The sequence below is a fragment of the Salvelinus fontinalis genome, chromosome 3 (genome assembly GCF_029448725.1).
Source record: "Salvelinus fontinalis isolate EN_2023a chromosome 3, ASM2944872v1, whole genome shotgun sequence".
In the NCBI taxonomy this organism is placed as follows: domain Eukaryota; kingdom Metazoa; phylum Chordata; class Actinopteri; order Salmoniformes; family Salmonidae; genus Salvelinus; species Salvelinus fontinalis.
This window is the reverse complement of record NC_074667.1, coordinates 2,079,329-2,151,417: the sequence shown is the minus strand read 5'-3', so window position 1 is coordinate 2,151,417 and position 72,089 is coordinate 2,079,329. Positions and strand designations below refer to the sequence as shown.

At 45.5% G+C, this 72,089-nt stretch overlaps 1 protein-coding gene across 1 annotated transcript; it reads right to left on the bottom strand.

The window, feature by feature from the left end:
• Positions 1–19,760: 19,760 nt before the first annotated feature.
• LOC129835924 (solute carrier family 2, facilitated glucose transporter member 9-like) lies at positions 19,761–55,688 on the bottom strand. Its single transcript, XM_055901628.1, has 12 exons — positions 55,567–55,688; positions 47,823–47,921; positions 42,079–42,239; positions 37,502–37,626; positions 36,568–36,713; positions 34,834–34,966; positions 34,368–34,555; positions 29,447–29,557; positions 28,691–28,792; positions 28,320–28,380; positions 26,555–26,682; positions 19,761–23,741 (listed from the first exon to the last, which is right to left on the bottom strand). The coding sequence occupies exons 1-12, from the start codon at positions 55,609–55,611 to the stop codon at positions 23,511–23,513; spliced, it is 1,530 nt and encodes a 509-aa protein (XP_055757603.1). The 5' UTR covers positions 55,612–55,688; the 3' UTR covers positions 19,761–23,510.
• Positions 55,689–72,089: the final 16,401 nt, after the last annotated feature.

Here is a 72,089-nt window from a genome sequence, read left to right as displayed (position 1 = left end):
CCCCTCTAGCTCCTGTAACACAGTATGTTTGACTCAGTGTTTTACACTGTATCCCCTCTAGCTCCTGTAACACACTATGTTTGACTCAGTGTTTTACACTGTATCCCCTCTAGCTCCTGTAACAAACTCTGTTTGACTCAGTGTATTAAACACTGTATCCCCTCTAGCTCCTGTAACACACTATGTTTGACTCCGTGTATTAAACACTGTATCCCCTCTAGCTCCTGTAACACACTCTGTTTGACTCAGTGTATTAAACACTGTATCCCCTCTAGCTCCTGTAACACACTCTGTTTGACTCAGTGTATTAAACACTGTATCCCCTCTAGCTCCTGTAACACACCCTGTTTGACTCAGTGTATTACACACTGTATCCCCTCTAGCTCCTGTAACACACTATGTTTGACTCAGTGTTTTACACTGTATCCCCTCTAGCTCCTGTAACACACTATGTTTGACTCAGTGTATTAAACACTGTATCCCCTCTAGCTCCTGTAACACACTCTGTTTGACTCAGTGTTTTACACTGTATCCCCTCTAGCTCCTGTAACACACTATGTTTGACTCAGTGTATTACACACTGTATCCCCTCTAGCTCCTGTAACACACTCTGTTTGACTCAGTGTGTTACACACTGTATCCCCTCTAGCTCCTGTAACACACTCCGTTTGACTCAGTGTATTAAACAATGTATCCCCTCTAGCTCCTGTAACACAGTCTCTTTGACTCAGTGTATTACACACTGTATCCCCTCTAGCTCCTGTAACCCACTCTGTTTGACTCAGTGTATTACACAATGTATCCCCTCTAGCTTCTGTAACACACTCTGTTTGACTCAGTGTATTACACTGTATCCCCTCTAGCTCCTGTAACACACTCTGTTTGACTCAGTGTATTAAACACTGTATCCCCTCTAACTCCTGTAACACACTCAGTTTGAGATTCACAGTCATATAGAGATGCACAGACATATAGATATTCACATTCATACAGAGATTCACAGTGGTATAGAGATTCACATTCATATGGAGATTCACAGTTATATTGAGATTCATAGAGATTCAGGGTGTGTTCTACGCTTTTCTAATCCAACCCTGGTTCTGCATATTGAGCCAGACTAAAAGATATGAGACAGTTTGCTAGTCTGTCCATTGTGCAGTGCGCAGTCCATCTGCCATGACGGGTCCACATGGCTCAAACCGAGTTCTAGTGGCCTGCAGACGGCCTGTTAAAAATGTCACTGTGGGACACGAAATGGCCACCCTGGGGCATCATGGCCCCCTTTCCACGGAGATGGGAACACAAATTGCCATCCTGGGCCGCTTGGCCAAACGTTACGTTATCATTTTGAACGATATTCAGCGCAGTGGCCTTAGAGAAAATAAATAAATATGTTTTTAAATATAAATACATTCAGGGAAGGGAGAGGCGGAGGACGGCGACGTGTCCGATAGGGCAGTAAATGATAACGCTGAGGGGAACTGCAGGGAATGTGTGTTTTATCCCTTAAGAAGGCAATGACCTCTGTCGCTTATGACATTTTCCCTCTGCGCCATCTCAGTGTGTGTGTGTGTGTGTGTGTGTGTGTGTGTGTGTGTGTGTGTGTGTGTGTGTGTGTGTGTGTGTGTGTGTGTGTGTGTGTGTGTGTGTGTGTGTGTGTGTGTGTGTGTGTGTGTGTGTGTGTGTGTGTGTGTGTGTGTGTGTGTGTGTGTGTGTGGCTGCTTACAAGAGCTAACAACACAACACGCCCTGAAGAGGTATACCTTTTTCAGTCACCCGCAGCCTTCCGAATCATTCAAGATGAAACATCACTGGAGTATTAAGTGTTTTTGATAAATCACTTTTATGCGAGACGCTTTAAAACAAAACTGAGAATAAACTGCGGCATCGGAGAACATGAATTGAAGAAGAAAAATGTATCCTGTGTGTTCGTAGAGACACGTCCATTAGTCTTTCTCACTAACATATGGCGCGGGTAAAAAAAAAAACCAGACATTCTCTTGGCAGAAGCTTAGTGCAAAGATGCTATATGCGGTACATGCTGTATTACCTCATCTTATCATTAGTATGGAGAGAAGAGAGGAGGAAAGAATAGAGGATGAGGAAACATGACAAGAGAAAGAGAGGAGAAGACATAATAAGAGAGAGAGGGGGAGTGAGAGAGAGTGGGTAGAAGTTGTTTTAGCACTCCTAAAGATGTAAGATGGCGCCTCGCCAGCGCTGTAGTTTGGGTTGGAACCCTGAAGCATTAGCATCACACCATCAAGCTGTTCCAACAGCCTGAGCACTAACGGGCTAATGTTGCTAATGGCTAATGGAGCTACCGCGTTAAAGACGGTGTTTAAAACAAAATCTGGTCTACAACACAACACTAGACGCTACGGTCCATGTAAAGTATATCAATACTTATTTCACTGCTGCTTTTTATTGGTCACTGTCCATACAAAACACCTTTAAAAACAGCTGTTTTTCCCCCCAGCAACGAGCTAATGAGCTAATGGCTAACGGAGCTAATGTGTAAAAGATGTGATCTAAGGAAACCTGCTTTACAACACTTGACGGTACAGTCCATGTAAAATACAGTCGTGGCCAAAAGTTTTGGAAATCACACAAATATTAATTTCCACAAAGTTTGCTGCTTCAGTGTCTTTAGATATTTTTGTCAGATGTTACTATGGAATACTGAAGTATAATTACAAGCATTTCATAAGTGTCAAAGGCTTTTATTGACAATTACATGAAGTTGATGCAGAGTCAATATTTGCAGTGTTGACCCTTCTTTATCAAGACCTCTGCAATCCGCCCTGGCATGCTGTCAGTTAACTTCTGGGCCACATCCTGACTGATGGCAGTCCATTCTTGCATAATCTATGCTTGGAGTTTGTCAGAATTTGTTTGTATTTGTTTGTCCACCCGCCTCTTGAGGATTGACCACAAGATCTCAATGGGATTAAGATCTGGGGAGTTTCCTGGTCATGGACCCAAAACATTGATGTTTTGTTCCCCAAGCCACTTAGTTATCACTTTTGCCTTATGGCAAGGTGCTCCATCATGCTGGAAAAGGCATTGTTCGTCACCAAACTGTTCCTGGATGGATTGGAGAAGTTGCTCTCGGAGGATGTGTTGGTACCATTCTTTATTCATGGCTGTGTTCTTTGGCAAAATTGTGAGTGAGCCCACTCCCTTGGATGAGAAGCAACCCCACACATGAATGGTCTCATTATGCTTTACTGTTGACCTGACACAGGACTGATGGTAGCGCTCACCTTGTCTTCTCTGGACAAGCTTTTTTCCGGATGCCCCAAACAATCGGAAAGGGGATTCATCAGAGAAAATGATTTTACCCCAGTCCTCAGCAGTCCAATCCCTGTACCTTTTGCAGAATATCAGTCTGTCCCTGATGGTTTTCCTGGAGAGAAGTGGCTTCTTTGCTGCCCTTCTTGACACCAGGCCATCCTCCAAAAGTCTTTGCCTCACTGTGCGTGCAGATGCACTCACACCTGCCTGCTGCCATTCTTGAGCAAGCTCTGTACTGGTGGTGCTCCAATCCCGCAGCTGAATCAACTTTAGGAGACGGTCCTGGTGCTTGCTGGACTTTCTTGGGCTCCCTGAAGCCTTTTTCACAACAATTGAACTGCTCTCCTTGAAGTTCTTGATGATCTGATAAATGGTTGATTTAGGTGCAATCTTACTGACAGCAATATCCTTGCCTGTGAAGCCCTTTTTGTGCAAAGCAATGATGACGGCTTGTGTTTCCTTGCAGGTAACCATGATTGACAGAGGAAGAACAATGATTCCAAGCACCACCCTCCTTTTGAAGCTTCCAATCTGTTATTTGACCTCAATCAGCATGACAGAGTGATCTCCAGCCTTGTCCTTGTCAACACTCACACCTGTGTTAACGAGAGAATCACTGACATGATGTCAGCTGGTCCTTTTGTGGCAGAGCTGAAATGCAGTGGAAATGTTTTTTGGGGGATTCAGTTAATTTGCATGGCAAAGAGGAACTTTGCAATTAATTGCAATTCTTCTGATCACTCTTCATAACATTCTGGAGTATATGCAAATTGCCATCATACAAACTGAGGCAGCAGACTTTGTGAAAATGAATATTTGTGTCATTCTCAAAACTTTTGGCCACGACTGTAGAAAGAGAGAGAGAGTGAGGGTGAGAGAGAGAAAAAAAGAAAGAAAGATAGATAGATAGATAGATAGATAGATAGATAGATAGATATGTAGATAGATAGATAGATAGATAGATAGATAGATAGATAGATAGATAGATAGAGTTAAGTTAAGGTCGGAAGTTTACATACACCTTAGCCAAATACATTTAAACACAGTTTTTCACAATTCCTGAGATTTAATCCTAGTAACAATTCCCTGTCTTATGTCAATTAGGATCACCACTTTATTTTAAGAATGTGAAATGTCAGAATAATACTAGAGAGAATGATTTATTTCAGCTTTATTTATTTCATCACAATCCCAGTGGGTCAGAAGTTTACAAACACTAGAATTTGGTAGCATTGCCTTTAAATTGTTTAACTTGGCTCAAATGTTTTGGGCAGCCTTCCACAAGCTTCCCACAATAAGTTGTGTGAATTTTGGCCCATTCGTCCTGACAGAGCTGATGTAACTGAGTCAGGTTTGTAGGCCTCCTTGCTCACACACGCTTTTTCAGTTCTGTCCACACATTTTCTATAGGATTGAGGTCAGGGCTTTGTGACGGCCACTCCAATACCTTGACTTTGTTGTCCTTAAGCCATTTTGCCACAACTTTGGAAGTATGCTTGGTGTCATTGTCCATTTGGAAAACCCATTTGCAACCAAGCTTAAACTTCCTGACTGATGTCTTGAGATGTTGCTTCAATATATCCACATAATTTTCCATCCTCATGATGCCATCTATTTGGTGAAGTGCACCAGTCCCACCTGCAGCAAAGCACCCCCACAACATGATGCTGCCACCCCCGTGCTTCACAGTTGGGATGGTGTTCTTCGGCTTGCAAGCCTCCCCCTTTTCCCTCCAAACATAACGATAGTCATTATTTTTGTTTCATCAGACCAGAGGACATTTCTCCAAAAAGTACGATCTTTGTCCCCATGTGCCGTTGAAAACCATAGTCTGGCTTTTTTATGGCGGTTTTGGAGCAGTGGCTTCTTCCTTGCTGAGCGGCCTTTCAGGTTATGTCGATGTAGGACTTGTTTTACTGTGGATATAGATACTTTTTACCTGTTTCCTCCAGCATTTCCAAAAGGTCCTTTGCTGTTGTTCTGGGATTGATTTGCACTTTTCACACCAAAGTACGTTCATCTCTAGGAGACAGAACGCGTCTCCTTCCTGAGCGGTATGACGGCTGCGTGGTCCCAGGGTGTTTATACTTACTATTGTTTGTGTATGTACATTTTTGACCCACTGGAATTGTCATACAGCGAATTATAAGTGAAATAATCTGTCTGTAAATATTTGTTGGAAAAATTACTTGTGTCATGCACAAAGTAGATGTCCTAACTGACTTGCCAAAACTATAGTTTGTTAACAAGAAATTTGTGGAGTGGTTGAAAAACGAGTTTTAATTACTCCAACCTAAGTGTATGTAAACTTCTGACTTCAACTGTACATAGATAGTTAGCAGTTTAGCTAATGGGCTAATAGATAATGGAGTTTGTATGTGCTTGTATGAGAACCTGCTACAACACAGGTACGTTCATACACAACAACCAAACACAAGAATCTGCCATTTTGGGTAGTTAGTTTAGAACATGTTTCCGCTGTAATGTGGACATTCACTCATTAGGCTAATCACTAACGGGCTAATTGTAGTGCATCAGAAAACACCTGCAGTACAACACAGACACAACAGGCCAAGTACAGCAACATTTTACAGAACACACTGCTGTTCAGTTTGTCCCTAATCCCCATCCATACAAAACACCTCTAAAAACAGGTAATTCCCCCTAGCATCTTCTGTTTTCGAACATTTCCTTTAAAATGCAGAGGTGAGTAAGACTTCCAATGTGCAATACACATGGCAAATAAACTTCAAACTTGGTAAAGTATAAAAAAAAAAAAAAGTATTTCACATAATGATGCCTTTAGAAGTTCGGATCAATTACAAAACGTGTTCAGACTAGTCTACCTTCTCATCAGCCAGTTGACTGTGCTCATTGTATTGCAGACACTGTAGAAAACAGAGCAGGTTGACTGGACTCTGGGGCTTCTATTGTGTGCAGGCTACTGCTATCTAGTGGTGCGAGGCTCCATTGCACAACCAGGGTATCTATTTCTCCCAGGCCAGAGACTGACCCCTATTACAAAGCCTATAACCAGTTACATTTCTCAATAGTCCACACTTGGCATAAATAGTGAGAGAAGAGTACAGCCAACAATGTTCCATTAGGTTACAATAGAGTTTCATTAGAATGCTCATCATTTAATGCTACAACTCGCCTAAGAACTGATGCTGAAAAACATGCTCTCTCTCTCTCTCTCTCTCTCTCTCTCTCTCTCTCTCTCTCTCTCTCTCTCTCTCTCTCTCTCCCGTTCTCTCTTTCTGTAACTCTGTCGCTCTCTCTCCCATGTTCTCTTCCTCTCTCCCGCCAGCTACCCAGCTGAAGTGTGACTGTGACAGCAGCAGTTCAGTGCAGCAGTGGTGGAGGGAGGGATGGCGGGATGGAGGCACGGAGGGATGAGATAGATGAGTGATGAGGCAGTGTTTGGGTTAATGACAGGACGGGGTGTTAAACCTGAAGTGTTTAATTAACGCTACAATGGGCCTGCCTGTAACCCTGCCGCCCATTCTGCCTTGATTGAGACCTCAGTCCTCACACGCACATGCGCGCGAATGCACTTGCACGCACACACACACCTCCTGCTGTACGATCAGCAAAAGGAGGGAGGAGAGAGGAGGGGGGAGCGAGGAGCGAGGGGTGGAAGGGAGGTAAAGTGATAATGCTCCGCCACAAACACAAGATTGCTTTTTTTTCTCCCTCTAAACTCCATTTTCCGGGTCACTGCTATTGAATTCATTACTGTCTATGAAGAAGACATTGGGGTGGAGGAAGGAATAATGCTCTCTCTCTCTCTTTCTCTCTCTTCCCCTCACTGAGGAGTTGTGTGACTAGAGAGAGCTAGGGGCCAGGGGCCTAGGAGAAGGAGATGGACGAAGGAGGAGGAGAGAGGAGAGTAGTTTAATATGTGACATCTTTATCTAGTTTTAATTTCGGTCATAAATATTGAATGGTTTATTTGCTCATCTGCAGCTGTCTGCTCTGCTCTCCACCTCTCTCTCTCTCTCTCTCTCTCTCTCTCTCTCTCTCTTTCTCTCTTTCTCCCTCTCTCGCTTTCCCTCTCTCTCTCTTTCCCGCTCTCTCTCAATCGCTCACTCATTCCCCCCCTCTCTCTCTTTCACTCTCTCTCTTTCCCCCTCTCTCTCTATCTCTCTCACTCTCTCTCTCTGACTCTGCCTCTCTCTTTCTCGCTCTCTCCGTTATTTAATTTGTTCTATCCTAGCAGCATCTCTCCAGTCTGTTTTATTCTCTTTCTCTTCCTCCAGGCCAAGCCGAGGCAATAGCATTAGATAACGATTTTTCTATTTTCAAATGAACTCAAAATGGACTTAGCAGATAGAAACAGGAAAAGCCAGCCTCTGGTACAACTCTATAGATTAATATGAATAAACAACTGTTTTAAAATTGCTACATGACCAAATAGTGAATCCAATAGGCCACCCATCTCGTAAGAGAATAGAGGGAGGGAGGGATGGAGAGATGGAGGGATGGAGTAGTAGTAGTAGTACTTCCTTGGTCTTGGGAGGATGGAGTCTGCTCTTTTCTATCCGAAGCGCGACAGCGCTTTCCGCCACTAGCGCTTCCCCCTGTGAGGGGTGACAGTGTGCATTCTGGGAGATCATCTGCTTCCTCCCCTCAGTCCCCCAGTGAGTCAATAGGCGCCGTATGACAGCAGCTCACCCATCACCCGGCACCCGGCGCGGCGACTGGGGCTGCTGCTAGAAATTTGCTTAAGGCCCATACCAATTAACTTCAGCCTGTCACGCCGGATACGAGCCGGACACGGGCAGCCAATGGGTGAGGGCCCTGTGTGCCTATTTGGCTGGCTGTCAGTCTGCCTCGGTGCGGACACAGAAGAGAAGAAGGGAAAGCTCAGCTGTTCTATGGATGGAAGAGAGAGGGAGAGAGAGAGGGAGCGGGAGAGGGTGAGAGAAAGAGAGAGAGACACACACAGAGACAACGAGGGAGAGTAAGAGATAAAGGGAGAGAGAGAGAGCGAACGACAGAGACAACGAGATCGAAAGAGAGTCAAAGAAAGAGATCAGTGGAGGGGAGGAGTGAAAAGGAGGCGTTTCTTCTCTTGTTAAAGGGTATAAATCTGCAGCGATTCAGGCCTCTCTCTCTCTCTCTCTCTCTCTCTCTCTCTCTCTCTCTCTCTTGGTCGGTCTCGGTCTCCCTCCTTAATGATGATGTCAATCTGTGAAAAGGCTTGGCACACATTGGAGCTGTCAGAGGCCCATCCATCAGATAGGGGTTTGTCAAAGGAGCCAGGCTGCACAGCTCAGAGTAACGAGGCGGGCACAATGACAGCAAGCCCCCATTTGCATAGAAAATGACCCTCTTCTCTTTGGGAAAGTGATAGCAAGGATGAAGGGGATGGAGGGTGTGTGGGAAAGGGGGGAAAGGGGGGAAGGGGGGGAAATAAAGAGAGTGTTTTCGGCCATTGTGGGTGTTTGTTGTTGAAGTGCCTTGTTGTGAGTCAGTGGGAATGGTTGTTGAAGTGCCTTGTTGTGAGTCAGTGTGAATGGTTGTTGAAGTGCCTTGTTGTGAGTCAGTGTGAATGGTTGTTGAAGTGCCTTGTTGTGAGTCAGTGTGAATGGTTGTTGAAGTGCCTTGTTGTGAGTCCGTGTGAATAGCGTGAGTGTTGACTGGGATAGAAAAGGATAGGTCTTTGATGATTTCTCTCTTTCATTTCAAAGTGGAGACTGAGAACGATAATAGTTTGGATGTTTGTTGCTGTTTCAAAATGTTTATTTGTTTCATCCTCAGCTAATGTGTGGCTGTAGCTATCTCTATATATGTCAATTCTACTAATCATATAACTTGATTAGGTTGATTAATTTTAGGTTGATTAATTTTGTGATAAATCCAAGCCCAGTAGTTTATGTTTAGAGTGGTTGCCTCACCTCCACATCCCCATAACACAGAGGTACCACGCACCATCGGGGCCCCAGCCCCTCACGTGCGCTTTGTCCGCTTTCTTTTCTCGCCCAAATGAGACACTGATGAATCAGGTGGGTTTTTCAACTTGGTTTTATGAACTACTCGAAGACTACACACTGACTTCATCTGCTAAACAAACACACCCACACACCCACACACACTGCTACCTCTACAGCTACCGTCCCTCCCACTGTGTGCTGGGAAGACAATGGTTAAAGCTACACATTAACCCAGTCTGTTGTAGTGGCTATTCAGACACTAGTGCCATCTGGTCTGACTGGATTGTCCTTCTCTCTTCAGAGAGGGGACAGTGAGCGTCAGATCACCTGCAGGGATAGGGCAGAGTACATTACAAAGTGCTGGTCTGTAATGAAAGTGTGTGTGGGTTTGGGGGGGGGGGGGGGGTGTTGAGGTGGTGTGTGTGTGTGTGCGTGCGTGCGTGCGTTCATGCGTGTGTGCGTGCGTGTGTGTGTGTGTGTGTGTGTGTGTGGGTTTGGGGGGGGGGGGGGGTTGAGGTGGTGTGTGTGTGTGTGTGTGTGTGTGTGTGTGTGTGTGTGTGTGTGTGTGTGTGTGTGTGTGTGTGTGTGTGTGTGTGTGTGTGTGTGAAAGAGACAAAAAGAGCGAAAAGGGCGAAAAAGAGGGAGTGGATGTGAAAGGGGGCACGTGCGTTGGCCCTAACTCTGTTTGCCCCTGTGTGGATAGTGGTGGGGGTCCTCCTGTTCCTCCTCCTGAACAGAGCCAGGGGACAGTAAAGGTGTCAGCACCATGATGGAAAGAGTGCTCCTCCACGGGACATCAGCAGCTGCCAGCCAGCTTTCCAGCAGCTTGGCCCTGCATGGTCCCCCTGGTCACTCCACACTAGCCAGTGGTCTGGCCAGAGGTAGGACTGGTTAAGATAAAGGACCGTAAGGGCTGGACACTCTATTGGTCTAGAGGAGTCAAGAGGTTGGAGGTCAGTGTGAGGAAGGTCAGATTATAGGTGCTTGAGTGCACGCACAAAAGCATAGACACACACACTTCTGAAATACAAGTGCTGCCTACAGCTGTGATGCAGCTGCTCAGATTAGCTGAAGTCAGGCCACCAGGACAATTATCATGGAGTGAAATTAAAAGCCATACCATGGATACTATTAATACAGCCTAAAACAGGAACTCTCCAAATCTTGTGACATGCAATACGCTGAACAATGTCTCGTTATACAGTTCTAACCAAGTTGAGCACGTAGCTTTATCTTCCCCAAACAACGTATTTTGGACTAGAACGGTCACCATCGTCAGCAGTACCTCCTTTACAGTGGTCAAATCTAAACAAACACTCCAACACTACCGCTGCACCAGCAACAATGGCTGGTTCGTAACTACCCTTTAAATCAAGCTTTATGAGCACAAACCTCTGTCCAAATCTCTCTTCAGTTGGATAGTTCACCTTACACGAGTCCAGTGGATGAATTGTGTGTGTGCGTGTGTGTGTGTGTGTGTGTGTGTGTGTGTGTGTGTGTGTGTGTGTGTGTGTGTGTGTGTGTGTGTGTGTGTGTGTGTGTGTGTGTGTGTGTGTGTGTGTGTGTGTGTGTGTGTGTGTGTGTGTGTACGTGCGTGTGCATGTTTGAATAGGTAGCATCATTAATCACATGCATGCCAGAAAAGACAGTTAAAAGCCTACTAGACAGTACACTTGGCAGACTTCCTTATTACATTGTCATGGACCAATAAGCATCAAGCCCCAATCCCGCTTTCATCCAATCAAACAGCTGGCTTCCCCTGGTCGTTAGGGAGGCGACGAATCAAAACGCTCCCTACTCGGCCCGTTGCCCGGCGCCGCCTAATCTCACCAATGGGAGCACTGCGCTCTTGTAATCCAATTATATAGCAGATAAGCGATTTGTTAGACACTGTGTGTCGGTCTGGCAGCTAGCCAATATGGTGGGTCTGTCTGGTTGGTAATAGCGTGGCTGGGGATAGGAGCGGATAACGAGCACAGGAATAGAGAATGAAAACACAGACACAAGAGCAGGATGATACAACAGGAGGGTGTAATGTCTGAGCAGCAATAGCAGGATCAGTACATTTTCACGCAGCGTTTTTCCATTGGTCTTTTGGAGAACGAGTCTCATTGATGCCATGCTGCATGATGACTATAGCACAGGGACTAATAGGCTGATTATTGGGTTGTAACAGCAGGTTGACCAGCTCATCGTGGGAACACCCCCTGTGTTAATTAGGAGAACAGTTGTAGAAGCAAAATGCATGATTTCTGCATGTTAATTCCACCACGGGCCTGCTGTGAAAATTGGTGGATATGTGCATAATATATGGCTAATCAAATCAAAACAATGTTTATTGGTTGCGTTCACGGATTTGCCGATGTCATCGCGGGTGAAGCGAGGGGCTTGTGTTTCTCGCTCCAACAGTTCAGTAATACCTAGCAACAATAAAGTAAATACACACATAATCCAGAAAAATTAAGAAATTAAGAAATATCAGAATGAGTAATATCAGAGAATATAAATATATAACGTGCATATATATAATGTATACAATGGTGTGTACAGACTGAATGGACAGTGTATGATCAGAAAAGGTGGCTACGTCAGTAGTTATATAGGATAGAGCCATGACTAGAATACCGTATATACATATAAAGTGAGGAAAACATTATGTAAACATTATTCAAGTGACTAGTGTTCAATTACTCTATGTACCATGCCTTCGGAAAGTATTCAGACCCCTTGACTTTTCCACATTTTGTTAGGTTACAGATATATTCTAAAATGTTTTTAATCTTTTTTTCCCCCTCATCAATCTGCACACAATACCCTATAATGACAAAGCAAAAACAGAACGTTTATCAATTTTTGCTAATTTATACAATATAAAAACTGAAATATCAAGTATTCAGAACCTTTACTCAGTACTTTGTTGAATCACCTTTGACAGCGATTACGGTCTCGAGTCTTCTTGGGTATGACGCTATAAGGTTGACACACCTGTAAGGTTGACACACCTGTATAAAACCTGTAGTGTTTTAGTACTATATCTCTTGACACAATGATGAAAATAATCATGGCCTCTAAACCTTCAAGCTGCATACTGGATCCTATTCCTACTAAACTGCTGAAGGAGCTGCTTCCTGTGCTTGGCCCTCCTATGTTGAACATAATAAACAGCTCTCTATCCACCGGATGTGTACCAAACTCACTAAAAGTGGCAGTGATAAAGCCTCTCTTGAAAAAGCCAAACCTTGACCCGGAAAATATAAAAAACTATCGGCCTATATCGAATCTTCCATTCCTCTCAAAAGTTTTAGAAAAAGCTGTTGCGCAGCAACTCACTGCCTTCCTAAAGACAAACAATGTATACGAAATGCTTCAGTCTGGTTTTAGACCCCATCATAGCACTGAGACTGCACTTGTGAAGGTGGTAAATGACCTTTTAATGGCGTCAGACCGAGGCTCTGCATCTGTCCTCGTGCTACTAGACCTTAGTGCTGCCTTTGACACCATCGATCACCACATTCTTTTGGAGAGACTGGAAACCCAAATTGGTCTACACGGACAAGTTCTGGCCTGGTTTAGATCTTACCTGTCGGAAAGATATCAGTTTGTCTCTGTGAATGGTCTGTCCTCTGACAAATCAACTGTACATTTCGGTGTTCCTCAAGGTTCCGTTTTAGGACCACTATTGTTTTCACTATATATTTTACCTCTTGGGGATGTTATTCGAAAACATAATGTTAACTTTCACTGCTATGCGGATGACACACAGCTGTACATTTCAATGAAACATGGTGAAGCCCCAAAATTGCCCTCGCTAGAAGCCTGTGTTTCAGACATAAGGAAGTGGATGGCTGAAAACTTTCTACTTTTAAACTCGGACAAAACAGAGATGCTTGTTCTAGGTCCCAAGAAACAAAGAGATCTTCTGTTAAATCTGACAATTCATCTTGATGGTTGTAAAGTCGTCTCAAATAAAACTGTGAAGGACCTCGGCGTTACTCTTGACCCTGATCTCTCTTTTGACGAACATATCAAGACTGTTTCAAGGACAGCTTTTTTCCATCTACGTAACATTGCAAAAATCAGAAATTTTCTGTCCAAAAATGATGCAGAAAAATTAATCCATGCATTTGTTACTTCTAGGTTAGACTACTGCAATGCTCTACTTTCCGGCTACCCGGATAAAGCACTAAATAAACTTCAGTTAGTGCTAAATACGGCTGCTAGAATCCTGACTAGAACCAAGAAATTTGATCATATTACTCCAGTGCTAGCTTCCCTACACTGGCTTCCCGTTAAGGCAAGGGCTGATTTCAAGGTTTTACTGTTAACCTTTAAAGCGTTACATGGGCTTGCTCCTACCTATCTTTCCGAGTTGGTCCTGCCGTACATACCTGCACGTACGCTACGGTCACAAGACGCAGGCCTCCTAATTGTCCCTAAAATTTCTAAGCAAACAGCTGGAGGCAGGGCTTTCTCCTATAGATCTCCATTTTTATGGAACAGTCTGCCTACCCATGTGAGAGACGCAGACTCAGTCTCAACCTTTAAGTCTTTACTGAAGACTTATCTCTTCAGTAGGTCATATGATTGAGTGTAGTCTGGCCCAGGAGTGTGAAGGTGAACGGAAAGGCTCTGGAGCAACGAACCGCCCTTGCTGTCTCTCCAGGGCCGGTTCCCCTCTCTCCACTGGGATTCTCTGCCTCTAACCCTGTTACTGGGGCTGAGTCACTGGCTTGCTGGTGCTCTTTCATGCCGTCCCTAAGAGGGGTGCGTCACTTGAGTGGGTTGAGTTACTGACGTGAACTTCCTGTCTGGGTTGGCGCCCCCCCTTGGTTGTGCTGTGGTGGAGACCTTTGTGGGCTATACTCGGCCTTGTCTCAGGATTGTAAGTTGGTGGTTGAGGATATCCCTCTAGTGGTGTGGGGGCTGTGCTTTGGCAGAGTGGGTGGGGTTATATCCTTCCTGTTTGGCCCTGTCCGGGGGTTTCTTCGGATGGGGCCACAGTGTCTCCTGACCGCTCCTGTCTCAGCCTCCAGTATTTATGCTGCAGTAGTTTATGTGTCGGGGGGCTAGGGTCAGTTGGTTATACCTGGAGTACTTCTCCTGTCTTATCCAGTGTCCTGTGTGAATTTAAGTATGCTCTCTCTAATTCTCTCGTTCTCTCTTTCTCTCTGAGAACCTGAGCCCTAGGACCATACGTCAGGACTACCGGGCATGCTGACACCTTGCTGTCCCCAGTCCGCCCGGCCTTGCTGCTATTCCAGTTTCAACTGTTTCTGCCTGCGGTTACGAAACCCCTACCTGTCCCAGACCTGCTGTTTTCAACTCTTAATGATCGGCTATGAAAAGCCAACTGAGATTTATTCCTGATTATTATTTGACCATGCTTGTCATTTATGAACATTTTGAAAATCTTGGCTCTCTCTAATTTTCTCCTTCTCTCTTTCTTTCTCTCGGAGGACCTGAGCCCTAGGACCATACGTCGGGACTACCGGCCGTGGTGACTCCTTGCTGCCCTCAGTCCGCCTGGCCTTGCTGCTATTCCAGTTTCAACTCTTCTGCCTGCGGTTATGGAACCCCTACCTGTCCCAGACCTGCTGTTTTCAACTCTTAATGATCGGCTATGAAAAGCCAACTGAGATTTATTCCTGATTATTATTTGACCATGCTTGTCATTTATGAACATTTTGAAAATCTTGGCTCTCTCTAATTTTCTCCTTCTCTCTTTCTTTCTCTCGGAGGACCTGGGCCCTAGGACCATGCGTCGGGACTGCCGCCCGTGGTGACTCCTTGCTGTCCCCAGTCCGCCTGGCCTTGCTGCTATTCCAGTTTCAGCTGTTCTGCCTGCGGTTATGGAACCGCCACCTGTCCCAGACCTGTTGTTTTTCAACTCTTAATGATCAGCTATGAAAAGCCAACTGAAAATTATTCATGATTATTATTTGACCATGCTTGTCACTTATGAACATTTTTGAACATCTTGGCATAGTTCTGTTATAATCTCCACCCGGCACAGCCAGAAGAGGACTGGCCACCCCTCATAGCCTGGTTCCTCTCTAGGTTTCTTCCTAGGTTTTGGCTTTTCTAGGGAGTTTTTCCTAGCCACCGTGCTTCTACACCTGCATTCTAGCTGTTTGGGGTTTTAGGCTGGGTTTCTGTACAGCACTTCGAGATATTATCTGATGTACGAAGGGCTATATAAAATAAAATTGATTGATGATGACTCCTTGCTGTCCCCAGTCCACCTGGCCGTGCTGCTGCTCCAGTTTCAACTGTTCTGCATGCGGCTATGGAACCCTGACCTCTTCACCGGACATGCTACCTGTCCCAGACTTGCTATTCTCAACTCTCTAGAGACAGCAGGAACAGTAGAGATACTCTTAATGATCGGCTCTGAAAAGCCAACTGACATTTACTCCTGAGGTGCTGACTTGTTGCACCCTCAACAACTACTGTGATTATTATTATTTGACCATGCTGGTCATTTATGAACATTTGAACATCTTGGCCATGTTCTGTTATAATCTCCACCCGGCACAGCCAGAAGAGGACTGGCCACCCCTCATAGCCTGGTTCCTCTCTAGGTTTCTTCCTAGGTTTTGGCTTTTCTAGGGAGTTTTTCCTAGCCACCGTGCTTCTACACCTGCATTCTAGCTGTTTGGGGTTTTAGGCTGGGTTTCTGTACAGCACTTCGAGATATTATCTGATGTACGAAGGGCTATATAAAATAAAATTGATTGATTGATTGATTGATATTTGGGGAGTTTCTCCCATTCTTCTCTGCAGATCCTCTCAAGCTCTGTCAGGTTGGATGGGGAGCGTCGCTACACATCCATGTTCAGGTCTTTCCAGAGATGTTCGATCGGGTTTAAGTCCGGGCTCTGGCTGGGCCACTCAAGGACATTCAGAGACTTGTCCCGAAGCCAATCCTGTGTTGTCTTTGCTGTTTACTTAGGGTTGTTGTCCTGTTGGAAGGTGAACCTTCGCCCCAGTCTGAAGTCCTGAGAGCTCTGGAGCAGGTTTTCATCAAGGATCTCTTTGTACTTTGCTCCGTTCATCTTTCCCTCAATCCTGAATAGTCTCTCAGTCCCTGCCGCTGAAAAGCATCCTCACAGCATGATGCTGCCACCATCATGCTTCACCGTAGGGATGGTGCCGGGTTTCTTCCAGACGTGACGCTTGGCATTCAGGCCAAAGAGCTCAATCTTGGGTTCATCAGACCAGATAATATTGTTTCTCGTGGTCTGAGTCTTTAGGTGCCTTTTGGCAAACTCCAAGCAGGCTGTCATGTGCCTTTTACTGAGGAGTGGCTTCCGTCTAGCCACTCTACCATAAAGGCCTGATTGGTGGAGTGCTGCAGAGATTTTTGTCCTTCTGGAAGGTTCTCCCAGCTCCACAGAGGAACTCTAGAGCTCTGTCAGAGTGACCATCGGGTTCTTGGTCACCTCCCTGACCAAGGCCCTTGTCCCCCAATTGCTCTGTTTGGCCAGGCGGCCAGCTCTAGGAAGAGTATTGGTGGTTCCAAACTTCTTCCACATAAGATTGATGGAGGTCACTATGTTCTTGGGAACCTTCATTGCTGCAGACATGTTTTGGTAAAATTCCCCAGATCTGTGCCTCGACACAATCCTGTCTCGGAGCTCTACCTTCCACAGACAGGTGTGTGCCTTTCAAAATCATGTCCAATCAATGGAATTTACCACAGGTGGACTCCAATCAAGTTGTAGAAACATTTCAAGGATGCACAACGGAACAGGATGCACCTGAGCTCAATTTAGAGTCTCATAACAAAGGGTCTGAATACTTACGTAAATAAGCAAATTAAACAATTTCTGTTTTTTAATATTTATACATTTGCAAAAAAACAAAAAAACAGTTTTTCGCTTTTTCATTATGGGGTATTGTGTGTAGATTGCCGAGGATTTTTATTTATTTAATACATTTTAGAATAAGGCTGTAACGTAACAAAATGTGGAAAAAGTCAAGGGGTCTGAATACTTTCCGAAGGCACTGTACATAGGGCAGCAGTCTCTAAGATGCAGGGTAGAGTGCCACGTGGTGCCGGGTAGAACAGTGACTAAGGCTAGTGGTGACTTTAACAGTCTAATGGCCTAGAGATAGAAGCTGTTTTGTGTGTCGGTCCCAGCTTTAATGCACCTGTACTGTCTTCACCTTCTAGATGGTAGCGTGGAGGACAGGCCGTGGCTCGGGTGGCTGAGGTCCTAGATGATCTTCTTGGCCTTCTTGTGACACAGAGGGCTGTAGATGTCCTGGAGGGCAGGTAGTGTGCCCCGGTGATGCGTTGGGCTGACCACACCACCCTCTGGGGAGCCATACAGTTGCGGACGGTGCAGTTTCCTTACCAGGCGGTGATACAGCCCGGCAGGATGCTCTCAGTGGTACATCTGTAGAAGTGCATGAGGGTCTAATATGTCATAGTCATATGTCATAGACAACTAGCTATATGTTTAACGTACATTGAAAGGTTTGAGAGGAAGCAAAGTGACCAAATGTCCAATCGACTGGTCAGAATGGAGTGAGCAGGAGGGGTAGATAGGATAATGATGTGTTAGCTCTGTAGCTACATCACCCTGTCCTGTTGGGATGAAGGACAATCTGTTTAGAGACAGACAACATATCCCACTTGTAAACGTAAAGAGACATACTGTAGGCTGCTATTTACCTAAGTGCAAGTGTACAGACATGCAAACTGATTCTGCATTCGGAGACAAGGCCACTTCCCATTTCCCTCAGATGTGGCAGTGTGTGAACACCTTGTTCTTGACACGATAGGACTTAATCATATCCTCTTCTCTCTTCGGAGAAGCACTGAACTGAACATAATTAGATGCTACATCACCTCTGAAAGGGGGGTGTGTGTGTGTGTGTTCGCATACTAGTGCATGTCTGCGTGAGTGCTTGCCTGTGTGCCTGTTCTCCTGTGTGTGTGTGTGTGTGTGTGTGTGTGTGTGTGTGTGTGTGTGTGTGTGTGTGTGTGTGTGTGTGTGTGTGTGTGTGTGTGTGTGTGTGTGTGTGTGTGTGTGTGCATAGCAAATCTTATTAAGAACACTTTCCTTCAAATCCACCCTGTTTCCCTCCACTCACTCTCCACCACCGCTCTCTGAAAAAAGCCCCTCTGAGACGCCTTCCCAGCAGCCTCTGTAACTAATGACAGCCCTGGACAGATCTGACAGTGAGCTGTGTCTGTATATTGTGCTTAATATCATCATAATAATGAGAGCAAATTAGAACAATCAATTTCCACGGGCTGGTGCTTGATTGGACGAGAAGGGGAAAGTGACAAGGGGTGATCCATCATTCCACGGACCAGTCACATTAAGGGGAGCGCCGGGGAGTGTGGTGGGGGCAGGTGGGCTGGGCTGGTGGCCAGTAACAGCCAATAGGGACGAGGCTGAGGAGAGCGAGGAGGGCAGGGCTAGGAATTAAACGCAGTGTTCTAGAAGCAAGCGTTAATTCAGCTGTGGTGTGGACTGGACAGTGGGTTTGTGTGCGCGCGCGTCATTTTTTACAGTACATACTTTGCTCTCCATGACAAAAGGCCTTTTAAATGACAATAACGTTGTGTAAACACAATCAATTGCTTTACCTCCAGCCAGCAACAAAACTACCATCACTCTATATTTTAACACACATCACCAATGACCTTGCTCTCACCTCTGACCTTAGGACCACCTCCAATTCAAAACGACACATTCTGAAAACCATGACATTGAGTTTTACTTTCAAATCCCAGACAAAGCAGATGTGGCATTTCGTCAACTACTTCTCTATTTTTCTCTGTTGAGAGACTCAGTCAGTCGCTTGACAGCACGTCTCCATTGCGGCCCCAGTCGGTGGTTCCCCGGCCCGTCTGCAGGGGCTGTGTGTGCAGATGGAAGCAGCAGCCTGGGGGTTAGAGAGACAGGGAGCAGCACCATTTCCCATCATCTGATCTACCAGAATGCTCCATTACACCAGGCTGCGTGACAATACCTCACGGTGAACTGTCACCAGACCTTTGCTTGAAAATGGTTGTAGAAAACAGGGCTGTGCGTGGCTGAATATAACGTTTGAGGTAGTTCTCTGAAGATGTTTACAGGAGGGAGAAGTTCACCTTACCTAAAGATATGATTTGAAGGGGCAATCTGGGACTTAAAAAACAACAAAGCGTTCTCCCGCCACTTTTTGGGGGTAACAGCTAAGAATTTGTGCACACAACACCTCAAATGGTTGTAGCCGAACAGATTAGAAGTGCAGTTGATGGAAGTTTAACAGAGCAACCACTATTGAATATGTAGTCTAGAGCAGTGGAGTGGGCTCTGTTCGAAAGTAGTGCGCTACATAGGGAATCGGGTGGCGTTTGGGACACTGCCCTAGTCATGATGAAGGTTGTGTCTGATCTTGCCTGATTGACTACCCAAACGTAAACTATGACGTATATTGTGACTTGTCAGGGCTGAAAAGTATGATAACACCATGATGCACCATAACCAAAGACAGGAAACATGTAAAAGCATATTTATTCATATCATTTACATACATTTGAATACAAAACGACAAAGTACTTTTTACTCAACCCTCTACAATATACAATATACGTTGCAGCAATAGTTAAAGACACATTAAAATATTCCAAATGTGAATACAATGATTCTAAACAAATCTATACAGTTACATTGATACTCGGAGAGTATGTACAGTGGCTTGTGAAAGTATTCACCCCCTTGGCATTTATCCTATTTTGTTACCTTACAACTTGGAATTAAAATGGATTTTGGGGAGGGGGGGGGTGGTGTATGATTTGATTTACACAACATGCCTACCACTTTGAAGATGCAAAATATTTAACTTGAGTGTGCATAACTATTCATCCCCCCAAAGTCAATACTTTGTAGAGCCACCTTTTGCAGCATTTACAGCTGCAAGTTTCTTGGGGTATGTCTCTATAAGCTTGGCACATCTAGCCCCTGTGATTTTTGCCCATTCTTCAAGGCAAAACTGCTCCAGCTCTTTCAAGTTGAATGGGTTCCGCTGGTGTACAGCAATCTTTAAGTCATACCACAGATTCTCAATTGGATTGAGGTCTGGGCTTTGCCATTCCAAGACATGTAAATGTTTCCCCTTAAACCACTCGAGTGTTGCTTGAGCAGTATGCTTAGGGTCATTGTCCAGCTGGAAGGAGCACCTCTGTCCCACTCTCAAATCTCTGGAAGACTGAAACAGGTTTCCCTCAAGAATTTCCCTGTATTTAGCGCCATCCATCATTCCTTCAATTCTAACCAGTTTCCCTGTCCCTGCCGATGAAAAACATCCCCACAGCATGATGCTGCCACCACCATGCTTCACTGTGGGGATAGTGTTCTCGGGGTGATGAGAGGTGTTGGGTTTGCGCCAGACATAGCGTTTTCCTAGACAGCCAAAAAGCTAAATTTTTGTCTCATCTGACCAGAGTACCTTCTTCCATATGTTTGGGGAGTCTCCCACATGCCTTTTGCCGAACACCTAACGTGTTTGCTTATTTTTTTCTTTAAGCAATGGCTTATTTCTTGTCATTCTTCCGTAAAGCCCAGCTCTGTGGAGTGTACAGCTTAAAGTGGCCCTATGGACAGATACTCCAATCTCCGCTGTGGAGCTTTGCAGCTCCTTCAGGGTTATCTTTGGTCTCTTTGTTGCCTCTCTGATTAATGCCCTCCTTGCCTGGTCTGTGAGTTTTTGTGGGCGGCCCTCTCTTGGCAGGTTTGTTGTGGTGCCATATTCTTTCAATTTTTTAATAATGAATTTAATGGTGCTCTGTGGGATGTTCAAAGTTTCAGATATTTTTTATCACCCAACCCTGATCTGTACTTTGCCACAACTTTGTCCCTGACCTGTTTGGAGAGCACCTTGGTCTACATAGTGCCGCTTGCTTGATGGTGCCCCTTGCTTGGTGGTGCCCCTTGCTTAGTGGTGTTGCAGACTCTGGGGCCTTTCAGAACAGGTGTATATATACTGAGATCATGTGACAGATCATATGACACTTAGATTGCACACAGGTGAACTTAATTTAATTAATTATGTAACTTCTGAAGGTAATTGGTTGCACCAGATCTTATTTAGGGGCTTCATAGCAAAGGGAGTGAATACATATGCACACACCACTTTTCCGTTTCTTTTATAAAAAAAATATTTTTGAAACAAGTCATTTTTTTTATTTCACTACACCAACTTTGACTATTTTGTGTATGTCCATTCCATGAAATCCAAATAAAAATCGATTTAAATTACAGGTTGTAATGCAACAAAATAGGACAAATGCCAAGGGGGTTGAATACTTTCGCAAGGCACTGTATAAATATATACAGTACCAGTCAAAAGTTTGGACACACCTATATTCCACAAATTAACTTTTATCAAGGCAGACCTGTTAAATTAAATGCATTCCAGGTGACTACCTCATGAAGCTGGTTGAGAGAATGCCAAGAGTGTGCAAAGCTGTCATTAAGGCAAAGGCAGTTTAACACTTTTTTGGTTACTAAATGATTCCATATGTGTTATTTCACAGTTTTGATGTTTTCACTATTTTTCTAGGTACAGTATGAGGTACGATATACACTGAGTGTACAAAACATTAAGGACACCTGCTCTTTCCATGACATAGACTGACCTGGTGAATAGTAGTAGGTGGTGGTAGGTGCCAGGTGAGTATGGTAGTTGGTGCCAGGCGCACCGGTTTGAGTGTGTCAAGAACTGCAATGCTGCTGGGTTTTTTAACACTCAACAGTTTCCTGTGTGTATCAACAATAGTCCACCACCGAAAGGACATCCAGACAACTTGACACGACTGTGGGAAGCATTAGATCGACATGGGCCAGCATCCCCTGTGGAACGCTTTCGACACCTTGTAGAGTCCATGCCCCCATGAATTGAGGCTGTTCTGATGGCAATAGAGGGTGCAACTCAATATTAGGAAGGTGTTCCTAATGCTTTGTACACTCAGTGTATACTGTATATATCCTCCTACACACTTTCTTGTGCATATCTGTTTAACATGTGCGATGTAACGTACGATACATATGGAATATGGAATGACTACTACAGTAGCCACATTTACAAACTCTCTTACGCAAAAGAGAAGAAAAACAACATAAACAAGCAAACTCAAGTTAATGGTTCTCTCTTCAGCTAAGCAAGGTAAACATGATCAAAGACACTGTAACACTTGGAGCACCTTCTTATGAAGCCTTATAAGGGATCATAGCACCGTATAAGGTGCTATGAATATGTTGTTGAGGCATTATAACACCTGATAGTGTTTCTAAAAACTATACCATTCACATGATGTGGACTGACCTCATGTTCTGTCAAAACCAGTGATCAGGAAAATGGTCAAGTCAGACACTGCATTCATATCATGATACGTTTTCTGTGTCAATAAATAAATACATTCTCTCGATACTGTACATTGTAGGAAAGGTTTTCAGCCGGATTGAGAGAAGAAGACTTTCAGCGTGATTCACGGAAAGAGAGGCACATATAACTGAGAGGAGAGTGAAACCTAATGGTTGTAGACGTGCTCACTTCCAAACAGTACATAGAGTCTATGTTGGTTACTGTACAACTGGTAACATTAAATGTTACATTTAGGAACGGTATGGAGATAGAGTTCTGTCCAAAATGTTTTTCATTTACGTGGATATGGACATAATTAAACTTAGACACCATTGAGAAAACAATAAAACACCACCACACATCTCACACACTATGCTAGAGGTCTTACATAAGGGGGTTTGTGGTGGTAGACTGACACAGGTGTCTGTACACCATGAACACAGATTCAGAAGAAGAACGAAATGAAATACTGAACAATGAATCGAAATAGATGTTTTTTCCGTTGTCTGCACTAACTGGGCAGGGAAAAGCAAAGTCCACCAATTCCACCACATTGCTTTCACCTATTCTGCCCCAATGGGCAAAAACTGGTTGGATCAACGTTGTTTCCACGTCATTTCAACAAATCAATTCAGTGTGATGACGTTGAATCAACGTGGGAAACGAATTGGATTTTCAAAAAGGGAATTTTGGCTTTTTTTCAACTAACTTTGAACCTAAAGCCAATATCATGGTGACATTTTATGTTGATTTCACGTTAGTTGACAACTCAACCAAAAGGAAATCAAAAATAGATGTTTAACTGACGTCTTTGACCAGTGGGGTGTTTTCAGATCAGTACAGATGAAGAGAGGAGACACTTTTAGACTACCCACGTCTCTATGGCTCTCTCTCTCCCTTTCCCCTTCTCTACTTCTTCTTCTCCATCACTTCGTACTCCAGGTCGACGGCACCATAGCCGTTCATCTTGGCTAGTTTGAGGCTGCTCTCCTCCTCCAGCATGCCGTTCCTGGCCGCGAACATCTGGCTGATCTCCACAAACGTCTTGTTTTTGGTCTCGGGGACGATGAAGAAGACGTAGGCCGCCACTGCCATGCACACGCCAAAGAACACCAGGTAGCAGTAGGCCCCTGCCGACATCTGGGGGTGGGAAAATAGTTGTTTGCTGAATGAATTGATTATTAGAGGGAACAGGAACAGTAGCAGTAGCAGGAACAGTAACAGGAACAGTAGCAGTAGCAGTAGCAGGAACAGTAACAGGAACAGTAGCAGGAACAGTAGCAGGAAGAGTAGCAGGAACAGGAACAGTTGCAGGAACAGTAACAGTAGCAGGAACAGTAGCAGGAACAGTAGTAGGAACAGTAACAGGAACAGTAGCAGGAACAGTAGCAGGAACAGTAGCAGGAACAGTAGCAGGAACAGGAGCAGGAACAGGAACAGGAACAGGAACAGGAGCAGTAGCAGGAACAGTAACAGTAGCAGGAACAATAGCAATAACAGTAGTAGGAACAGTAACAGGAACAGTAGCAGGAACAGTAGCAGGAACAGTAACAGTAACAGGAACAGTAGTAGGAACAGTAACAGGAACAGTAGTAGGAACTGTAGCAGTAACAGTAGCAGGAACAGTAGCAGGAGCAGGAACAGGAGCAGGAACAGTAGTAGGAACAGTAACAGGAACAATAGCAGGAACAGTAACAGGAACAGGAACAGGAACAGTAGTAGGAACAGTAACAGTAGCAGGAACAGTAGTAGGAACAGTAACAGGAACAGTATCAGGAACAGTAGCAGGAACAGTAACAGTAGCAGGAACAATAGCAGGAACAGTAGTAGGAACAGTAGCAGGAACAGTAACAGGAACAGGAACAGTAGCAGGAACAGTAACAGGAACAGTAGCAGGAACAGTAACAGGAACAGTATCAGGAGCAGGAACAGTAACAGGAACAGTAGTATGAACAGTAGTAGGAACAGTAGTAGGAACAGTAACAGGAACAGTATCAGGAACAGTAACAGGAACAGGAACAGTAGTAGGAACAGTAACAGGAACAGGAGCAGTAGCAGGAACAGTAACAGTAGCAGGAACAATAGCAGGAACAGTAGTAGAAACAGTAACAGGAACAGTATCAGGAACAGTAGCAGGAAAAGTAGTAGGAACAGTAACAGGAACAGTATCAGGAACAGTATCAGGAACAGTAGCAGGAACAGTAACAGTAGCAGGAACAGTAACAGTAGCAAGAACAGTAACAGTAGCAGGAAGAGTAGCAGGAACAGGAACAGTTGCAGGAACAGTAACAGGAACAGTAACAGTAGCAGGAACAGGAACAGTAGTAGGAACAGTAACAGTAGCAGGAACAGTAGCAGGAACAGTAACAGTAGCAGGAACAGGAACAGTAGTAGGAACAGTAACAGGAACAGTAGTAGGAACAGTAGCAGGAACAGTATCAGGAACAGTAGCAGGAACAGTAGCAGGAACAGTAACAGGAACAGGAGCAGTAGCAGGAACAGTAACAGGAACAGTAACAGTAGCAGGAAGAGTAGCAGGAACAGGAACAGTAGCAGGAACAGTAACAGTAGCAGGAACAATAGCAGGAACAGTAACAGGAACAGTAACAGGAACAGGAACAGGAACAGTAACAGGAACAGTAACAGGAACAGGAGTAGGAACAGTAACAGGAACAGTATCAGGAACAGTATCAGGAACAGTAGCAGGAACAGTAACAGGAACAGTAGCAGGAACAGTAGCAGGAGCAGGAACAGGAGCAGGAACAGTAGTAGGAACAGTAACAGGAACAGTAGCAGGAACAGTAACAGGAAAAGGAACAGGAACAGTAGTAGGAACAGTAACAGTTACAGTAGCAGGAACAATAGCAGGAACAGTAACAGGAACAGTAGCAGGAACAGGAACAGTAACAGTAACAGGAACAGTAACAGGAACAGTAGTAGGAACAGTAACAGTAACAGGAACAGTAACAGGAACAGTAACAGTAGCAGGAACAGGAACAGTAATAGGAACAGTAACAGTAGCAGGAACAGTAGCAGGAACAGGAACAGTAGTAGGAACAGTAACAGGAACAGTAGTAGGAACAGTAGCAGGAACAGTAGCAGGAACAGTAGCAGGAACAGTAACAGGAACAGTAACAGGAACAGGAGCAGTAGCAGGAACAGTAACAGGAACAGTAACAGTAGCAGGAAGAGTAGCAGTAACAGGAACAGTTGCAGGAACAGTAACAGGAACAGTAACAGTAGCAGGAACAGGAACAGTAGCAGGAACAGGAACAGTAGCAGGAACAGTAACAGTAGCAGGAACAGGAACAGTAGTAGGAACGGTAGCAGGAACAGTAGCAGGAATTAGTAGTAGGAACAGTAACAGGAACAGTAGCAGGAACAGGAACAGGAACAGTAGTAGGAACAGTAACAGGAACAGTAGCAGGAACAGTAGTAGGAACAGGAACAGGAACAGGAACAGTAGTAGGAACAGGAACAGGAACAGTAACAGGAACAGTAGCAGGAACAGTAGCAGGAACAGGAACAGTAGTAGGAACAGTAGTAGGAACAGTAACAGGAACAGTAACAGTAACAGTAGCAGGAACAGTAGCAGGAACAGTAACAGGAACAGAACACAACGCGAATTGGATCTTCAGACGATGGCACTTATTTAATTAAAACATTTGCTACTATACTACTGCTATACTATTACTACTGCTATACTACCAGTATACTACTGCTAGACTACTACTACACTAATGATATACTGCTACTATCCTACTACTATACTACCACTATACTACTAGTATACTGCTACTATACTACTGCTTTACTTCTACAGATGAGTTTGAGTGGAGTTTGAGGGAATAGGGAGCTGGATCGAGAGCTGTCGCAAAAAAGGCACGACTAAAATGCCAACATACAGCGGTAAAACGTGTGTACAGGAATAATTGTAGGCCAGTAGTTCTGACCTGTAGGAAGGGGAAGACAAAGCCAATGGTGAAGTTGGACAGCCAGTTGAGGCATCCAGCCACGGTGTAGGCAGCCGGACGATGGGACTGTTTAAACAGCTCTGCTGTAATCAGGAAGGGTACTCCAGCTACACAGGGACAGAGACACACACACAATGAGACACATTGGCTGCATTTAGACAGGCAACCCAATTCTGATCATTTTTCCACTAACAGGTCTTTTGACCAATCAGATCAACTCTGAAAAAGATCTGATGTGATTGGTCAAAAGAACAATTAGTGGAACAAATATCAGAATGTGTGAACACAGCCATTGTCTACAAAATTATACGTTTCAAGCCATGATAGAATCACATCATGGGCTACTAGTTATAGTCACATGTGAAGTTGGGCAAACTACCAAACCACTGATATTGATAACAGCAATACTTTAGAGTAAGGATAGTACATTGAGGATTGAAACCACCATTATATTCAATCGGTGTAAGACAGATGTATGATCTTAATTTGATCCGTATTGTCACAGCCAAATAATCCTGCAGCAACAAGATTTGAACATTTAGTCCATTATATTACCTGATTGGTGGTTAGGCTATTAGCCGGCCAAAAGTAGGCTACATGAAAAGTACAATATTGTTAATATAACTGTGTGTTAGTGTGGGTTTTTAGTGAACTTATGTAAATCACGAAGCTCATCTGAAAATTCTCAGCAACAAAAGAGTGATCAAATTAAGGTCCTACATCTGTATCTCAATATGTTAACTCTATAATATGTAGAATCTATAGACGGTTTCATTGCTCCAAATATCTAATTCATCATGGTTAGAAATGAGAGATATTATGAATGAGGAATAATACATTAGTAAAAGCCTAATGATGAACGTGTCAAGTTTAGTCCTCATTATTTGAGCATGATAATGACATGGGGAGAAAGCTTGATAATATAGTCAATAAGTAGGGCTCTGCATTTTGTGACATCTGCAGTACTATGAGCTCCTTCACATTGTTTATGCAAGTTTTTGTCTCGAGGAGGCATATTCATCACACACACACACACCAACATATTCATTATGAACAATGAGCCATTGAAAATCCTCATCTGAGCTTGATGTATGGATTTTGCCTGCTTGACGGATTACATTATGTAAACTAGTGTTGGTCTAATTCATCATGCTTATAGCCACCATCAACATTCTAATAAACTGTTGCGTTCAGCCGACGAGCCCCAAACAAATGGGTGTAAGAATGGATGTTCCTGTTACCTTGGCAATTATGATTTCCTCATTTAGTGGATTAATGAAATACAATAGAGTAGCTATTTATGTTGGGTAAACAGTGAGGCTGCCTTTCCTAGAGCACTTCTATATTCCACCACCAGAGAGCAGTGTTTCCTAGTTAGAAAATAACTGGCTGTGTCTATTGGATAAAGTGGAACGTTCAAAGTGCTATAGGTATCCTAGAGGTTAAGAGTATTGGGTCAGTAACTGAAATGTTGCTGGTTTCGAATCCCTGAGCCAACTTGGTGAAAAATCTGTTAATGTGCCCTTGAGCAAGACACTTAACCATAGTTTCTCTGGATAACAGCATCTGCTAAATAACTTAAATGTACTTCTTAGAGTAGCATTATAGCCCCTTGTGCTAAAAGAGGAAGTACCCACTCTTCTACTGAGAGAGATATACATCCTGAGTATAGAACCTTGTTTTGAAGGAGAGAAACAGAGACAGAGATAAACAAACAAGCAGACCACCAGGGTAGATGTCTTACCTGGTCCTATACAGAAGCCAGCGATGATCCCCACCACACAGGCAACACTGATGTAGTGGGACTTAATGGGCAGCGAATGGAAGCATAGGACAGTCATTAGAGACCATAGGACAGTCATCACATTACAAATAATAGACTGACTGGTTACTGATTGTACTCATTAAAGAGACAGTCAAAGACAAGGAGACAGTAACTAACAACAAAGAGAGTCTGCACGATTCAGACTAACAGTAATGAAGATTGCATTGTTCTTCTATAAACTGACCTGAAGTCAGATTTTCCCTTTTCACAGAAAATGCAGAATTCCAGGTCTGGTGAACTGATCCTAGACCTGTGTCTATAGGGGAAGATTCATGGGTAGATGAATGTACCTGGAACATGAGGGAGAGCGTGATCCCTGCACAGCAAATTCCCATGAAGGTGAATCCACCAATCATCAGAAGTCTTCTGCCCAGCCGTTCAATGGTGAAGCACTGGAGGTGGGACAAAGGAGAACAAGTTATTTCTATTGGCCGGCGGCTTAACATGGCAATGTTACGCTTATGCATGGGAAAAATGGCAAACTGCTACCCAGAGACTGTGTTTCTTGGAATAGCTCAGCACCCAGTAGTATGTCCACTGACCTATATGTCTCTTTAGAAACTGTAGTCATGGGCTGCATCCCAAATGACACCCTATTTCCTTTGTAGTGCGCTACTTTTGACCAGGGCCCAAAGGGGGATATATAGGGAATAGTGTGCCATTTGGGACAGACATGGTCTGAACCAGAGCCGTGCTGTAAAGAATGTATACATAATTTACCGTATATAATATAGCTGTGGTTTGACTATAGTATCTCAGTGTATATATGCTTAACAGTTCCTGAGGGCCTTATAGCTAAAGTACAGGCTTGTCCAAAAGGAGTGTGGAAGTGAGTATTACCACCAGCTACCAGACAATAATAATAACACCTCAGACTAGAGTAGGCTTGTGTGTGTGTGTTAGCCTGGTTAAACCATTGTTAGCCTGGTTAAACCAGACTGAATGCTTCACTCACCTATGAGAGCAGCTTTCAGTCTGGTGAACCAGGCTAAGCTAGCATGCTCAGCTGTTGTGCTCACACAGTAATCCAATGACAGCTTGCCTACCCCTACGCATCCAGCGATAACCTCGATGGCTCCGGTTCCAACCGTGGTGTACTGGATCTGAGGGACTGGGATACCTGCGTTCTCAAAGATGGCGTTGGTATAGAACCAGATCTGAAGAGAGAGAGAGGTGTAGATCAGTAGCTGAACGGTGAGTCGTGAACATGTACATTGTTGAATACACATACTGTAGGGCCACATCTTTGTTGCATTGTTCTTTGAATAGTCCATTGTTCAGTGTTCTGGGCTGTACAGCGCTTACATCATCATCATCGACAGCAACATTAGTAACTGAGTGTACATACTAAACATGGCCGTCTGTTTTAACCTGGCTAAACACATATGCTACGTTCAGCTAACGGTCATGCTTAAAGCTCTTATTACTCATGGCTGATTCATCATAATTGCTGTCACAACCATCCTAAATCCCATCTGTCAAATCAGATATATTTAATAAATGCTGTGGTCCAGCATGTCAACGTTGGCTTATAGTATTCCCAGTGAAATGAATGAATGTCATGATCTCATTCGTCATACTTCACTACAACAACACACATCCTCTAATACGGACAAGATCAGGAAAAGTAGATGAAATGGACACATAGTTTCAGTAACCATCCATACACATACATCCATTTTTCCACCCACTCATGGAAATATGTCACATCCACACATGGTATTTGCCCGTCCCTGTGTAGAATTCTGATTGGACTTCTAGAATCTAGTATCACCAAGCAGGAAATGGGTTGCAAAGACCTCCTCGGAATTCTAAAAGGTGGACATTGGGGTTCTTTGATATGACATTAGAGCTGTTGTGCTCCGTGTCTGGAGCAGCAGCGACAGGAGAAAGCAGCATAGCGTGGCCATGCTGTGAAATGGGGACCAGCATGAGACCATGTACACGAGTGCTTATCCACATGCTGCTGAAGGGCCAAGGGCCAATGTCACTAGGACCAGTGTGTGTGGGGATCCATTTGGATTATGAAATAAGGATGTGTGTGTGTGTGTGTCTAGGGTGTATTGTACAGTAATGAGGACCAGTGTGTGTGTGTCTAGGGTGTATTGTACAGTAATGAGGACCAGTATGTGTGTGTGTCTAGGGTGTATTGTACAGTAATGAGGACCAGTGTGTGTGTGTGTGTGTGTGTGTGTGTGTGTCTCTCGGGTGTATTGTACAGTAATGAGGACCAGTGTGTATGTCTAGGGTGTATTGTACAGTAATGAGGACCAGTGTGTGTGTGTGTCTAGGGTGTATTGTACAGTAATGAGGACCAGTGTGTGTGTTTAGGGTGTATTGTACAGTAATGAGGACCAGTGTGTGTGTGTGTCTAGGGTGTATTGTACAGTAATGAGGACCAGTGTGTGTGTGTGTGTGTGTGTGTGTCTAGGGTGTATTGTACAGTAATGAGGAGAGGTGTGTGTGTGTGTGTTTAGGGTGTATTGTACAGTAATGAGGACCAGTGTGTGTGTGTGTGTGTCTAGGGTGTATTGTACAGTAATGAGGAGAGGTACATAATCCTGGTTACAGTTGCCGTTGCTCCGCCTGTGGGCTGTCATGTCAGCGCCCACAGTGACAAACAAGGGTGTGTGTGTGTGTGTGTGTGTGTGTGTGTGTGTGTGTGTGTGTGTGTGTGTGTGTGTGTGTGTGTGTGTGTGTGTGTGTGTGTGTGTGTGTGTGTGTGTGTGTGTGTGTGTGTGTGTATTGTACAGTAATGAGGACCAGTGTGTGTGTGTGTGTGTGTGTGTGTGTGTGTGTGTGTGTGTCTAGGGTGTATTGTACAGTAATGAGGACCAGTTTGTGTGTGTGTGTGTGTGTGTGTGTGTCTAGGGTGTATTGTACAGTAATGAGGACCAGTGTGTGTGTGTGTGTCTAGGTTGTATTGTACAGTAATGAGGACCAGTGTGTGTGTGTGTGTGTGTGTCTCGGGTGTATTGTACAGTAATGAGGACCAGTGTGTGTGTTGAGGGTGTATTGTTGTCACACTCTGGCCTTTGTTATATTGATTTTCTTTATTAGTTTAGTTAGGTCAGGGTGTGACATGGGATGTTTGTGTGTTTTTGTCTAGTTTAGGGTGTGTGTATTGTTTAGGGGGTTTTGTAGTATGTATGGGGTTGTGTTCAGTGTAGGTGTTTAGGAAAGTCTATGGTTGCCTGATTTGGTTCTCAATCAGACACAGCTGTTTATTGTTGTCTCTGATTGGGAGACATATTTAAGGCAGCCATAGGCTTTAGGTGTTTGTGGGTAATTGTCTATGTTGAACGTTTGTAGCTTGTGTGTGCACTAACATTTGTAGCTTCACGGTCGTTTGTTGTTTTGTTTTGTAAAAGTGTTCGTTTCGTGTTTCGTCATCTCTAATAAAAGAAGATGTCCTCATATCCCGCTGCGCCTTGGTCCGCTTATTATGATGATCGTGACAGAATTACCCACCAAACCAGTACCAAGCAGCGTGGTAAAAAGCAGCAGCAGCGATGTCAAGACTCCTGGACGTGGGAGGAAATCCTAGACGGGAGAGGACCCTGGGCACAGCCAGGGGAATATCACCGCCCCAAGGCAGAGATGCAGCACGGCGACATGGTAGGAAGGCCGAGAAACAGACCCAAAAAATTCTTGGGGGGGGGGGGGGCACTTGGAGCAGTCAGCGAAGTTGAGGGGTGAGTCTGAGATTGTCGAGGAGTTATTGGACAGATTGGAGGAGAGTGAACGAAGGGGAGATTATGAGACATTCGAGGAGTTGTTGACGAAATTGGAGGAGTGAAGAGAAAGAGCTGTTGGTTTGGCAGAGTATGCATGGCATTCTCCCCGAGGAGCGTGTTAGCTGTCCGATGCCACCTGTGTCAGTTCCTCGTACTCAGCCTGAAACTTGTGTTAAAGTTCCGGAAGATTTGATGCCGGCTATACATACCAGGTCTCCAGTACACCTTCACAACCCGGTGTGTCCTGTTCCTTCTCCACGCACTAGCCCTGTGGTGCGTGTCTCCAGCCCATTACCACCAGTGCCTACACCACGCACCAGGCTTTCAGTGTGTTTCCAGAGCCCTGTTCCTCCTCCACGCACTCGCCCTATGGTGCGGGTCTCCAGCCCGGTACCACCAGTTCCGGCACCACGCACTAGGTCTAAGGTGTGTCTCCAGAGCCCTGTACGCACTGATCCTTCTCCCCGCACTCGCCCTGATGTGCGTGCCCTCAGCCCGGTACCACCAGTCCTGGTACCACGCACCAGGCCTATAGTGCGCCTCGAGAACTCAGTGTGCCCTGTTACTGCTCCCCGCACTAGCCTTGAGGTACGTGTCTCCAGTCCGGTACCACCAGTTCCGGCACCACGCACCAGGCCTACTGTGCGCCTCAGCAGGTCAGAGTCGGCCGTCTGCCCAACGCTGCCTGCACTGCTCGTCTGCCCAGCGCCGTCTGAGTCGCCTGCATGCCCAACGCCATCTGAGCCATCCGTCTGCCCAGCGCCATCTGAGCCATCCGTCTGCCCAGCGCCATCTGAGCCATCCGTCTGCCCAGCGCCATCTGAGCCATCCGTCTGCCCAGCGCCATCTGAGCCATCCATCTGCCCAGCGCCATCTGAGCCATCTGTCTGCCCAGCGCCATCTGAGCCATCCGTCTGTCCCGAGCCATTAGCCGTCAGAGCCGCCAGTCAGTCAGGAGCCGCCAGAGCCGCCAGTCAGCCAGGATCCTCCAGAGCCGCCAACCAGCCAGGATCCTCCAGAGCCGCCAACCAGCCAGGATCCTCCAGAGCCGCCAACCAGCCAGGATCCTCCAGAGCCGCCAACCAGCCAGGATCCTCCAGAGCCGCCAGCCAGCCAGGATCCGCCAGAGCCGCCAGTCAGCCAGGATCCGCCAGAGCCGCCAGTCAGCCAGGAGCAGCCAGAGCCGCCAGCCAGCCATGAGCAGCCAGAGCCACCAGCCAGCCATGAGCAGCCAGAGCCGTCAGCCAGCCATGAGCAGCCAGAGCCGTCAGCCAGCCATGAGCAGCCAGAGCCGTCAGCCAGCCATGAGCAGCCAGAGCCGTCAGCCAGCCATGAGCAGCCAGAGCCGTCAGCCAGCCATGAGCAGCCAGAGCCGTCAGCCAGCCATGAGCAGCCAGAGCCGTCAGCCAGCCAGGATCCGCCAGAGCCGTCAGCCAGCCAGGATCCGCCAGAGCCAGCCAGCCAGGATCCGCCAGAGCCATCTCTAATAAAAGAAGATGTCCTCATATCCCGCTGCGCCTTGGTCCGCTTATTATGACGATCGTGACAATTGTACAGTAATGAGGACCAGTGTGTGTGTGTCTAGGGTGTATTGTACAGTAATGAGGACCAGTGTGTGTGTGTGTGTCTAGGGTGTATTGTACAGTAATGAGGACCTGTGTGTGTGTGTGTCTCGGGTGTATTGTACAGTAATGAGGACCAGTGTGTGTGTTGAGGGTGTATTGTACAGTAATGAGGACCAGTGTGTGTGTCTAGGGTGTATTGTACAGTAATGAGGACCAGTGTGTGTGTGTGTGTGTGTGTGTGTGTGTCTAGGGTGTATTGTACAGTAATGAGGACCAGTGTGTGTGTATAAGGTGTATTGTACAGTAATGAGGACCAGTGGGTGTGTCTAGGGTGTATTGTACAGTAATGAGGACCAGTGTGTGTGTGTGTGTCTAGGGTGTGTTGTACAGTAATGAGGACCAGTGGGTGTGTCTAGGGTGTATTGTACAGTAATGAGGCGTGCCCCTGCTTTGTCACTCAGCACCAGTGGTTCTAAGTGAGGCTGTAATATATAGTGGTGGTGGTGATAGGGGCATATGGTGTATCCACACACACAGGGACACACACTCTCCTGCATGTATGCATGAATGTATGGACACACACACACACACACACACACACACACACACACACACACACACACACACACACACACACACACACACACACACACACAGTGACCCACCGCGTCGATACCGGACAGCTGCATGCCGATATTGACCACCACTATAGTGATGACCTGCCATCGGACGCTCCGGTCCTTCAGCAGACCGATGACTGACACGGTCTGGACTGAGGACATGGACCGCTGCTCCTCCTGCATCTCCTCGATCTCTGCCTGGATGTTCACTTTGGACCGGTACCACTTCAGAGCTGGGGAGAGAATTTCACTTTACTAGACTGGTGAGTACAGCACAGCTAGGGTTGTATACAGTATGGACAATATTGAAATACAAGTCTTTGTTGTATTGGTCTGTGGTCACAGCTTTCCCCCAAATAACGAACAAACAGAAAATCTGCATCTCTTCATATAATACTCCTTACAATAGCAATTCAGGTCTTTTAGGTATTTTACAGTCTACTATATGCCAAGAAAATAACTAAATAAAGAACTATCAACTATATCCTCCTAATGGACGGAGCCTCCTCACCTGTGATGGTGGCGTGGACATTCCTCTTCTCTATGAGCAGGTACCGCGGGCTCTCTGGGAACCATGGCAACAGCATCAGCTGGAACAGGGTGGGGATCACCACCAGAGACAGGAAGAGGGGCCAGTGCTCTTCCTGTTGAGGGGTTAGAGGCCAAAGGATTTAGGGTCAGCAAGAGGTCAATATGAGTTTCTTTAAAAAAAATGATATGACAAAGTTTGAAGGAAGGTAGGAACTCTCTGGAATAAAAAGCAACCAAATAGCCTGCTGAATGGAGATGATCGTAAAAGATGAGTCTATCCCGTGGGTCAATGCTATTGACTGATCTGATTACTGTAGAATTGGGACACACTGCAAATGTATTCAGATCACATTCCTTGATAGTTCCGCCTTGAGAGAAGGATATAATTTCTCCAAAGAAAAGTCTGAAATAAATTAACGTCACATACTTTTCTCTCAATGCAGTGTACTTTTAATATACCTCCAATGTTTAGGCTTCACCAGCACGTCACAGGGTTTATGAGTTTATTTTGAGTTTATTCTGTTAAACTCTGAGCGGTTGATTTGGGCCCGGTACAGGGCCCGGAAAGTTTTTGTATAAATAAATAGGTCAGAAAATAGAGTGACATATCATTTGAAAGACATAGCCATTGCCTTTTTGGAAATGTAACTAAAATCTTACTGCTGGCAATGTCATAAGAATCCCCCCCCCCCCCCCCCCCCCACCACCACCACCCCCCATAAAGGCCATATCTCATGGATATATTCATATAGTATGCAATGTAGGTCAAGTCACCAAAAGTGCAAACATTTAGTATGCATGGAAAGGGTACACCCTGATGGTCATTGTAAAGCAATGCATTTCTTTGTCTATCCACATTACCTGCATCCTCCACGTGCATCCTTAAAGTCTCACTCATTTACAATCGGAAAAGTGAATGGGATAATAAGTTAGAAGTTTCTTCACTTGTTTGTGTCTTATTTTGGATGATGTCAGATTTGAAAATCCGGTCAGCCATTTTGGAACAGTGACTCACTACCCTAACCAGACGCAACTGGTTTCGTGTGGCCATGAGACGTCATGTGTTCTCGTATCTAGTGGACGAACCAGGAATCAGACAGGGGATATATTTACATCAATGGATAGGTAGAGACTTCATCTTTCCCTTCATATGCATATAATTCCTGTAATACGAAAAATGAAGGCATGGAACTTTGCGCAAGTCCTACACTTTTAAAATGGCTGTGTTCCTGTGGAAATGTGTGCATGTTTAGAGTGCCACCATTATTTAAAATATATACATATTTTTTGGGAACAGTAATAGGTGCCATTTTTTATTTCAAACCTAGACTTTAAAAATGTCTTATTCCCCATCCCCCCACGTTAAGAAAAAAACAACAACAAAAAAACTGTACATTTCAAGGGGTTTAGGCCTGCTGCATTTCGGGCTCTGTTTTAGTCACCTTTTTTCACATTTATCAGAATCCCACAGTTCTTACCTTTGTAACAGTACTAAGCATGTGTTTGTAGGACTTATAGTTTGGAAACCGAAATGCACTTTATGAGGGTAGTATACAATATTATGCGGTGTTTAGAAAATGTCACCAGAGTTGAAGAGGTTACGTTTAATTTGTCTTTACCTCACCAAAAGTTCTTTATCTATTTACGCCAAAGAAAAGACCAACAAAGAAGATTAACTATGAACTAAGATATTAAGGAAACGATTTCACTGCACCTTTCCCAGTAGTTCATGTAGTCCCAGGATCTGAGCGATGAAGACTCCTAGACAGATAAAGATGCTAGGCACGAGGCCCAGGAAGCCTCGCAGGTTCTTAGGTGCTATCTCCCCAAGATACATTGGCACCACACACAGAGAGATACCTGGTGGGAGGGGAACAGAGGTGAGAGGTCATAGAGGTTCTTAGGTGCTATCTCCCCAAGATACATTGGCACCACACACAGAGAGATACTTGGTGGGGGGGGGGGGGGATATGGACATTACACAGATCAGATTCAGCATTAGCTGTTAACCTTTCAGCTAGCATTGTTGCTGATAAGAGCTGATAATGTGTTGTAGAGCAACAGAAAGAAGCCCTGATTCATTCAGATAAGTAAAACACAACACACAGAAATGCATACATCAAATGTATTTATTTAAAGCCCTTTACATCAGCAGAAACCAAGCCTAAAACTCCAAAAAGCAAGCAATGCAGATGTAGAAGCACGGTGGCTAGGTAAAACTCCCTAGAAATGCAGGAACCTAGGAAGAAACCTAGAGAGGAATCAGGCTCTGAGGGGTGGCCAGTCCTCTTCTGGCTGTGCCGGATGGAGATTATAAGAATACATGGCCATTATGGCTAGATCGTTCTTCAAGATGTTCAAACGTTCATAGATGACCACCAGGGTCAAATAATAATCACGGTGGTTATAGAAGGTGCAACAGATCAGCACCTCAGGAGTAAATGTCAGTTGGCTTTTCATAGCCGAGCATCAGAGGTTGAGACAGCAGGTGCGGTAGAGAGAGAGAGTACTTGCGTCAGGTGTCAAGTTACGTACAGTATGTGTTATGAATGCCTTATGATTACCCCCTCAAATAGTGTTTCCTAATCCTTACTCAACGTGTTAAGGACGGTAGGACATAATGGTATTATTCTCTGTTACTGCATTACCTGAGTGTACCCCTGTGATGAAGCGTCCAACAATGATCATCTCTGGAGAGCCGAAGGTCCTGCTGAAGCCCATGAAGGCTCCAGCTATAAACACCAGACATGTGATTCTCACCAGGGTCCCTTTCCTGTAGACAGCAGAACAATCAGCCTGAGAAACCTTCTACAAACCTTAAACAAACCATTGGCTTCAATGTACTGGAAGTCCAATATCCTCAAAACACCGATTTTAAATGTAAGACTTTCGTAACACAAAGAGATGTAGCCTAAGTATGCATAAATGTCTGAATGATTTCCAACATACACTGCTCAAAAAAATAAAGGGAACACTTGAACAACACAATATAACTCCAAGTCAATCACACTTCTATGAAATCAAACTGTCCACTTAGGAAGCAACACTGATTGACAATACATTTCACATGCTGTTGTGCAAATGGAATAGACAAAAGGTGGAAATTATAGGCAATTAGCAAGACACCCCCAAAAAAGGAGTGATTCTGCAGATGGTGACCACAGACCACTTCTCAGTTCCTATGCTTCCTGGCTGATGTTTTGGTCACTTTTGAATGCTGGCGGTGCTCTCACTCTAGTGGTAGCATGAGATGGAGTCTACAACCCACACAAGTGGCTCAGGTAGTGCAGTTCATCCAGGATGGCACATCAATGCGAGCTGTGGCAAAAAGGTTTGCTGTGTCTGTCAGCGTAGTGTCCAGAGCATGGAGGCGCTACCAGGAGACAGGCCAGTACATCAGGAGACGTAGAGGAGGCCGTAGGAGGGCAACAACCCAGCAGCAGGACCGCTACCTCCGCCTTTGTGCCAGGAGGTGCACTGCCAGAGCCTTCAGGGTAATGTCATGAATGCTTAAACCCGGTTATGTAGACAAACAGTGCAATTAGTGCAACCAATGACAATAGTGAGGGGTGTGTTATAATTGCTAGGTTGATCAGAATGAATTGAGCGAAACTGTTAAAAGACAGTAGCCCACAGCTTATTGAATATATTATTTAATTGTTATCATTAGCATAACATTAGCATCAACATACATTGTTTCATTTAATGTCACCCATATATTTAAATATTTCCAATTTCACTCAATGTCACGCCCTGGCCTTAGTATTCTTTGTTTTCTTTATGTTTTTTAGTTAGGTCAGGGTGTGACATGGGGAATGTATGTGTTTTTGTAGTGTCTAGTGTAGTTGTCTAGTTATGTCTATGGCTGCCTAGATTGGTTCTCAATTAGAGGCAGCTGTGGTTCATTGTCTCTGATTGAGAGCCATATTTAAGGCAGTCATAGGCATTGGGGTTTTGTGGGTAATTGTCTGTGTCTATGTTCTATGTTGCATGTGTGCACTTAGTTCATTTATATAGCTTCACGGTCATCTATTTGTTGTTTCGTTTTTCTTCTTAATAATAAAGAGAAGATGTATTTTTCACACGCTGCGCCTTGGTCCACTCTCTCACCCTTAGACAGCCGTGACAGAATTACCCACCTAAATCGGACCAAGCGGCGTGTCAAGCGGCAACAGGACCCACCTACACAGGATTTCTGGACATGGGAGAACGAATTGGATGGTAAGGGACCTTGGGCTCAACCAGGAGAATATCGCCGCCCCAAAGCTGAGGTGGAGGCAGCGAAAGCCGAGAGGAGGCGATATGAGGCAGCACGGAGGCAAGGCTGGAAGCCCGTGAGTACTACCCAAAAATTTCTTGGGGGGGAGCTTAAAGGGAGTGTGGCGAAGTCAGGTAGGAGACCTGCGCATACTCCCTGTACCTACCGTGGAGAGCGAGAGTACGGGCAGACACCGTGTTACGCAGTAGAGCGCATGGTGTCTCCTGTACGCGTGCATAGCCCGGTTCGGTACATTCCAGCTCCACGTATCGGCCGGGCTAGATTGAGCGTTGAGCCGGATGTCATGAAGCCGGCCCAACGCATCTGGCCACCAGTGCGTCTCCTCGGGCCGGCTTACATGGCACCAGCCTTACGCATGGTGTCCCCGGTTCGCCTACATAGCCCGGTGCGGGTTATTCCACCTCCCCGCACTGGTCAGGCGACGGGGAGCATACAACCAGGTAAGGTTGGGCAGGCTCAGTGCTCAAGGGAGCCAGTACGCCTGCACGGTCCGGTATTTCCGGCGCCACCTCCCCGCCCCAGCCCAGTACCACCAGTGCCTACACCACGCACCAGGCTTCCAGTCTGTCTCCAGAGCCCTGTTCCTCCTCCACGCACTCGCCCTATGGTGCGTGTCTCCAGCCCGGTACCACCAGTTCCGGCACCACGCACCAAGCCTCCTGTGTATCCCCAGAGTCCTGTGCGTCCTGTTGTTGTTCCCCGCACTAGCCTGAAGGTGCGTGTCCTTAACCCGGTGCCCCCAGTTCCGGCACCACGCACCAGGCCTACAGTGCGTCTCAGCCGGCCAGAGTCTGCCGTCTGCCCAGCGGCGCCTGAACTGCCCGTCTGCCCAGCGGCGCCTGAACTGCCCGTCTGCCCAACGGCGCCTGAACTGCCCGTCTGCCCAGCGGCGCCTGAACTGCCCGTCTGCCCAACGGCGCCTGAACTGCCCGTCTGCCCAACGGCGCCTGAACTGCCCGTCTGCCCAACGCCGTCTGAACTGTCCGTCTGCCAAGCGCCGCATGAACTGCCCGTCTGGACTGAGCCTTCAAAGCCGCTCGTCTGCCATGAGCCTGCAAAGCCGTCCGCCAGACAGGAGCCGCTAGAGCCTTCCGCCAGACAGGAGCCGCTAGAGCCTTCCGCCAGACAGGAGCAGCCAGAGCCTTCCGCCAGACAGGAGCAGCCAGAGCCTTCCGCCAGGCAGGAGCAGCCAGAGCCGTCCGTCAGCCATGACCAGCCAGAGCCGTCCGTCAGCCATGACCAGCCAGAGCCTTCCGCCAGACAGGAGCAGCCAGAGCCTTCCGTCAGACAGGAGCAGCCAGAGCCTTCCGCCAGACAGGAGCAGCCAGAGCCGTCCGTCAGCCATGACCAGCCAGAGCCGTCCGTCAGCCATGACCAGCCAGAGCCGTCAGCCAGCCATGACCAGCCAGAGCCGTCAGCCAGCCCGGAGCTGACGTCCCTCAGTCCGGCGCTGACGTCCCTCAGTCCGGAGCTGCCGCCCCTCAGTCCGGCGCTGCCCCTCATCCCGGTGTTTCCCCTCATCCCGGTGTTGCCCCTCAGTCCGGTGCTGCCCCCTAATCCAGTGGGGTTAATTTGGAGGGTGGCCATTTGGAGGAGGCTACCAAAGCGGGTATTGACAATGGTGGAGTGGGGGCCACGTCCCGCACCCGAGCCGCCGCCATGATGGGGCCCACCCCGGACCCTCCCCTTTCTATGTCAGTTTGTGCGGTCGGAGTCCGCACCTTTGGGGGGGGGGGTACTGTCACGCCCTGGCCTTAGTATTCTTTGTTTTCTTTATGTTTTTTAGTTAGGTCAGGGTGTGACATGGGGAATGTATGTGTTTTTGTAGTGTCTAGTGTAGTTGTCTAGTTATGTCTATGGCTGCCTAGATTGGTTCTCAATTAGAGGCAGCTGTGGTTCATTGTCTCTGATTGAGAGCCATATTTAAGGCAGTCATAGGCATTGGGGTTTTGTGGGTAATTGTCTGTGTCTATGTTCTATGTTGCATGTGTGCACTTTGTTCATTTATATAGCTTCACGGTCGTCTATTTGTTGTTTTGTTTCGTTTTTCTTCTTAATAATAAAGAGAAGATGTATTTTTCACACGCTGCGCCTTGGTCCACTCTCTCACCCTTAGACAGCCGTGACACTCAATGTTTTTGTGACATGTATTCTTTTGGTTCAACCATAAAGCACAATAAGCATCATCAACAGGGGGAACATATAGGGTGTACTCCGATAAGCTGTTGAAAGAATGCATTAATTTACAAGACCTGTTCACAGACAATATCATTGGTCATAAGAAGGGCCTGAGATCAAAGTCAATATTCAGACCACTAGGGGTCCATGTTTTTAGACAGGATATCCTGTCTCCCTTTGTAGGCTTTCCCACATGTACAGGTGATGAGATGGATTACTCCCTTTGTCTTGCATGAGATGATACCCCTAACAGGGATTTTTTGACATATGTGGGCGTCTGAAGAAGGATGTTCTTGTAGTGCTATTGCACTGTGCGCATGAGCCACGTTTGTAGTTCCCATGTGGAATGGGTGTGAAGAGTGGCTGAGTGGGCTCAGGGGGCAGGTCAGATCTCATGAAGCTATCCTCAATATTGTGACCACGCAATTGCACTGTTTGCCTACATAACCTGGTTCAAGCATTCCTGACATTACCCTGCAGAAGGCACAGTGATGCCGCAACGTTGGTGGTTTTTTTAACCAAATAAATGACTGGGAGGTTATACATATGGACTGTTCAACTCTCTTTATTTTCATAGCTTACAGTTTAACAGCTTGTTCTCTGTCAGCACCTCTACGCTAAATCATTTTCTCTGGGTGTGCGCCAGCTCATGCTTTTTATTATGTCAATGACGTTATGTCAATGACGCTATGTCAATGGCGTTATGTCAATGACGTCATGTCAATTATGGCTGGAGGGGCAAGTCTAAGACTTGGGGCTAAGTCTTACCTTCCAAATCTGGTGACTAGTATGCCCACCATGAGGCTGCCCACCATGCCCCCGATGGCAAACACAGACACGGTGACAGAGTAGAACAACGTAAGCTTCTTGTCGTCCAGAGCCTTTCCGTTCCTTGCTACCATCGTCTGGTTATAGAATGCCTTGATGTACTGGGAGAAGAGGGAGAGAGGGAGGAAGAGTTAAACATACCGTAGATACCATGTCAAGTCAGAAGAAATTGCTAGAAGCAGACACCATTTTCTGGTTGTAAAGCTGCTTTATCAAATCAAATTTTATTGGTCACATACACATGGTTAGCAGATGTTAATGCGAGTGTAGCGAGATGCTTGTGCTTCTAGTTCCGACAGTGCAGTAATATCTAACAAGTAATCTAACAATTCTCCAACAACTACCTAATACACACAAATCTAAAGGGGTGAATGAGAATATGTACATATAAGTATAGGGATGAGCGATGTCCGAGCGGCATAGGCAAGGTGCAATAGATGGTTATCAAATACAGTATATACATGTGATATAAGTAATGTAAGATATGTAAACATTATTAAAGTGGCATTATTTAGAGTGACATTGTTTAAAGTGACTAGTGATCCATTTATTAAAGTGGCCAGTGATTGGGTCTCCATGTAGGCAGCAGCCTCTCTGAGTTAGTGACTGCTGTTTAGCAGTCTGATGGCCTTGAGCTAGACTGAAAAACAGCTTCTATGTACTGAGGAAGGCGAGGAGAAGGAGAAAGGGTAGAATGTAGATAAGGAAGTCATATTAAGACACTAGAGTCTAGAAGTGATGGGATCAACAGACAATAGCCAGGCTTTTATTTTCTAACTATTTACATGTGTGTCTTTTGGCATCGTTACATTTGTCTGTAGCGTTTCCGTTCCCTTTTAAGAGAGATTATGAAGGAAAATCTATTTTCACTCAATTTCAGTGCAGGCACATACAGTGCATTCGGAAAGTATTCAGACCCCTTCACTTTTTCCACATTTTGTTATGATACAGCACCACAAAAGACTCAAGGGTGTAATCGCTGCCAAAGGTGCTTCAACAACATACTGAGTAAAGTGTCTGAATACTTATGTAAATAAGGTATATCTGTTTTTATTTTTAATACATTTCTAAAAAACTGTTTTTGCTTTGTCATGATGGGGTATTGTGTGTAGATTGATGATAATTTGTATTTATTTAATCCATTTTAGAAAAAGGCTGTAACGTAACAAAATGTGGAAAAAGCCAATGGGTCTGAATACTTTCCGAATGCACTGTACACCTGGCTATGCACCTCCTATCCTGTCCTCTTTTTCTAATACTGGCCTCTCTCCTTCTCTAATGATGTTATTGTCTCTGAATCAGCGTGGTGTTACTATTATGTAATTAATTCATCTTCTTCTCTCTGCCTCTCCCTAGCCTTAGCTGAAACAGAGCAGCAGAATACAACTCTCTCAGTGGAAGAGACAGACCTAGGTTCAAATACTATTGGAAATCATTTCAAACACGTAAGCTGCCTGGCACAATGGAACCAATGGGATAGTTACAAAAGTGCTAAACTCACTCATCCTATAATCCGGGTAGACTAAAACAAGCGGGCAAAGTATTTGAAAGATTTCAAATCGGATTTGAACCCAGGTCTGTGAATAGACACTACAGTCTCGTGACAACCCATTTGGCAGGAAGGAGGGTCATTAATGGTCCTGATTCCCCACCTGACTTCCACATTAGTGCCAAAAGATTGCCACCGATTGTTTGGTGAAGTGTCGGACAGTTTTTCCTGCTTGTTTTCCAGATGTGAAAGACTAGGTTGTGTTTTGGAGCCGTGCAAATTTCTAATTATACTGTATGTCCACTGGGGAATTTGAAGCAAGGACAATAAAAGGAGGGAACCAACAATTGGAGCAAGAGATTGTGTGACAGGGATGTAATCGATAAACATTCCTAAAATGGTTGTAAGAAGAGGGCGTGGACAGATTTGACAATGGAATTGAAATGAAAAACATTGCAATATCCATCACTAAAGAAATCAACCCTGTCATCATCATCATCATCCCCATCATCTTCATCATCATCATCATCAACCACACAAGAACAGTAACATCAGGTATCCATGAGACAGGGAGGGCAGCATTTTCACTCATTTTACCATGCGTCATGTATGGCCTGATTTGCCCCAGTGTCTGGGTTACATGCTGACCAGACCGGACACGTCGCGTGCGCGAGCGTCACAAAATACATTTAGAAATCCATGTTATTCAATTATTGCACCGACACTGCTCACGCGCCAACGAGTCTGCGATGGCAAGGCCTAAAAATAGAACTCCTTTCTATTTCTGATGCAGATCGCGCTGAAAGTCCTGCATCTCCTCATTGGTTTATAGAAGCAGGTACCCACGTGCCATCTCCTCATTTGTTATACCCACGTGGGTGATTGAAAGACGAACTGTTTTGCCGGTAGTCGTGGTAATACTATGAAAGTTTAGATGCCGATCACCATATAAGTTCAACGAAGAAAAAGCCTGGAAGGAGGAGAGATGACTAGAAACGATTCGGTTGGCCGTTTTATGTGTGTATTAATTTGTCGGAGTAGAGGATCTTGTGCAGTTCAGGTAAAATAACAACTCAATGTTTATATCCCAGGACAAATTAGCTAGCAACAGCAAGCTAGCTAAATAGGACAAATTAGCTAGCAAGTGCAAGCTAACTAGCTAAATTGCCATACATGTTTAATGCTTTTCGACCTGTCCCCAAATTAATGTCATTGGTTCAGAGTTTGTTTTGATATTTTAACCTGCGTGTCGTGATCGCGTTTGGTGTAGGGGGACAAAATAAATGTATGCACGATGACACACGCGTGCAGCCGGTTTGGGTTCCATGTTATTAGAGATGAGTATGATGCGTCTCTTCTTTAAAGCCCAGGTAGCTCCGATTCAAACTCCCATTAGACAGCTCTGCAAGCGGCCAGCGATGGGTAGCCTAGCGGTTCGAGCGTTGGGCCAGTAACCAAAAGGTCACTGGTTGTAATACCCGAGCCGAAAAGGTGAAAATCTACTATGACTGACCCTGTAAAAAAATTATAATAATTCACTGCACCTATCCGGTGTGTAACAATAAAACATATCTTTTTTTCCCATGTACAAGCAACCGGAAAAAAAATCATATTCGGCACCTCCAATCAATCATTAATACGATGCAGAAGTCAGAAGTCAGCTGAATAAATTGGAGGTGCCGAAAATGTTGTTGTACAATTTTATTTAGACCTTTTTTTTCTAACATACTGGCCGTAACGGGAGTACATTAAAATACACTGCTCAAAAAAATAAAGGGAACACTTAAACAACACAATGTAACTCCAAGTCAATCACACTTCTGTGAAATCAAACTGTCCACTTAGGAAGCAACACTGATTGACAATAAATTTCACATGCTGTTGTGCAAATGGAATAGACAAAAGGTGGAAATTATAGGCAATTAGCAAGACACCCCCAATAAAGGAGTTATTCTGCAGGTGGTGACCACAGACCACTTCTCAGTTCCTATGCTTCCTGGCTGATGTTTTGGTCACTTTTGAATGCTGGCGGTGCTCTCACTCTAGTGGTAGCATGAGACGGAGTCTACAACCCACACAAGTGGCTCAGGTAGTGAAGCTCATCCAGGATGGCACATCAATGCGAGCTGTGGCAAGAAGGTTTGCTGTGTCTGTCAGCGTAGTGTCCAGAGCATGGAGGCGCTACCAGGAGACAGGCCAGTACATCAGGAGACGTGGAGGAGGCCGTAGGAGGGCAACAACCCAGCAGCAGGACCGCTACCTCCGCCTTTGAGCAGGAGGAGCACTGCCAGAGCCCTGCAAAATGACCTCCAGCAGGCCACAAATGTGCATGTGTCAGCATATGGTCTCACAAGGGCTCTGAGGATCTCATCTCGGTACCTAATGGCAGGCAGGCTACCTCTAACGAGCACATGGAGGGCTGTGCGGCCCCACAAAGAAATGCCACCCCACACCATGACTGACCCACCGCCAAACCGGTCATGCTGGAGGATGTTGCAGGCAGCAGAACGTTCTCCACGGCGTCTCCAGACTCTGTCACGTCTGTCACATGTGCTCATGTGCTCAGTGTGAACCTGCATTCATCTGTGAAGACCACAGGGCGCCAGTGGCGAATTTGCCAATCTTGGTGTTCTCTGGCAAATGCCAAACGTCCTGCACGGTGTTGGGCTGTAAGCACAACCCCCACCTGTGGACGTCGGGCCCTCATACCACCCTCATGGAGTCTGTTTCTGACCGTTTGAGCAGACACATGCCCATTTGTGGCCTGCTGGAGGTCATTTTGCAGGGCTCTGGCAGTGCTCCTCCTGCTCAAAGGCGGAGGTAGCGGTCCTGCTGCTGGGTTGTTGCCCTCCTACGGCCTCCTCCACGTCTCCTGATGTACTGGCCTGTCTCCTGGTAGCGCCTCCATGCTCTGGACACTACGCTGACAGACACAGCAAACCTTCTTGCCACAGCTCGCATTGATGTGCCATCCTGGATGAGCTGCACTACCTGAGCCACTTGTGTGGGTTGTAGACTCCGTCTCATGCTACCATTAGAGTGAGAGCACCGCCAGCATTCAGAAGTGACCAAAACATCAGCCAGGAAGCATAGGAACTGAGAAGTGGTCTGTGGTCACCACCTGCAGAATAACTCCTTTATTGGGGGTGTCTTGCTAATTGCCTATAATTTCCACCTTTTGTCTATTCCATTTGCACAACAGCATGTGAAATTTATTGTCAATCAGTGTTGCTTCCTAAGTGGACAGTTTGATTTCACAGAAGTGTGATTGACTTGGAGTCACATTGTGTTGTTTAAGTGTTCCCTTTTTTTTTTTGAGCAGTGTAGTTGCTCAGCAAAACACCATATTTGGTAACAAACGTATTTTGACATAGGCTTGCAGAGCTGTCTAATGGGAGTTAGACAAGAGACACGGCATACTCATCTCTAACCCAGAGACACTGGGCTGATTCAACTTCAGATACCAATAATTGCTGTAGAAATGTGCGATTATATTGTCTATGGAAGTATACGTCAATGGCCATTGTGTGTATGTTTTTATGATACCATTTTGTCTCCCGTAGACAAATCAATTTAGCTTATAAGATCCCAAGTCTAAGATGGAAACGCTCTGCAGTAGCAGGCCTTACAACGTCAACCGTTCCCATTGTGGAAATAACACGGTCTAATGTGAGGCTGACTGAATTGACACAGTTCACACTGAACCGGTTCAACCATCCAGGTCAAAACAAATCAACCACAACCGGGAAATCAGGCATCAAGGCTCGGCTCACGGGTGAAGTTTCCCCTGGGTACAGACGTAGGATCAGCTTCCCCTCCCCTAATGTAAACGTTAACCAGTAGTGGGGGAAATGCAAAAATGACCCCAGATCAGTAATTTCACACTACTCCCATGACTCTAGATGCGAGGAGAGTAGTAACACGGCGTGAACAGAATACTCATGGTGGTAAACTAATACAATACATATGGTGTCTTAGTTTGTGTAGCTCCTATGTTATAGTCCACTAACTGCAGTACATATGTACTTATAAAAAGGATAGGTCCGGTCATGGAGTCTGCATATTCACTATAGGCCTATTCCTGTTGACTGTATGTATCTCACTGAAATTGTATATTTCCCTGTTCACAACCATTTCAGTGCATGTAGGCCTGCAGTGTCTTATTGCATAGAGATGTTACTGTGGTGCCTCCTACCTCTGCAGGAGAGTTGACGACGGCCAGGTTGTAGCCATAGAGCATGGAGCTACCGAACGAGGCCAGGAAAGCCGCGGCCAGCAGCGACTTGGTGAGAGACTAGAGGAAGGAAAAGATGACACAACATTAGGAGATGCTGTACAGGTGTAGGGTCTTCATTTGATCATCCTGTTGCTCCAGGATTATTTTCCTGCTGTGAGAAACTGGTCAAATTAAGATCCTACACCTGTAGGAACACAGCAAAACCTGATGAGAAACATTTTATCATACAATATGACCAGGGCCCAGGGTTTTTTCAGAGCACATATACTGACCAGGAAAACCCCTAGGCCCTGGTTACAGGTTATCAGGTAAAACGGTGCCCTGGTTACAGGTTATCAGGTAAAACTGTGCCCTGGTTACAGGTTATCAGGTAAAACTGTGCCCTGAATACAGGTTATCGGGTACAACCGAGCCCTAGTTACAGGTTATCGGGTAAAACTGTGCCCTGATTACAGGTTATCGGGTGAAACCGAGCCCTAGTTACAGGTTATCGGGTAAAACCGAGCCCTAGTTACAGGTAATCAGGTAAAACCGAGCCCTGGTTACAGGTTATCGGGTAAAACCGAGCCCTAGTTACAGGTTATCGGGTAAAACCGAGCCCTAGTTACAGGTTATCGGGTAAAACCGAGCCCTAGTTACAGGTTACAGGTAAAACCGAGCCCTAGTTACAGGTTATCGGGTAAAACCGAGCCCTAGTTACAGGTTATCGGGTAAAACCGAGCCCTAGTTACAGGTTATCGGGTAAAACCGAGCCCTAGTTACAGTTTATCGGGTAAAACCGAGCCCTAGTTACAGTTTATCGGGTAAAACCGAGCCCTAGTTACAGGTTATCGGGTAAAACCGAGCCCTAGTTACAGGTTATCGGGTAAAACCGAGCCCTAGTTACAGGTTATCGGGTAAAACCGAGCCCTAGTTACAGGTTATCGGGTAAAACCGAGCCCTAGTTACAGGTTATCGGGTAAAACCGAGCCCTAGTTACAGGTTATCGGGTAAAACCGAGCCCTAGTTACAGGTTATCGGGTAAAACCGAGCCCTGATTACAGGTTATCGGGTAAAACCGAGCCCTGATTACAGGTTATCGGGTAAAACCTAGCCCTGATTACAGGTTATCGGGTAAAACCGGGCCCTAGTTACAGGTTATCAGGTAAAACCTAGCCCTGATTACAGGTTATCGGGTAAAACCTAGCTCTGATTACAGGTTATCAGGTAAAACCTAGCTCTGATTACAGGTTATCAGGTAAAACCGGGCCCTAGTTACAGGTTATCAGGTAAAACCTAGCCCTGATTACAGGTTATCGGGTAAAACCTAGCTCTGATTACAGGTTATCAGGTAAAACCTAGCTCTGATTACAGGTTATCAGGTAAAACTGGGCCCTAGTTACAGGTTATCAGGTAAAACTGGGCCCTAGTTACAGGTTATCAGGTAAAACCTAGCCCTGATTACAGGTTATCAGGTAAAACCTAGCCTTGATTACAGGTTATCAGGTAAAACTGGGCCCTAGTTACAGGTTATCAGGTAAAACCGAGCCCTAGTTACAGGTTATCAGGTAAAACTGGGCCCTAGTTACAGGTTATCAGGTAAAACCTAGCCCTGAATACAGGTTATCAGGTAAAACCTAGCCCTGATTACAGGTTATCAGGTAAAACCTAGCCCTGATTACAGGTTATCAGGTAAAACCGAGCCCTAGTTACAGGTTATCAGGTAAAACCTAGCTCTGATTACAGGTTATCAGGTAAAACTGGGCCCTAGTTACAGGTTATCAGGTAAAACCGGGCCCTAGTTACAGGTTATCAGGTAAAACCTAGCCCTGATTTACAGGTTATCAGGTAAAACCTAGCCCTGATTTACAGGTTATCAGGTAAAACCTAGCCCTGATTTACAGGTTATCAGGTAAAACCTAGCCCTGATTTACAGGTTATCAGGTAAAACCTAGCCCTGATTTACAGGTTATCAGGTAAAACCTAGCCCTGATTACAGGTTATCAGGTAAAACTGGGCCCTAGTTACAGGTTATCAGGTAAAACTGGGCCCTAGTTACAGGTTATCAGGTAAACCTCAGGGTCCTAAAAACACTCTTAGAAAAAAGGGATCCAAAAATATTATTTGGCTGTCCCAATAGGATAACCCTTTTTGGTTCCAGGTAGAACCGTTTTGGGTTCCATGTAGACCCCTCTGTGGAAAGGGTCCTACATGGAGCCCAAAAGGGTTCCAAATGGAACCAAAAGGGGTTCTTCAAAGGGTTCTCCAATGGGGACAGCAGAATAAGCATTTTATGTTCTAGATAGCACAATTTCTGACCAATATATCTATGATCGTTTTATTAATGGAGTCATGTGGTGTAGGCCTAAGTGTTGGAGAGAACAGTCCAAACTGGGACTGTAAATACTACGAAACAGGTCATTGGGCATTTCAATAGAAAACATACATAACCATAGTTCATTATGCTTAATGATGATTTAAAATCAACCTGTCAACATAACAGCTTTCTGTGATGTACTGTACAGAACCAGTTTTCATAGGGAAGCTGACCTGAATGTAGCTACACTACAATGCTTACAGTATAGTATTATTGATATTATAAGCATTAAACTGTAGGTTACACGTCATAGATCAGTTCTGGATAAACATATCTGCAATTATTAAGTGAAGTATACAACTTTTACTGTTACTAGGCTACTTTGACAACAACCGCTGCCACAAAATGTGTCGCTATAGCCTTGTGACAGACTTGTGACAAATCGAGTAGCTGGCTGGCTTGCAAGATTTGGGTGCCGAGATTAGTGCCACTATACAATGACAGCATAGTGTATAAGGGTGTCAGAGTCCAAAATGGTTCATTTCAATTCTTCTGTGGCCGGATTAGTATGGAATTATGAGATTAGTACATGATTTCGCATGTACAAGCGTTTAATACATCATAAATAGAGTATGGGTTGGATACTGTCTGGGACAAGGAGAACTGTACTGTACTGGACCTTGGCCGGACCTGGGTCATGTGCATTGGGCACTAAACAGAAGATAATGGATTGAAAAAGGGAGGGACAACCTGGACTTGTCCAATAAGAATACTTGTTTTCTTTTTCGGTTGAAAAACGTTATTATTATTAATCTGTTGCATGCCTGAATGAATACAGCCCTGGTTAGTCAGCCTGCTGGAAATGGTCCAACCTTCGAATCAGTTGGAAGCTACTTGTCACGATCGCGTTGACATGAACGAGAGGACCAAGGCGCAACATGATTTGAATACATCTTCTTTTTTAATAACAACGATGAAGATGAACACTACACACTTATACAACACTAACGAAAACAACAAACGATCGTGAAAACTTCAAACGTAAGTGCACACACAAACTACTTACGTCGAACTATACATATACACAAACAATGACCCACAAACAGCTAAAGCCCATGGCAGCCTTAAATATGGCTCCCAATTAGAGACAACCGAAATCAGCTGTCTCTAATTGAGAACCCATTCCGGCCACCATAGACTTTCCTAGAACTACACCCAACATAGACACAGCTAGACACATACACTCAACACAAAACCATAAACTACAACAAACACCCCCTCTACCATATAATACCCCAAAATACACACATACCCCATGTCACACCCTGACCTAACTAAAATAATAAATAAAACAAATAATACTAAGGCCAGGGCGTGACATAACCCCCCCCTTAAGGCGCGAACTCCGGACGCACCAACACATAGTCTAGGGGAGGGTCTGGGTGGGCTTCCTTCCACGGCGGCGGCTCCGGCACTGGTCGTGGTCCCCACCCCACCATAGTCATAAGGGGCAGCACCGGGATAAGGGGCAGCACCGGGATAAGGGCCAGCACCGGGATAAGGGCCAGCACCGGGATAAGGGGCAGCACCAGGATAAGGGGCAGCACCAGGATAAGGGGCAGCACCAGGATAAGGGGCAGCACCAGGATAAGGGGCAACACCAGGATAATGGGCAGATCCTGGCTGGATGACGGCTCCGGCGGATCCTGGTTGGACGGCTCATGGCTGGCTGACAGATCTGGCTGCTCATGGCTAGCTGACGGATCCGGACGCTCATGGCTGGCAGACGGATCTGGACGCTCATGGCTGGCTGACAGCTCTGGCAGATCCTGTCTGGTTGGCGGCTCTGGCAGATCCTGTCTGGTTGGCGGCTCTGGCAGATCCTGTCTGGTTGGCGGCTCTGGCAGATCCTGTCTGGTTGGCGGCTCTGGCAGATCCTGTCTGGTTGGCGGCTCTGGCAGATCCTGACTGACGAATGGCTCTAGCGGCTCGGGACAGACGGGCGGCTCTAATGGCTCTGGACAGACGGATGGCTCAGACGGCACTGGGCAGACGGATGGCTCAGATGGCGCTGGGGAGACGGATGGCTCAGACGGCGCTGGGGAGACGGATGGCTCAGACGGCGCTGGGGAGACGGATGGCTCAGACGGCGCTGGGGAGACGGATGGCTCAGATGGCGCTGGGGAGACGGATGGCTCAGATGGCGCTGGGGAGACGGATGGCTCTGGCCGGATGAGGCGCACTGTAGGCCTGGTGCGTGGTGCCGGAACTGGAGGCACCGGGCTAAAGGCACGCACTTTCAGGCTAGTGCGGGGAGAAGGAACAGGGCATACTGGACCCTGGAGACGCACATTAGGCCTAGTGCGTGGGGCCGGAACTGGTGGTACCGGACTGGGGACACGCATCTCAGGGCTAATGCGGGGAGCAGCAACAGGATGCACAGGACTCTGGAGACGCACAAGAGGCTTAGTGCGTGGTGCCGGAATTGGTGGTACCGGGCTGGAGACACGCACCATAGGACGAGTGCGTGGAGGAGGAACAGGGTTCTGGAGACACACTGGAAGCCTGTTACGTGGTGTAGGCACTGGTGGAACTGAACTGGGGCGGGAAGGTGGCGCCGGAAATACCGGACCGTGCAGGCGTACTGGTTCCCTTGAACACCGAGCCTGCCCAACCTTACCTGGTTGAATGCTCCCCGTCGCCCGACCAGTGCGGGAAGGTGGAATAACCCGCACCGGGCTATGTAGGCGAACCGGGGACACCATGCGTAAGGCTGGTGCCATGTATACCGGCCCGAAGAGACGCACTGGAGACCAGACGCGTTGAGCCGGTATCATGGCACCTGGCTCAATGCCCAATCTAGCCCTACCAGTGCGGGAAGGTGGAATAACCCGCACTGGGCTATGAACACGTACAGGAGACACCGTACAGGAGACACCGCTTGATCCGGTATTGGTGGGTCATTCTGTCACGATCGCGTTGACATGAACGAGAGGACCAAGGCGCAACATGATTTGAATACATCTTCTTTTTTAATAACAACGATGAAGATGAACACTACACACTTATACAACACTAACGAAAACAACAAACGATCGTGAAGACTTCAAACGTAAGTGCACACACAAACTACTTACGTCGAACTATACATATACACAAACAATGACCCACAAACAGCTAAAGCCCATGGCAGCCTTAAATATGGCTCCCAATTAGAGACAACCGAAATCAGCTGTCTCTAATTGAGAACCCATTCCAGCCACCATAGACTTTCCTAGAACTACACCCAACATAGACACAGCTAGACACAGCTAGACACATACACTCAACACAAAACCATAAACTACAACAAACACCCCCTCTACCATATAATACCCCAAAATACACACATACCCCATGTCACACCCTGACCTAACTAAAATAATAAATAAAACAAATAATACTAAGGCCAGGGCGTGACACTACTCAGCTACCACCTGCCAAATACAGAATTACTGTACACGTTTTCATTTGTTCGTTTTCTCCCCAACCTGGTGTGGCAAGTAAAGGCTTGAGGAAAAGTACAAACTTTGCTTTTTTTAAATCACACTACAGATAGTTGTAAAAACTATAAACATCTAGAATTGGTTATTGACAAATTTGACAGTTCAATTTAAAAAATGTAATCTAAATGTAAAGTTGACAGAAAATCCCTTTACAAGGCCAAACTCTATTCTATAGATAACTACACTCACTTGATTGATGGCCTGCAATGGCTTCTTGATAGCTAGTTATGAGGTTGGGAGATTGGGAACCTGCTGTAGCTGGGCTAGCTAAAGCCAACTTTGTAACATGTCTAGGTGGCTAGTAGTATTACAGAGAAACAACACAAAATTAAAAGAAAAAAGAAAAAAAATATTTTGTCATTTTAAAACAGGAAAAATCTGAGGGGGCACATGCCCCTGTGCCCCTATGGGCATGACAGCTCTCCATAAACTGAGACATACTAGACTAAGTAGAAGTACTGTGTTGTTGTATTCCTAGGGATGGTGTAGTAGTCAGGAGCCCTGCCTGAACTTATTCCCCTGTCCAGATGCTGAATTCCAGCACAGCCAGCTTAACTGACACCCCCAGTACACAGGGTCAGTAGCTGAGAGAGGATTTAACTACACCCTACTAACCAAACTTCAGCAGGAGTAGACACATAAGAAGGACAAGAGCTAAAATAATGATCTGGAAATCTGATAGGCTACAATTCCACAGCAGGTGTACAGTAGTAGCCTATTACATGATTACAAACGCTCAAGATATACTCATATTTATATTGAGTGAATGAATAGACGAGTGTAAACAAAGTACCCAGGGCCATTTTATAGTTCCGTATAGAGTTCATAGACTCAAACCATCCTGATGTAAATGTTTTAACATAGATCAGATATAGAGCTCAACCCAGAACAAAAGCTGTCCTTGTCTAAACTGCCTATAAAGATTAGTCAAACACTTTGGGGCCTACCACTCACGTAGATTTGAGGCTTCCTCTATCTTGCGATCATCGTAAAACCAACAGGCAGACAAGGCCCTGATTTCAGAGAAGTTAGGGTGAACAATAAAAAGCATAGTGGAGCATGGCTGGCCTGGGAACCTAATTCAATCTTCTTAAAGGGCCAGCGGGAGAGTCTAACAGACAACCACACATGAAAATGGCCGAAAAGAGACAATGCAGCATTGTAACATCCAATGGGTCGCTCTGGTCTTCTGACAAGCCTGGATTCAGTGGCTTGTATTGAAGTTCATAAGAGGCTTTAACTATCTTAAAAACACATTTGTTTCCATTAAAAGTCCCAGTTACTAGGTATCCTTTTCTGAGTAAAACGTTGAAAAGGTTGCCACTTCTAAGCTCAAGTTGCAGCAGTTTAGATGTTCTGATGCTTTAGCTGGTCTAGATGAGCTGCATTCCTTAGTGAATTGGAAGCACTGGCTGAGAGATGAATGCAGAGAGGTTTATACCACGCAGCAGAATGCACTGCAGGCGACAACAACACATGCACAGTAATGTGTATTGGGCTCGGGTTTGAAGTCCACTACAATAGGCCAACAACGTTGCCATGCCATAATATATTAAAAAAATTACATCTGAAAGGAAGCCATACTGTATATAAGCCATATTTGTAGCCTACCATATATTTCCATAAAAGGGAAATGGCAAGCATGCTTTTAAGGATCAAAAATATATTGAAAGCCAGTTAGATCTCCAGCGTGTAGTGTATCTCATATTCCCTATAAAAATGGAAAAAGTGATATACTTGTAGAGAAGGCACAACTGTTAGAAAAGTGATGAAAGAAAATCTAGTCAGTCTTTGTATGAAATATACAAAAATCTAGAGGAATCATCAATAAGCCAATTATCAAAGCAGGATCAACACTTACCCCCACACATTTCCCATCTTCTGCTAATAACATTTCCTCTGCCATCTATGAACTCATCAATAAATGCTCCCCCGGGTTTTCCGTGCGGTTTTAAGAGAAAGGAATGTTTATCCCACAATACTTTTTATACCACAGGCATCTCCATCCATGTTATTTTGGGTGGAAAGAGGCGGGTTTTGATGACTGACATAATTGAGAAGTTGTGAAAGCTTCTGCCTACCAATCCGCGGAGCACAAAGCCTACAGGTCCCTCCCAGTAGCAAACCAACCTCCTTGGTTCTGCTTGACGGACTGCAGGCCATCACATGATGGTTGTCAGCGTGACTCTCCAAGGCGAGGGCGACTACCATAGTGAATTCAATCAGCTTTGCCTCTGTTAATGTGTTAAGAGCCTTCTGAGAAAAAACGACTGGAGGTAAGACTCATAAGTGCATTGGGGAAAAAATGCTTTGTGCTAGTTTAAAGTGTATTATTGTAAAAAATAAAATAATAATCACCAACATTAAAGGCCTACAACGTCCTTCATACATTTAGGCTATACATCATTCTCAAATTGTCATTCAGTAGAGACTGTAACAAGTGCGCTGAGAGTCAGGAAGCAAGTTCAGGGAGTGAGTGTTTTATTTTTATTTTTAAAGAAACAATGAACACAAACAACACACCGACATGAAAGCGGAGTCAATAACGCCTGAGGAAAGAACCAAGGGGAGTGACAGATATAGGGAAGATAATCAAGGAGGTGATGGTGTCCAGGTGAGTGTCATGAGGAGCAGGTGTGCGAGACGATGGTGACAGGTGTGTGGGATAATCAGCAGCCTGATGACCTAGAGGCCCGAGAGGGAGTATATGTGACACACTGATTCATAAACATTGTAGATAGGCTAGCCTACTATACATATCATTTAATGTATCAAATTAAATCAAATGTTATTGGTCACATACACATATTTAGCAGATGTTACTGCGGGTTTAGCGAAATGCTTGTGTTCCTAACAGTGTAGTCGTATATCACAGTTCATGTACAGTACCAGTCAAAAGTTTGGACACACCTACTCATTGCAGGGTTTTAAAAGTAAATTTGTGGAATTTCTTTCCTTCTTAATGCGTTTGACCCAATCAGTTGTGTTGTGACAAGGTAGGGTTGGTATGGCCCTATTTGCTAAATGACCAAGTCCATATTATGGCAAGAACAGCTCAAATAAGCAAAGCGAAACAACAGTCCGTCATTACTTTAAGACATGAAGGTCAGTCATTCTGGAACATTTCAAGAACTTTGAAAGTTTCTTCAAGTGCAGTCGCAAAAACCATCAAGCGCTATGATGAAACTGGCTCTGATGAGGACCGCCACAGGAATGGAAGACCCAGAGTTACCTCTGCTGCAGAGGATAAGTTTATTAGAGTTACCAGCCTCAGAAATCTGCAATCAACTGCACCTCAGATTGCAGCCCAAATAAATGCTTCACCGAGTGCAAGTAACAGACACATCTCAACATCAACTGTTCAGAGAAGACTGTGTGAATCAGGCCTTCATGGTTGAATTGCTGCAAAGAAACCACTACTAAAGGACTCCAATAATAAGAAGAGACTTGCTTGGGCCAAGAAACCCGAGCAATGGGCATTAGACCGGTGGAAATCTGTCCTTTGGTCTGCAGTCCAAATGTAAGATTTTTGGTTCCAACAGCCGTGTCTTTGTGAGATGCAGAGTAGGTGAACAGATGATCTCCGCATGTGTGGTTCCCACCGTGAAGCATGGAGGAGTGATGGTGTGGGGGTGCTTTGCTCGTGACACTGTGAGTGTTTATTTAGAATTCACGGCACACTTAACCAGGATGGCTACCACAGTATTCTGCAGCAATACGCCATCCCAGCTGGTTTGCGCTTAGTGGGACTATCATTTGTTTTCCCTCAGGACAATGACCCAAAACACACCTCCAGGCTGTGTAAGGGCTATTTGACCAAGAAGGAGAGTGATGGAGTGCTGCATCAGATGACCTGGCCTCCACAATCACCCAACCTCAACCCAATTGAGATGGTTTGGGATAAGTTGGACCGCAGAGTGAAGGAAAAGTAGTCAACAAGTGCTCAGCATATGTGGGAACTCCTTCAAGACGGTTGGAAAAGCATTCCAGGTGACTACCTCAAGAAGCTGGTTGAGAAAATGCCAAGAGTGTGCAAAGCTGTCATCAAGGCAAAGGGTGGCTACTTTGAAGAATTTAAAATCTAAAATATATATTTGTTTAACACTTTCTTTTTTTTTCATAGTTGTGATGTCTTCACTATTATTCTACAATGTATTTTTTTAAACAGTAGGCCTGAATACAGTAAGCGCCCTCTTCAGTTATTCATAAAAGATATGAGGCCAGATCAAATGTAATATTTGTGACTGCCTTAGGACAGTGACAGGTCCACCACCATGAGATCTTCACACTATGTCATTAGGGTCTGCTGTCAGTCCAAGTGTCACATTAACAGGCTATAGTGAAACCCGCTGAGATGGCCTGCTCTACTGTCTACATAACCTCTACCTTGTTATGCTGTGATGTTAGTCCCTCAAGCCAAAAGCAATAGCACCTGTGAAGGTTTCACTTATGGATTGTTTTGTAGTAGTTTGTTTGTTCGTTCGTTCATTTATAAATGATCTTACTTAATCTAGTGTCTAATAGTAACGGCTGATTTCCAACCCCTATCTCGCACAGTCACTCAATAACAAACATATTGTTACCCAACGACCTCCAAGCGAGAGCCCTGCATTACTGACGTCCTCCACCTCACCAGCCGTCCCAGGTCTGCTCACGAGGGCAGTCTGTTGTTGACAGTTTGACAGTCAATCATTCAGATCCTCACTCATGACTCTCAGCAGGATGCCTCCGTTGAGTGTCCATTGGACGCAGTAACCTCACTGGGACGAGTCGCACATGACTCAGCTCTACTATTTCATGTTCGACAGTTCTCAGGGAGGCATCCGGTCAGGTCAACCTCATGTGAGGTTGTTGAGGGAGCAGAGCTAATATTTGCACTAATTGGAGCAATTTGACATGGAAATGGGTGTTAGCATAGCTATGAATTGAGCAGGCGCTTTATCAAGTATATGTAAGGACGGTTATTTGTCTGTTCTAAGTCACCTTTCTCATAGGCCTGCAATTTCAGAGTTTTCATCCTAAAAGCTTTGTTGTTCCAATATACATACATTATGTTGTTGATCCATTGTCCTAAAAATGCTAACCTAATGTAAAAAGTGTTACTGTATGCAGGAGGCATAGATAGAGCTCTCATTTAGGACACACAGGGCCTGGCCATGTGCATACCATGGTACTAGCCAAGTACAGTTCAGATGGTTTTGAAGAAGCAATAATAATAACACACACACAGATACTCAATCAGACACATCTGTCTCAAAGACAGCCACCTAAATAGAGTCTCCCTCATTCTTCCATTGCCCTCTCTCTGCTGTCCCTACTGTAACCCAACAGTACAGTATCCTCACAGAGGGAAGGATGGAATGAGGCTTGGCAGCCCCCCAGGCACGTGTTTCATCCCGCCAAGCTCTCTCTCTCTCTCTGTGTGTCTGTCTCAGGTCAAATGGTTTGTGTCATATGACTCCCATCACTGTACACTGTCTGTGGCATCATGCTGCTTTGTGGTGAAAAATCAATTACACTTTTCAACATAGGGGCACTGTTCATGGTGCAGGCGGGGGGTGGAGTGGAAGGGGGGTCATGTGTGTGTGTGTGTGTGTGTGTGAGGGTGTTTCTCCCCTGCTGGGGCACGACACATGAAACAAATGTGCCAAGGCTGACTGACAGCCATAGTGATGTGTCGCAGGGATGGGGATGAGTATTGGGGGACGGGAAACTGATCCTAGATCTGTACCTAGAGGAAACTTCACCCTGGAGCGCTATATTGAGGATGCAGGAAGAAAAGGAAGAACAATGTTTACAACTGTCAGAAAACAAGTCAAAGGCTTTTTACTTCCTCCTCATTTCAGCAGTCTTTCTGCACGCCTCTATGGGCTGTATTGATAAAGTGTCTCAGAGTAGGAGCGCTGAGGCCTCCCGGGTGGCGCAGTGGTCTAGGGCACTGCATCGCAGTGCTAGCTGCGCCACCAGAGTCTCTGGGTTCGCGCCCAGGCTCTGTCGCAGCCGGCCGCGACCGGGAGGTCCGTGGGACGACGCACAATTGGCCTAGCGTCGTCCAGGTTAGGGAGGGTTTGGCCGGTAGCGATATCCTTGTCTCATCGCGCTCCAGCGAATCGTGTGGGAGTAGGAGCGCTGATCTAGGATCAGGTCCCCCCCTTTCATCTTAATCATTATGATCTAAAAGGCCAAACTGATCCTAGATCAGCCCTCTTAGTCTGAGACGCTTTATGAATACTGATCCACTTCCCTAGAGCATTGTTCTCCCAGTCCTTCATGGTAGCACAACAATACAGATCACATGCATCAGGAACCACTGGATTAAGAAGGAGAATACACCATGGGAAAAATATCTACTACCACAGATTACCTGTCCACTCAGACTTTCTGAGAAAGCATCCAAATGAATCAAATCGAGTTTGATTGGTCACATACACATATTTAGCAGATGTTATTGCGGGTGTAGCGAAATGCTAGAGGCCCCGTTTATCACAGAAAAAGATTTATGAAGTCAAATGTACTTCTTCCCCAATCGACATCACTAAGATTCCATCAGACAGGAGCTGGGGTCTGTCATGGGATAAGCAGTATATCACCATTATAACTAAATTGGATTACTGGGTGAGTGAGTATTTTCATGCTTGTCAGAAGTGTTCTTTTTGTGGTTCCCCAGTTCCCTACTGTCTCCTCTAGATTGTCTGTATTGGTGAGGACTGGCAATGAGTGACACATGCTGCCTATGACTTTAGTCAATCCTGTTAGTTTTGAGAAGGAGAGAACACACAAGAAACTAGGTACAAGTCACAATCACACTTAAAACATTGAACATTCTGACAATGCATTGTTTGTCAAGAGAGTGCTAGTTTTTGCTGCAATCTTTGGATTTGGTCAATCTTTGATACATAATTGTCAGTTGGTTAAGGGCATTATTATGTTGCTTGGAGCCCCCCACCACACCACAGCTCCACAGTATACAGTGCATTCGGAATGTATTCAAACCCCTTCACTTTTTCCACATTTTGTTACATTACAGCCTTATTATAAAATTGATTAAATAATTTTTCCCGCCTCATCAATCTACACACAATACCTCATAATGACAAAGGATGGGGAGCGTCGCTGCACAGCTATTTTATGGTCTCTCCAGACATGTTCGATCGGTGTAATGGCCCTAGGTGTAGCTGGTGTAGAGAGTCAGGCGCAGGACAGCAGATATGAGTAATCAAAAGTACTTCACTCACAAGGTAAAATATACAAAGTAACAAATCCACATACACCATGACAGACCGAAAATACAAATAAACAATCACTCACAAAAACCATGGGGGGGAACAGAGGGTTAAATAATGAACAGGTGATTGTGGGATTGAAAACAGGTGTGTGAAACAAAGACAAAACAACTGGAAAATGAAAAGTGGATCGGCGGTAGCTAGAAAGTCACCTCTCTGACCAAGGCCCTTCTCCCCCGATTGCTCAATTTGGCCGGGCGGCCAGCACTAGGAAGAGTTTTGGTGGTTCCAAACTTCTTCCACTTAGGAATGATGGAGGCCACCGTGTTCTTGGTGACCTTAAATGCTGCAGACATTTTTTGGTGCCCTTCCCCAGATCTGTGCCTCGACACAGTCCTGTCTTGGAGTTCTACGGACAATTCCTTTGACCTCATGGCTTGGTTTTTGCTCTGACGTGCACTGCTAACTGTGGGACCTTATATAGACAGGTGTGTGCCTTTCCAAATCATGTCCAATCAATTGAATTTACCACAAGTTGACTCCAATCAAGTTGTTGAAACATCTCAAGAATGATAAATGGAAACAGGATGCGCCTGAACTGAATTTTGAGTCTCCTAGCAAAGGGTCTGAATACTTATGTAAATAAGGTATTTCTGTTTTTTTATATATTTTATACATTTGCAAACATTTATAAAATGTTGAATTGTCATTATGGGGAATTGTGTGTAGATTGATGAAGACATTTGTTTCTTTAATTGATTTTAGAATAAGGCTGTAATGTAACAAAAAGTGAAGGCGTCTAAATACTTTCCAAATGCACTGTAAGTGAATGGAGGAGACATTGCGATACAGAGCGGACTTTATCAGTAATCAACATCAGGTCACTACTTAGCTCATTTGCCTCTCCCTGTACCACTGGAGTACAACCTTTCTGAGAGAGAAAGAGCGAGAGAGAAAGGGTGAGAGAGTGAGAGAGAGAGAACACGGTGGATAGACCTTTTTTCAATTATCCTGTCTCCCCTCTCTCCTTTCTTTACACTGTTTATTTCCTGTACCGTGTCTCCTTTCTTTACACTGTTTATTTCCTGTACTGTGTCTCCTTTCTTTACACTGTTTCTTTCCTGTACCGTGTCTCCTTTCTTTACACTGTTTCTTTCCTGTACCGTGTCTCCTTTCTTTACACTGTTTATTTCCTGTACCGTGTCTCCTTTCTTTACACTGTTTATTTCCTGTACCGTGTCTCCTTTCTTTACACTGTTTCTTTCCTGTACAGTGTCTCCTTTCTTTACACTGTTTATTTCCTGTACCGTGTCTCCTTTCTTTACACTGTTTATTTCCTGTACTGTGTCTCCTTTCTTTACACTGTTTATTTCCTGTACTGTGTCTCCTTTCTTTACACTGTTTATTTCCTGTACTGTGTCTCCTTTCTTTACACTGTTTCTTTCCTGTACTGTGTCTCCTTTCTTTACACTGTTTATTTCCTGTACCGTGTCTCCTTTCTTTACACTGTTTATTTCCTGTACTGTGTCTCCTTTCTTTACACTGTTTCTTTCCTGTACCGTGTCTCCTTTCTTTATCCGTTCTCCTTCCTTTTCTCTTATTTTCTCTCCTGAACAACATTCTGTGACTCCACTTAAGAGCATGACTGAAAAAAGGGTAGTATTCCTACTCTGGTTTTGTCACATGGGAATGACTCTGCAAATGTTACCACTATCAATACATGCAATTATTTGAATTTGTCTTTTTCATGGTCCAGAATTTTAAGGCAATTATACTTTCTTTTATTCATGACAAGATTTAGTTGAGGTTTTGTCACATCTGCTCCTGCCACACCCCCTAGTGGACATCCGGTGTCTCCTTGTCCTGCAGCCACTCCTCCAGTACACTCTCTCTCTCTCTCCCTCCCTTTCTGTTTGATTGTGATTGTGTGGTTGGAGACAGGTGTGCTGGAGCCAGAGCGGATCCTCATAAGCTGCAACCCGTTCCATAATCAAGACCTCTACAAATACTCAGTCCTGCCACTTCCACTCTGCCAGATCGTAATCTCTGCTCAGTCAGTTTATGATTCTAGATATTTATGATTAATCAAGATCCTGTTACTCTGCTGTGTCTGTTTCCCTGCCTGACGCTGTTTCTCCTCTCACTGCAGTTTTGCCACTCTGACTCTGTTTCCTGTTCCACATCTCACTACCCTGTTCTGGATTCACCACACCACCACTCTGTTGGATTCCTCTCCGGACCTGTTTACCCTGTTCCAACCCAGCTCACTCCAACCTCAGCCTCCACATCTAGTTTCCTACCACTCATCCGAGCTTCCCCAGCTCTGCAATCCATATCTCCCTGTGTTACAATAAATACCTTGGTGCATTCATCCCTGTTTCTTGGTCTGAGTCTGCTCTTGGGTTCCCCTGTGCTGCTCTGCCTAACAGGTTTTGGGTTTAGGGAACGATTTGTCCCAAATACAATGCTTTTAGTTTTGAAATATTTAGGACTAACTTATTCCTTGCCACCCACTCTGAAACTAACTGCAGCACTTCTGTGTTGCTGTCATTTCAGTCACTGTGGTAGCTGACGTGTATAGTGTTGAGTCATCCGCATACATAGACGTAGACACAATCCATAGGGATTGATTAGGAATTTAAAAATGGTATGGTTGAGAGGGATGAGACAAAAGAAATGGCAAACAGGTCTGGTTGTACAAAAAAAAAAGTATGAATGTATGTACTTGTAAGTCGCTCTGGACAAGAGAGTCTGCTAAATGACTTAAATGTAAATGTTGTACAACCAATTACCAAACATATTGCAAATTGAGAAATCATGTAACTAAACTGAATTTAAAAAGAAAACTACACTATTAGTAACTAGGATAAGCATTGTGTCAAGTGCAGAATCTGGTTGTTCGTCATTACACACCACGGACCAACAAATATTCTTCACGTCAACAACATAGGAATCACTACAAAGCTTCCTGTGTGCCCTCTTATACACTATATTTGGCCCAGCCTTTGGAACTTTGGTTTTCCTAGAAATGGCTACTATATTGTGATCACTACATCCAATGGATTTGGATACCGCCTTCAAGCAAATTTCTGCAGCATTAGTAAAGATGTGATCAATACATGTTGATGATTTCATTCCTGTAGTGTTTGTAACTACCCTGGTAGGTTGATTGATAACCTGGACCAGGTTGCAGGCAGTAATTACAGTTTGAAGCTTTCTCTTGAGTGGGCAGCTTGATGAAAGCGAAGTCAATATTTAAATCACCCGGAAAATATACCTCTCTATTGATATCACACACATTATCAAGCATTTCACACGTTATCCAGATACTGACTGTTCACACTTGGTGGTTTATAGCAGCTTCCCACCAGAATGGGCTTTAGGTGAGGCAGATGAACCTGTAGCCATATTACTTCAACAGTATTTAACATGAGATCCTCTCTAATCTTTACAGGAATGTGGTTCTGAATATACACAGCCACACCTCCACCACTGGCACTTCAGTTACGAGATTAAAAATGACCAAGGACACTTTCACTTTAAATCTGGTTGTCTTAATCAGGCCATTTCACTCCATGATTCACTGTAATATTCTCATCAAGTTGGAACGAGCTCCCCTCTGATAAATTACCCATCAACACCAGACAGTGGGTGGTGCGGTGTGTGTGTGTGTGTGCTTGCATGTGTGTGTGTTTGTGTGTATGTGTGGTGTAACACAACTCCACACTAACGTCCCCTTTAATTCTAATAATTCCAACATATCGCAGATGACAGATCTTCTCCCTCATCTTCTCCCATCTCCTGTCTCTTAATCAGTCTCCCCTCTGAGCCCCAGTCTCGCACCAGTCTCTTGTGCAGTATTTAAATTCCTCATTGACTCTGTTAGAGCGGGGAAGAGACTGTCCCCCCATTGTTTTGCACTGAACAAACTGGGGAGCTGATCATGTTAAGTGCGGCCATGATGGATGAGGAGAGAGGGAACCTAATATCCTCGCCCCATGCCATCGTTTAGCAGAGATATGATTAGAGAGAGAGAGAGTGTGAGAATGACTGATAGAGAGAAGACTGTCTATTGTTTCTAACTCTCTGTGTAATTGAGGAGTTTAGCAGTCTAAACAAGACGGACTCTAGCATTAGAGATGATAGGAAATCTTGTTGACTTTTTTCAAACTCTGTCTTCCTCCCCGGTGGTAATTAGGGAATTTGGCAGTGACTACTGGGAGTACTGCTATTAACTGTTGACTGATGGTTGGACATGTAGATGGAGTGTCTGCTGAATATGATCAAAGGATGGGCTGGTAGTGTGTGTGAGCGTGCATGTGTGTGTGTGCGTGAGCGCGTGAGTGCGTGTGTGTATTTGTATTCACACATGTTTGAGGTCACTGCAGAATTACAATTTATACTTTTATTAAGCCTGATGGAGTGAGAGTCAAGAACCAATCTGGTTGGTTTCACACCACTACCGGTTGGTTTCACACCACTACCGGTTGGTTTCACACCACTACCGGTTGGTTTCACACCACTACCGGTTGGTTTCACACCACTACCGGTTGGTTTCACACCACTACCGGTTGGTTTCACACCACTACCGGTTGGTTTCACACCACTACCGGTTGGTTTCACACCGCTCCAGGCGACACTCATAAAGGTATTACATGTCTTTCCACTTAGAGGTCAGGAGTTAAAGACATAAAGGTGTAAGAGTGTCCTATTGTAGGTACACATACATGGTTATTGGGAGTCAGGGCTACATGATATTTGTGTGTACAACTTTCCCATTTGGCACCTTGGTGTGAGAAGCAGCCCTCGAATTGATGCATGGAAATGTACGATTTTACTGACCCCTTGTGGCAAATGCAGGGAAGTTTAGGATGAAAGAGTAACAGAATAAGAATAGTGGCGTTGAGACAGACATTTTATTGTAAACACAGACCTCTCTCTCATATACATTCATGCACATACACACACACTTAACCCCCCCCCCCCCCCCCCCCCCAAACAAAAAATATATACTACTCTCCCATGAGACCAACCCATTGGCCTGAAAATGGACCAGCCCACTTCCCTATGGCCATTTATGCAGACAGCCTGGGGCTGTGGCCTGGAGGGGATGAGAGCAAGGTCAAGTGTGAGGTCAGAAAGGATGATTGGTGCTTAAGGCAAAGTACAGAACTGTGTTTGTCATGCAGAGCAAAGTATATGCATTAAATATCACTCACACACACACACACACACACACATACACACCCTCAGGCTGGCATGGGGCATAAATCAAACAAATGGCATCACAGCCTTAAAAGGGCAACATTCCAACAGATATACCACTCTCCCACACAACAAAGCCACACTCACAGCATAATTAATTGCAACAAATTACCTCCCTGTCTCACCGCCCCTTTGCTCTCTCTCTCACACACACACTCACACACACAACCTCCCCTCTCAGCACACACACCCCACACACACACCCTCCGCCACCCATAAGTGCTTTAATGTGGCTTATTGACGTGGTAGCGGCAGGTCCCAGGTCCCATTGGCCGCGGAAATATTCCGTTGACGGATGTTCTGCTGTCTTCAGGCGGATTCTACCCTCCCCGGACAGACCCAGCTGTCACTAGGAGATGATAACATTAACATTGTGTGTGTGTGAATGTGTGTTTGTGGGTGTGTGTTTGTGTGTGTGTACGTGTACGGGCTTGTCTTTGTGTGTGTGTGTAGTACGGGAACGTTCAGCGATGACTAATGCCCGTCATCAGCGAACGAGGCCGGTGACAAATCGAACGGCAGCCCTGGTGCGCCGTAATAAAAAATAAGATGGATGGCCCGGCTCAGGCTAGGGCCCACGTTAATGTGATTTCCACCGCTCTCTGTGGCTCCCAATTAAGAGATGGGGGAGAGAAGGAGGGAGGGAATGGAGAAAGGGAAGGAGGGGAGAGAAGAGAAGTGAAGAGGAGAGGAGAGACGGAGGGAGGGAGGAAGGGAGGGAGAGACGGGGCGGGAGGAGAGAGGGGGAGGGAGAGAGAGAGAGAGAGAGAGGAAGGGAGGAGAGGGGAGGGGAGGGGAGGGGAGAGGAGAGAGGAGAAGGGAGAGAGGAGAGAGGGAGGGAGAGAGAAAGAAGGTAGAGCAAAAGAAAGAAAGAGGGGAGGAGGGAGTGATGAGAGACTGTAGATGAGGGTGAGAATGAGGGAAATGCGGAGAAAGAGAGAAAAATGACACAAGCTTCACTAATTGTTATCTGTAGCGCCAAAGGCAACTGTCTCTCTCTTTTCTCTCTTTTCTCTCCCCTCTCCCCTTCCTTCCTTCCTTCCCTTCCTTCCTTTTTTTTCTCTCTCTCTCTCTCTCTCTCTCTCTCTCCCTCCATCTCTCCTCTCTTTTGTTCTCCCTCTCTCTCTCTTCACTCTTTCTGCCCAAGGGCTAAATTTGATGGTGCACCAGATTAAGCCTACTTAAATTAGTTGATAGTGATGAACACAGCCCACTCTCTCACCAACTGGCTGATGAACACAGCCCACTCTCTCACCAACTGACTGATGAACACAGCCCACTCTCTCACCAACTGACTGATGAACACAGCCCACTCTCTCACCAACTGGCTGATGAACACAGCCCACTCTCTCACCAACTGGCTGATGAACACAGCCCACTCTCTCACCAACTGACTGATGAACACAGCCCACTCTCTCACCAACTGACTGATGAACACAGCCCACTCTCTCACCAACTGACTGATGAACACAGCCCACTCTCTCACCAACTGACTGATGAACACAGCCCACTCTCTCACCAACTGGCTGATGAACACAGCCCACTCTCTCACCAACTGACTGATGAACACAGCCCACTCTCTCACCAACTGACTGATGAACACAGCCCACTCTCTCACCAACTGACTGATGAACACAGCCCACTCTCTCACCAACTGACTGATGAACACAGCCCACTCTCTCACCAACTGGCTGATGAACACAGCCCACTCTCTCACCAACTGGCTGATGAACACAGCCCACTCTCTCACCAACTGACTGATGAACACAGCCCACTCTCTCACCAACTGACTGGTGAACACAGCCCACTCTCTCACCAACTGGCTGATGAACACAGCCCACTCTCTCACCAACTGACTGATGAACACAGCCCACTCTCTCACCAACTGGCTGATGAACACAGCCCACTCTCTCACCAACTGGCTGATGAACACAGCCCACTCTCTCACCAACTGACTGATGAACACAGCCCACTCTCTCACCAACTGGCTGATGAACACAGCCCACTCTCTCACCAACTGACTGATGAACACAGCCCACTCTCTCACCAACTGACTGATGAACACAGCCCACTCTCTCACCAACTGGCTGATGAACACACACACAGATGGGAGAGAACAGTGACAGATCACAGGCTGGAATGTTCTGGCACACAGGCTGATAGACACAGACAGAGTGGAAGATGGCTGTGTTATGCAGAAAATGCCTTCACAATCTATTTTGTGGATGCAAAAATGACGGCATGGGCACCTGTTGGCAAGAGGAGATGTGTGTATATCGGACAAGAAAACCAAATGTAATTACTAGTAGACAAGCTACAGCACCTCACAAACATGTCCAGTGATACCTGCAGACTCACTGTCTGGTAAACATCAGCTTCCTCAATCAGTGTTGTTCAAGTTCTTCTTCCAACCCACCAGAAACCCACCTGATTCATCTAACCAATAATCAAGCCCTTGATTCATGGAATCAGGTGTGTTAGCGCCAGGCTGGAACAAAAGCCTGCACTCACAGGACTGAAAAGCTGTCCCCTCCTAAATCACCACTTAAGAACAGTGGTGTCAGGGAAACCGCCTGTGGCCCCGGACCTTCCAGATGAGCTATGTCTCTGTCCAGACAGAAGGTAAACTGCCTTTCTCCTTTCTGTCCAAGGGCCCCAGCTGCTGTGTGTGTGTGTGTGTGTGTGTGTGTGTGTGTGTGTGTGTGTGTGTGTGTGTGTGTGTGTGTGTGTGTGTGTGTGTGTGTGTGTGTGTGTGTGTGTGTGTGTGTGTGTGCTTGTGCGCGTGTGCGTGCATGTTGTTGCGCACACCCCAATGACCCCAGCTGCTGTCTCGCACTAAGAGGATCAGTCCTAGACAGATTGCATTGTGGGAAAAAGAGGGCATATCCCATCCGTCGTTCATACCCAAGGGCCGCTTTTTTGTCACTCTGTCAGTGTGAACTCTTAAACCCCTTCTGCAGCCAGAACACTGCAGAGGCTGGGCTATATGTCTCTCACCATTATATCGACCTAAGGAGAGGGTGAAATGACAATGAAATATAGCTCCCTCTCAACCAGGAAAAAGCGCACAGCCTAAAGAGGACGGGCTAAGTCTCCTCGGACCCTAAAACGGCCACGTTCCAAATCAGAGACAGATAGATGCGTACTAGTCTTGGACACTCTTTTTCAGTCTTTCCTCACATCCTATCTCCTTGCCTCCTTCTCAACTGTATTGGAGAAGACAGTTCAAGGTCCCTCCCCTCAGACTTTCTTCTCCAATGTGCTTGAAGCAGATGAGACGAGAGGATGCGAGGAATCAAGGAAAGACAAATAGAGAAAGAGCCTACTGCAATGCAGGTAAAACTAAAAAGAAATGTAGCTCAAATAAGTAATAAGTGAACTCCTGAGAGAGATGGACAGATATTGCTCTGAAGGTGCGTCTCCAACGAGGAGAAATGATTCGAACACTTCTGAGCTGGTCCCAAATCGAGGCCAAGGCCTCCACGTCGTTAACTTGTCACCTGGATGGAGCACCGGAATATGACTTGAAGTTATTGCAGTAGGGAGCTCGTGCCCACACATGCACACACACATATATACAGTGTATAAGCCCCTCCGCACACATACACACACACACACACACCTATCCATCCCCCTCCCCACACACACACACACACACACACACACACACACACACACACACACACACACACACACACACACACACACACACACACACACACACACACACACACACACACGCACACACACACACACACACGCACCTATTCATCCCCCCACCCCCCGCCCACACACACACACACACACACACACATCACGGTGATGATGATCTAAGAATTACTGTACATGGATCAACGGCGGATCGATTCGGTGGACAAAGTCATTATTGCAGAGGCAGAGTTCAATGCCTCCCTCAGGCCTCTGAGATGGGAGCTAACCCCTTGTATTTATCATCCTGGCAATGATATAAGCTGTGTGTATCCAAGCACAACAAGCCGCCTGGTTATATTTTGCTGGTTCCTCTTATTTCCACTGCTACCAAATCCACCTTCATTGACTTGAGAAGCTGATGGTATTGATGCAGATCTAAGGAGCCACACAGTAAAATGTCACACTTTAGTATTATGGAGATAATATGACTACTGGGCCCAATACAGGAAGGTAGGAATACAGACGACCCTGTTAAGTGTGTGTGTGTGTGTGTGTGTGTGTGTGTGTGTGTGTGTGTGTGTGTGGGTGTGTGTGTGTGTGTGTGTGTGTGTGTGTGTGTGTGTGTGTGTGTGTGTGTGTGTGTGTGTGTGTGTGTGTGTGTGTGTGTGTGTGTGTGTGTGTGTGTGTGTGTGTGTGTGTGTGTGTGTGTGTGTGTGTGTGTGTGTGTGTGTGTGTGTGTCTGTGTGTGTGTGTGTGCTTGTGTGTGTGTGCGTGCGTGTGTCTACATTCACATGTGAAGGATGACCCTGTTAGAGCTAGTGTGTGTGTACATCAGTCACAGACAGTGAGAGTGGACTTTTACTCTTACCCAGCAGTAGAGAGATCACATGGATCAGAGACATCACAGACAGGCAGAGTTAGGATCGATTCTCTAGACCAGGAGGAATTAGCCAGGAAATCAAAGCTGGTCGTCAAAAGGTCAAAGCGATGATAGAGAGAGGATGAGAGAGAGAATGAGAGAGAGAGAATGAGAGAGAGAGAGAGAGAGAGAGAGAGAGAGAGAGAGAGAGAGAGAGAGAGAGAGAGAGAGAGAGAGAGAGAGAGAGAGAGAGAGAGAGAGAGAGAGAGAGAGAGAGAGAGAGAGAGAGAGAGAGAGAGAGAGAGAGAGAGAGAGAGGTCTGAGGTCATCTGCCTTTGGCCTTAAGAGCAGGAACCCAGACTAGGAATAGGCTACTTTTGCCAGTATACAGTGCCTTCAGAAAGTCCCCAACCAAGGAGGACCTACAGCAGAACCCAGATCTTCTGCACAGATTCTGTCAGACCCGGGACCTGACAGACCTGGGCCCTGACAGTAAATCTCAGTAAGACAAAAATAATGGTGTTCCAAAAAAGATCCAGTTGTCAGGACCACAAACACAAATTCCATCTAGACACCGTTGCCCATGAGCACACAAAAAACTATACACACCTCGGGCTACAGATAACTTCCACAAAGCTGTGAACGAGCTGAGAGACAAGGCAAAAAGGGCCTTCTACACCATCAAAAGGAACATCAAATTCAACACACCAATTAGGATCTGACTAAATATACTTGAATCAGTTATAGAACCCATTGCCCTTTATGGTTGTGAGGTCTGGGGGTCCGCTCACCAACCAAGAATTCACAAAATGGGACAAACACGAAAACTTCCTCTGTGTAAAACACCAAATAATGTATGCAGAGCAGAATCAGGTCAATACCCACTAATGATCAAATCCAGAAAAGAGCTGTTCAATTCTACAACCACATAAAAGGAAGCGATTACCAAATCTTCCATAACAAAGTTATTACCTACATAGAGATGCACCTGGAGAAGAGTCCCCTAAGCAAGCTGGTCCTGGGGCTCTGTTCACAAACACAAACAAACCCTACAGAGCCCCAGGACAGCAACACAATTAGACCCAACCAAAAAATGAGAAAACAAGAAAATAATGACTTGACACATTGGAAAGAATTAACAAAAAAACTGAGCAAACTAGAATGAGATTTGGCCCTAAAAAGAGAGTACACAGTGGCAGAATACCTGACGACTCTGACTGACCCAAAATGAAGGAAAGCTTTGACTATGTACAGACTCAGTGGGCATAGTCTTGTTATTGAGAGAGGCTGCCGTAGGCAGACCTGGCTCTCAAGAGAAGACAGGCTATTCGCACATTGCCCACAGAATGAGGTGGAAACTGAGCTGTACTTCCTAACCTCCTGCCA

Bases quoted from the DNA above. Each gene is read 5' to 3' on its own strand.
- LOC129835924 (XM_055901628.1), bottom strand. From the start codon at position 55,611: ATGGCAGAGGAAATGTTATTAGCAGAAGATGGGAAATGTGTGGGG. The intron at 37,627-42,078 runs GTAAGACTTAGC...TGCTGTCTACAG, and splicing joins CTAGTCACCAGATTTGGAAG to GAAAGGGACCCTGGTGAGAA. The intron at 28,793-29,446 runs GTAGGCAAGCTG...TCCCACCTCCAG, and splicing joins TTATCGCTGGATGCGTAGGG to TGCTTCACCATTGAACGGCT.